This window comes from Anthonomus grandis, chromosome 1 (assembly GCF_022605725.1).
Source record: "Anthonomus grandis grandis chromosome 1, icAntGran1.3, whole genome shotgun sequence".
NCBI lineage: Eukaryota > Metazoa > Arthropoda > Insecta > Coleoptera > Curculionidae > Anthonomus > Anthonomus grandis.
In genome coordinates, this window is record NC_065546.1 from 29,626,438 (window position 1) to 29,698,526 (window position 72,089).

The 72,089-nt window shown below is 35.2% G+C and overlaps 1 protein-coding gene and 1 long non-coding RNA gene across 2 annotated transcripts in view; one reads left to right on the forward strand and one right to left on the reverse strand.

Moving 5' to 3' along the window:
* Positions 1-1,714, forward strand: part of LOC126738735 (uncharacterized) — a 1,759-nt gene extending 45 nt beyond the window's left edge. The window contains exons 1-4 of the long non-coding RNA XR_007661429.1: positions 1-329; positions 395-904; positions 957-1,188; positions 1,255-1,714. The exon at positions 1-329 is cut by the window's left edge and continues 45 nt beyond it. This is a non-coding gene — a long non-coding RNA (uncharacterized LOC126738735). The remainder of the gene's footprint in view (positions 330-394; positions 905-956; positions 1,189-1,254) is intronic.
* Positions 1,715-27,309: 25,595 nt separating this feature from the next.
* LOC126744689 (aminopeptidase N-like) lies at positions 27,310-52,614 on the reverse strand. The gene is made up of 11 exons (XM_050452205.1): positions 52,419-52,614; positions 52,177-52,360; positions 51,969-52,122; positions 44,755-44,851; positions 37,530-37,710; positions 37,291-37,480; positions 36,949-37,229; positions 36,710-36,894; positions 36,492-36,662; positions 36,217-36,442; positions 27,310-27,619 (listed from the first exon to the last, which is right to left on the reverse strand). The coding sequence occupies exons 2-11, from the start codon at positions 52,315-52,317 to the stop codon at positions 27,341-27,343; spliced, it is 1,905 nt and encodes a 634-aa protein (XP_050308162.1). The 5' UTR covers positions 52,318-52,360; positions 52,419-52,614; the 3' UTR covers positions 27,310-27,340.
* Between the last annotated feature and the right edge of the window lie 19,475 nt (positions 52,615-72,089).

The window sequence follows — 72,089 nt, forward strand, 5'->3', positions numbered from 1 at the left end:
CGTCTGTCTTTGCAAGAGTCGGTAAATGTTATCAAAATTTTTTATGAACGTTTTGAAAATGCTACTATAGCTGCAAGGCTGTATGCTCAAGGTTTTCCTCAAAACCGGCGTCTGAGTAGAGGCATATTTTTTCATTTGGCCCGTCGTTTTCGGACAACAGGTAGTGTAGTCCATCCAACCTACCGTAGACAAGGTCGCAGGAGAACGAAGGAAAACATAATAAATTGTTTGGCCTATGTAGAATTTGATCTGCACTTAAGCATCAGAACTATTTCAGGCGATTTAGGCATACCTCGTTCTGTAGTTCACAGAATTTTGCAGGAACACAGGTATAACACAATTTTTCAAAAATAAGTGCCTAGATACTTACTTAATTTAATTTTTTTGCATATAGATTTCATCCATTCCATATAGTACTCCACCAGGCATTAAATCTAGAAGACTATGACAGAAGACTAGATTATTGTCATTGGATGGAGAATATGTTGCTCGAAAATCCAAATTTTCTCAACGAAATTTTATGGACAGACGAAGCAACGTTCAATAGTGACGGAGGAGTTAACAGACATAATATGCACTATTGATCTGAAACTAACCCTCGTTGGATGCGCGAGATCCAGCATCAGGGAAGGTGGAGTGTTAATGTCTGATGTGGTGTAATAGGATCTCAGGTTATAGGTCCATTTTTATTTGATGAGAGCCTAACTGGAGAACGATATCTTCGATTTTTAAGAAATAAGCTCCCAGCATTATTAGAAGAGGTGCCTCTGGTTATAAGAGCCAAAATGTTTTTACAACATGACGGAAGCCCGGCTCATTTCGCGGTAAAAGTGCGAACGTTCCTTAATTAGCGGTACCTTGATCGTTGGATTGGCAGAGGTAGCTTTTTCCCTTGGCCGGCAAGGTAATTATATCGTTATAGAAACATTATTAGACTACATTGCATATACTTGCAGATCGCCAGATTTAACCTGCCTTGACTTTTATTTATGGGGTAGAATAAAAGCCATTGTATTTTCTTCGATTCCTACCAATAGAGAAAATATGAAACAGCGAATAGAGGGCGCTATTCGGAGTTTACCAGCCGCAGAAATAGAGGCAGCCGTGGAATCAACCCGACGAAGAGTTCAAAATTGTATAGAACAAGACGGACGACAATTCGAACACCTCGGCAGGCATTAGATTAGTGTAGGAATTAAAATAATATTATTTTTTATTCCATTTAAAATAAGCAAGATTATTATTTTTTTTCAGTTTAATCGGTACCAAGTGCCAAAACTATCAAAATATTTTTGTCGTGTTACAATGACGCGTCGACGTTGATAAATATTTAAAACGTTCCTATGCATAGTTTTCATAGTTTTCCCATAAACATTGATTTATTACCTGATTTATTACCAATGAAACATCCTGTATAAAGAAGTGTATAAATAAACGCCACCTTCCGGAATTTCTAAAAAGCTGGTATACCAAGATTGTTTCTCTACACAAAGATTCATTTAGACACCAGTTTTTTTAACTCGGCTGGTAAATAGAACTTAACGACCATATTTGATGTTTTCACTTTCTAATGAACACATTTTTTTTGTAACTTTAGTTAGAGACGTGATATCATAATGCGGTTTTTACTAAATTATTAAGCTTTGTTCTCCGCTCTTAATACCGTAAAAAAGCACAGATGGTTGCATTTGAGTTTCTTAAAATAATCAGTCGAATAGCGTAAGTTAGAAGTAGATGCCCCCTAGCGGGTTTTAGGAAAATGTTCTAATAATATCTTTTTGGTAGAAAAATAAAGCAATAAAAAAGCTTTTAAATAAAAGTTGTTTTAAAAAAATCGGTGCAGCCAAAGCCTACTTCTTACCATTTTTCTCATTTAAGATAGAATATCTCCCCACCACTTTATTTGACATTTGACAGAAATGGTTGTCAAAACATTTTTGTCAGGAATACTTTGTAAATTATTTCGATAATATTTTGGGATGCAAGTTATTAAAGGTTTTTTGGAAAAAATAGACTTTATGAAGTTTTTAAGTAGCTAGAACGCCCTCTAGCGGTTGACCAATGAACTTTAAAATAATTTCCAGCTATTTTTTTTGGGCCACTATTATACTAATTTTTTTTTCAACGCTCTACGATTATTGGGGCCTGAGATACAGCCGAGGAACATTCTTAATGGGACACCCTGTACAATAGTAGAAACATTGCCTTGATTTGTTTTAAAATCAATCTTCTTCAAAGAATCTGTAAATAAGAATGACAGTTGTATATGCAGTGTCATAATTTTTTAAGGAAAACTCTAACCTGTTGGTAATTTTAAAGATGGTATTGCAGTTTTTAAAAGGACATTATTAGTACCAAAATCTTTTGGTTGAAAATGTATACCACAGATTCTATTACTGAGGTAAATCTTTTCTGGCGTTTTTTTCCAAAAGGGCGTTATTACCGGATAGTTTTACCCATTCAATGAATCTTGGATAATCATTTACAGGGTTTAGAAACTTACGCTGGCTAATTTTAGCAGGACCACAGTCCTTCACTGAACAATACTGTCCAGGCATGGTAACTAAAAAGAAAAAAATGTATATAAAAAGTTGTAAATGATAAACATCTTCATAAATATAACAATTAAAACAACGACAACGTTTGAATTAGTAACAAAAACCTGATTCTTGCTGTAATTAGAAGTATTAGAACCCAGTTTTAGTTTTTAATTAGAGTTAGCAAAAACCCCTTTTTTTTTTTTAAAAGCCTGCGCCACTTAGTTATTTTAGGTTTTTCTGGGTTTTTTCAAATGCTTTTGTTAATTTGAGATATTGTTTCTGCTCACCATTATTTATTTAAAATTCAAACTTCAGGTACAGGTATTTTTGGTATTAAGTTACAGTAGTACCATCATATTATATTCTTGGGCGAAAATTACATGAATGAAGTACTAACAACAAAACAATTAAGGAAAAAACAGAAGTAAACATTAAATGGATTCTACCTCTGGTTCTTTACAAGCCGTCTGCCATTAGGAAAATAAGAGGACCATAGAGAAAATAAGACTTTTATTAATTTTCTCTGTGCCGTCTACGTATTAGAATTAAATATAAATTTCTTAACTTACCACTACTAGCACAATATCACTAAAATGAAGAACAAAAAAAGTCGATAATTACAAATAAAGCATCTCGAAAACCACAATAAAAACAATCACCAACCACCATCAAACACGCAAATCGCAAGAAAAATAAAAACTAAAATGGTTGACCTTTCTTTATAAATCATTAAATATCATTACCTGCATTATCGTGTTATGCAACCCACTCTGCATGTAATACCGTTGCTGCCATCTGTTGGCGAGGCGCGCAATTATTTTCGTGAAATTAGAGTTTATTAAGGAGTGCCCAGACCCTGGGAAAAACCCATCAAAGGCATCAAATAATAATAACCTCGCATGGCCCCCCTATCAACTATTAAAGGTGATAGACCCATTCAACAACTATTTTAAAGGCGATAGACCCATCCTTAAAGTTCTCTTTAAAAACACGTCGAAAGTAATACAAAAACAGCCCAAACATTTATTTGGGTACGGCCCCGTAATTCTCAATATCAGTGAGATAGAGAGAGATACACAATCACTTGCACAGCCTTAAGAATCGCCATAACGCAAGTGTTTTATCTTTGTTTAATAGACTGGCTAAAAGAGGTAACAAGTCTGTGAGTGCTGGAAGTGTTTAAAATATTTTGTAACATGCCTGGATCAACAAGGGGAACCACCTCCGACAACAGTTCGGAGGTTGATAGACCATCAAAGATTGGAAAACCTTATAATAGGCTGTGACGCCAATGCTCACCACACTATCTGGGGAAGCACTGGAACAAACAAACGAGGCGAATCATTCTTAAATTAGTGGGCTGCCTCCGGTCTAAATATACTTAATGTGGGGGAGGAACCGACCTTCGTCAACATACTCCGCAGAGAAGTAATTGATCTAACCATTGGCAAGGGACGCATCTGCGACCTCGTTAAAAAATGGCATGTATCTGACGAACCAAGTTTGTCCGATCACAGGTACATAAGATTCGATCTAGAATCTATGGATACAAATCCGGAGACCTACAGGAACGCCAGGAAAACGGACTGGGACCTCTTCAATGAGATACTAGGACGCGAACTGGAGAACTGTCCAACGGAGGCAAAAGACAATGTAGAGCTCGAAGTGCTGACAGAGTCAGTCACTGAGGCTACTAAAGTTGCTTTTGAAAATTCATGTCCACTTAGCAAACCGCGTCAAGCAGGGAACACCTCATGGTGGAACCAAGAATTGGGCGAGCTAAGGAAGACAGTAAGAAAGCTTTTTAACAGAGCCAAAAGAACTGGCGAGTGGAATTTATACAGACAACACTTAACCAGGTACAATGATGCTATAAAAAGAGCAAAGAAAGAAGGGTGGAGGAAGCTATGCCGGGACCTAACAGAGACACCAGCATATGCTAGACTAGACCACAAGGCAATATCCAAAGGGCCACGACAAACCCTAGGCTCTTGTCTAAAACCCGATGGAGAATATACGACAACCGAGAAAGAAACGCTTGGCTTAATGCTGAACACGCACTTTCCGGGATCGAAAATTCTCCACCAACCAGAACATTAAACCCAGGACCCAACTCCTATCATTCCGAACAGAGGCAAAAGGGAACACTGGGAACTAGCAAAAAAGGTAGTAACCTACCAGAAGGTTAAATGGGCGATAAATTCCTTCAAACCATTTAAATCTCCCGGAATGGATGGCATAATGCCAGTCATGTTACAGCGGGGGTAGCGAACTGCTGCTGCCTGCACTATGTAAAATAATGCGGGCAAGTCTAGCCACGGCGCATATACCAGAGAGTTGGAGGGAAGCAAAGGTAGTATTTCTACCAAAGACGGGACGCGACTCCTATGCGAAACCTAAATCCTTCCGACCAATCTGCCTTACATCATTCCTCCTAAAAACAGAGGAAAAGCTCATAGAAAGGCATATCAGGGACAATGTATTACAGGTCAACCCTCTACATCGACACCAGTATGCCTACCAAACAGGTAAATCTTGCGAATCAGCGATTCACCAGATAACCCAGAGGGTCGAACAATCTCTGAACAACAAAGAGATCGCCCTAGGAGCTTTCTTAGACATTGAGGGAGCATTCGACAATACATCATATGACTCAATCAACCGTGCGATAGCAGCACGAGGAATACATCCCATGATTGGCGGCTGGATAACCCAAATGCTAAATCATAGGAAAGTAGCAGCAAATCTCAACAGCACAACGGTTAAGGCCAAAGTGTGCAGGGGAACACCGCAAGGGGGCGTACTGTCACCGCTGCTGTGGAACCTTGTATCGGACAGCTTGCTGACACGACTGGAGAGGCAGCTTATCCTCGCTATAGGATATGCTGACGATATAGTCATCCTTACACGAGGGGGTAGTCAGGCTTATGTATTCGAAAAAATGCAAAGAGCCCTGACTACTGTCGAGCACTGGTGTGAGGAAGAATAACTAAGGGTAAATCCTACAAAAACTACTCTGGTTTCCTTTACCAAAAGAAGGAAACTAGAGCCCATTAGAAACATAAAATTTTATGGAGAAAATCTGCGACTTGAAGACGAGGTCAAATATCTAGGTATAAAAAAGTCATACCCTGGATAAAAAACTCAGCTTCAAGAAACATGTAATCCAGGCTACAAATAAAGCCACGAAAACTCTTATGTACTGTAAGAGAATGTTCGGTAGATCATGGGGACTGTCACCAAAAATGGTACACTGGATGTACACGACAATGGTTAGACCCATCATTACATACGCAGCACCTATATGGTGGCATGCGGCAGAAAAGAGGACTGTAATACAGATACTCAACAAAACACAACGACTAACATGTCTGGGCATAACAGGAGCGATGTCAACAACGCCGACTGCTGCCCTAGAGAACCTGATAGGACTAAGCCCGCTACACTTAGTGGTACGGGCTGAAGCTATAACGGGGGCGAAAAGACTGCTGTCAAATGGCGCAACAATCCTATCGAAAGATGGGCACAATGCCTTATTTGACAAGATACAGAACCTTCGGCGCCTGGCCCTAAGAACAGACAGAACCAAGGTCCCATACCTAGACAAACCTTTTGTCATCAAAGAGAAAAGGGGACCACTGGACGCAGAAGCGGACAGGCTCAGGCAAAGAGGTTACTCAGTATGGTACACGGCAACCAAACGATCCAAGATCGGGGTAGCTGTGGGCATGGTGGAGGACGAACAACAGGGCAGACAACTTATGCTAAACCTGGGCCTCGAAACAACAAATTTACAGGCAAGCATAATAGGAATACGAACCTGTGTCCAACTGATGAGAGAAGGGCTGCCAAGAGGCAAAACCTTCGCAATTTTCACAGGAGACCAGGCTGCAACACTTGCACTACAACAGTTTGAGACTAAGTCAAGGACGATGCAAAGCTGCTGGGAGGATCTCAGGAACCTCGCCGAAGCGCAAAATAGGACAGAGATAATCCTAGCAGAGAATATGGGCAACAATAAGGCTGCAAGAAGGGCTATCCAACTTGCAACCCAGGGAGCCAGCAACAGCCTGGTAGGCCCTGAACCAACATGTTGTGTCAGCGATAAGACCTGGAAGAGGGAAATCGGCAACTGGCTAACAAACCAGAACAAATTCTACTGGGAGCAGCTGCCAAAGATGGAACAATCCAAACAACTTATAGGCAGCACACCCTTCAAGAAGGGTGAGAACATTTACAGGCCATGCACCCAGCAGGAAACACCTGCATACGCTAGGGAAATCAGTTACCTCGCTATGTAGGGGATGCAATAAGGAGGACGAAACAACTCTTCACATACTGTGCTTCTGTGAAGCATTTAATCAAACCAGGGCAACATTCCTGGGGGAAGAGAAACCCTCACCAGAGGGTATAAGAAATCTACCACTGGGCACAATCCTGAAGAATTTCTCCACCGACCCCAAAAAAAAAAAAAAATAAAATAAAAAAACATGCCTGGATTTTAGTCCGCGGTCAATTTTTTGATATTATTTTCTTGTGATATTATTTTCTTTCTAAAAATTGACATTTTTGAAAGAAAAATAAAAAATAGTATAAAAGATGGAGTTTACGTATATTTAAAATGATTTCATAGATAAACAATATAAAATTTTGCAATTTAAACATGTATGTCATGCGACAACAAATACGACATAGGCGCATGGACTAGTTAGTCCGGCATCTGCGACACATCAAAGATTCTAATAGATCTCTGAACTGGACTTTAGGATAACAATGCCTCCTTATCGGACTGCTACGTTTCAGCGCTCATTTCCTTTTAATGCCATTAAGCTATAGAAAATTGCTTAATATACAACTCTTTGCCTGTAAATTTAATAAGATCTAATGAAAATCGTTTAAACGGACGTTTAAGCAGTATCTATTAACCTGTGATATGAAATCATCTGGAGTATGTACTTTTTTTGTAATCATCTGTCGTTCTTTTCTTTTTATTACTGTTTAGTTTGAGTCATCCGGAACGCTCTGTACAGAGCGTTTAACATTATACAGGTAAAATAGAGTGTAATCTAAATTTAATGAATATTGGTTTGTAATGATTTTGTTGATATTTTTCATTATGCTTTGTATCTTAATGTGGTATGTGCTAAATAAAGAAATAAATAAACCTCGCTTAGACCTTACTGTTTAATCAAAAAATGGTCAGACTTATGATTTATTAAAAAAAAGAGTTATTTTTAAATTTTTTTGATTTTTTAGCCAAATTTTCTTAACTTTTAATAAAGATTATTAGTACATGGTTGATGTTGAAATTTCTGAATAACCAACGTAGGAAATAGAATTAATAACATGGTGGAAATGTCATCTCCTATGTATCTTTTAATATATCCTATTCACGTTTTTTTCATCTTTTTATCAAAATGTAAGGGGCCTAAGATCTAAAACTCATGATTTCAAGTGCAATTTACTTTCCAACAACTTTAATTGTATCTTTCTAACAGAAACCTGGTTGAATACTGATGTTTTTTGATTCCGAACTATTCGATGGTTACCATATTTTTCGACGAGACCGAGAACAGACTGGGAGCGTGAAAAGTGATGGAGGTGGATGTTTAATTGCTGTGTCAGACAAGAATATACTCTTGTGAGACGTTCAGAGTGGGAAAGTGATGCAGAGGATGTCTGGGTTACGATTTACTTTAAGAATGGCGGTAAAGCCTTTTTGCCTTTCACCTGTGGATAAACTTAATTGCAAGAATAACAATAATGTCCATAATTATAAAAAAGGTGATTACGATGGTCTAAATTTGCATTTTGATAATTTTGATTGGGAATATATTTTTAAAGATCATAACATAAATTTATGTATAAGTAAATTCTATGAAATTGTAAACCATGCAATAAATAATTTTCCACTTTATTTTAGTAGAAAAACTATTGATAACATTTTGCAAAAGAATTGAGCTCATAAAAAATGGAAAAGATCAAATTCTGAAATTTATTATCGCGTATTTAGTGAGTTACGTCGACAAAGTAAAACAATGATACATTCGGATTATGTTAGTTATTTAAAATCTGTTGATAATGATATTTCAAAGAATAAAAAGAAATTCTGGCAGTTAATCTCGGTTAACAATAAAAGTAGTGGGATACCCAATTCTATAGACGAGGGCGGGTCAATGAGTCCGTGACTTTTTGAATTTCCTGCCCTTTAATGGAAATGGCAACTCTGTTCCTGTCAACAGAGAACTGTCAGTTGACGCCTGTCAAAATTTGAACAAGCTGCGTCATTTAGTTTGTGTTTGACAGCTGTTGATAGAAGACTACCACTCGTTTTGAGAAGAAAATGGAAAAAAGTGAATTTCGTGTGCTCATTAAGCATTATTTTTTACGGAAAAAACCATCACTCAAACCAAGGCTAAGCTTGATAAATATTATGGGGACTCTGCACCATCCATTTCCATGGTAAAGAAGTGGTTTACTGAATTTCGATGTGGCCGTACAAGCACGGAAGATGCCGAACGTTCTGCCCAGTCGAGGTCTCTACATCCAAAACAATCGAAAAAATTCACGATATGGTTTTAACCGATCGGAGATTAAAAGTGAGAGAGATTGTGGAAGCCATAGGCATCTCACATGGTTCAGTAGTTTCAATTTTAAATGATCATTTGGGTATGAGAAAGCTTTCCGCAAGATGGGTGCCGCGTTTGCTCACAATCGACCACAAACGCAACAGTGTGACAATTTCCCAGGAGTGTTTGGCGTTAATTAACCGCAATATGGACGAATTTTTGTTTCGTCACCGTGGATGAAACGTGACACCACAACACGCCGGAGACCAAACAGCAGTCAAAACAGTGGATTTCTCGGAGTGAATCGGCGCCCAAGAAGGCAAAGGTGGGTTTGTCAGCCAATAAAGTCATGGCGACCGTTTTTTGGGATGCACGCGGTATAATCCACATTTACTATCTTCAAAAGGGGAAAACAATCAATGGAGAATATTATACCAACTCATTGGATAGATTCAATGAGGAACTTAAAGAAAAAAGACCACATTTGGCAAAAAAAAAATTTCTTTTCCATCAGGACAATGCAAGGGTCCACACATGTGCAGTTTCCATGGCAAAAATCCATGAATTAGGTTACGAATTACTTCCTCATCCGCCCTATTCTCCAGATTTAGCCCCCAGTGACTATTTCCTATTCCCAAACTTAAAGAAATGGCTCGGCGGAAAGAGATTTGACTCCAACGGCGAAATCATCTCTCAAACAAATGCCTATTTTGATGACCACGACAAATCATATTTTTGCGAAAGGATAAAAAAATTGGAGAAACATTGGACTAAGTATATAGAACTCAAAGGAGACTATGTTGAAAAATAAAATAACTTTTTATATAAAAACCCGTCTTTTTCCAAAAAGTCACGGACTTATTGACCCGCTCTCGTACTTTGATCAGAAAGCTGCTCGGGGACCTCAGGTCAGCCAACTATTCTCAGATTTTTGTAGGGAAGCTTTTCAACCCTACGTACAGTCAGTAAATCATAATAATTCACCCATATTTGATGCAATTATTCCTAATGCATTCTTTTTAAATTCAGAGGAAGTATGGAGAGCTCTGTCCGACTTGGACGAGAGTAAGGGTGGCGGGCCTGATGGTATACCGTCTTTTTTTGTAAAAAAATGTGCACAGTCGCTATATAAACCATTGTCTATTATTTATAACTTATCTCTTAAGCAATGTGTGTTCCCTTGCAAGTGGAAGATGGCTAATGTGGTGCCAATTTATAAAAGTGGTGTCAAATCTAGTGTGAAAAATTATAGACCAATAAGTAAACTTGATATCTTCGGTAAAATTTTTGAATCATTAGTTCTTAATAAATTGATACATTTTCTAAAACCTTTAATTATCGATGAGCAGCACGGTTTTTTTTCCAAACGATCAATTGATTCCAACTTACTTGTTTACTCGGAATATATACTCTGTTCAATGGATTGTCAGACGCAGGTAGACTCTGTGTACACCGACTTCAGCAAAGCATTTGACAAAATTGATCATAACACTTTATTACAGAAACTTGCTGGAGTGGGAGTTCATGGAGAGCTCCTGCGGTGGTTGGCGTCGTACATTTTTAATCGATCCCAGTATCTCACTGTACATGGCCACCAGTCCTCCACGTATCCAGTTACCTCAGGCGTACCTCAAGCTTCCCACTTGGGGCCCTTCCTATTTATAATCTATTTAAATGATCTTATAAAATATTTTACCTTCTCCAAAATATTATTTTATGGAGACGATATTAAGATTTTTGCTTCCATTAATAATCTCGGTGATTGCTTTCTCTTACAAAATGATTTGGACAGATTTTATGAGTATTGTCAGAGAACTTTACCTTAATTATGATAAATGCGCATTTATTAGTTTTACACGTAATACTAACCTATTTCAAGTCGACTATAATTTTAATGGAATTCTACTTAAGAGGACTGATCAAGTGAGGGATCTGGGTGTCATATATGGGTGTCATATATGATATTGTCGCACCGGGGGTTGGCCCGGTCTAGGACCAGGCCGTGTGACGGTTACATACATTGTATGTAACTGGGACCTTAAGGTACGCTTTAGCATTGAAACAAAATATATAGTTTACTAAATACCTTGTATTAACAGCAAAATATAATTATAACGATTTAAGTGGAGTTACCCAAATAAAAGAGCTAATTTGACAAGAGATAAACTAAGATCGACATAACAGGATTAATAATTTAAGTACATGGGAATATGTAGCGAATTCTATAATTAAAGTGAAAGTAATGTTACGTAACTTAATAAAGTGACAATAATTGTGATCTTCTTCGATATGATAAAATGTTGTACTTACATTATTATTATTCTTGGAGCAAACATTTCACAAAGCTTTTCCGCACTGCTTTCGGTTACCTCTTCTTGCCCGAGACCCGGTCGTAACTCTGCCAAATTTCGTTCGTCGTACCCTGGTGTTAATTTTCTTTGTCAGCAGAATTTCCGGTTTTTTCCAAACCATCGTTCTGTCGACAAAGTACTTTTGCAATCTTTTTACGATGGAAATGACTTGGTTATTTCATCATGCAATCAGGAAATTGTTACTTACACAATTTGTGGGTAAATGACCTGGTATACCGAACGAATATTTTTAAGTGATTTTTATATTAATAAAATAAAATTTAAAATGTTTTTTAATGAATTATCTTCGTTTGACATATCCCCCGGGCATAGAAAAGCTGGCCTCCAGCTTTATTGTTAACAATCGAAATCATGATCGAAGAAGACCCAGAAGAAAAAAAAATTTACAATTAGTAAGATCAGAACAACGATGTACCTAAATAACGTATAATTAATTAGAGCTGAACCCTTATTATTCATTAAATTTTAACTACAATTAATGTAACTATCGCTTTTGATGTCCACATTTTTTAATACTACGTAGTCTCTGAACACAAAATGTCTTCAGCATCCGGGTCCGGTCGCCGGGTAAGGTGGCGACGTTCATAGCGTTGTCGCCTGCCCCTCGTCTGGGACGCCTACAGGTTTGACGCCTCCATGTGTCGTCCTAGGACACCTTCACCCATGTATGTCTGACTCCTCTTCTGGAACGCCTACGGGTTTGACGCCTCCATTCGTCCGTTGGCAACCCTTGCGACATCACATGACACCCCCTTGTATGCCTGACTTCTCCCTTGTTTTGTACCAGTCCTTCAACGCCGTCGGTTTCCTGGAACCTGTAGGCAGAGACTCCTTCATTGCAGCTGCTGTGGCGTGACAAAACTTGGTTTTTGTTTTGTTCCTTCTTGACCATTTCCAGTGAGCTATCCCATAAGCTTACTGTGTTTTACGGATGGCCCCTGCCGTATCTTCAGCTGAATCCATGATTCGTAATGTTGGCATCCCCTACTGGAGATCATAGGTTGAACACTTCAACCCGCTGCTGGTAGCGTCGTGAGTTCGGGCAACTTTGGACTTTGAACATTGGCGCAGTGGTAACTTAGCTTGTCCTGGGATGGCCATGGCTCTGGCATCACCCTGTCTGCGATTGGGATGGTCAGGACTGACAACAAGGCAGTGCGCGGATGTGAGGTGTTCCTGTTTGGCTCTGGTTCTGGTTCCAGCGGCTACTTTCTGTGGTTCTGGTAGGAGCGTACCCTTATTTTCTGTTCAGGTCGAATTTGTACGTGTGGCATCTCATGGTATGTTTACATGTAAGAAAGAACAAAGTGTAAGTATGTGCTATTATATGGTGCTTAATGGTTTTATATTTAATCATTTTGATATCATGTTAAATCTTTATATTATATCTTGAGAAATTGTTGACTTCCTCGCAATTTTTGTATTATATATTTTAGGATAATTTGACTCATAATCAAATTTTATTAATTTTCCTTTGTCTCAGATCTTTTGAAGTTTCTTGTATTTCGAGTTTAGATAACAAAGTGTTTTATTTATAGAAAACCCAAAAAAAATATATTTTTTATTCATTAATTGTTTATCCCCTCTCTTCTAAATAACTTTTATTTATGTATGTCTTTTTAACTTTTATAGATTATTAATTAGACCCTTTCTTTTACATTATTTTTAATAATATGTTTTCTTTTTAGCTTCTACTTAAATATTTATGTGCCTTAGGCTCGCTGTCCCTCGCCTACCGGCGATATATTTATAATATTTCCCCATTATCATCTCATTTTAATATATTATTATTTCAATAAATTTCATTTCGAATATGTATATACGCGCGTAAATCAAAATTATTTATACGTTTTCTGATGTGATTTGCAAATTACTATGATATTTATCCTTAAATTGTTTAGATTGTCATGACTACAATTAAGGCTTAAATAACATGGTGAAATGTATCATCTTCAGAGGGGCCCCAGTATATACTAACTATATGCAAGCTTGCGTAAAATAATAAGTAATTATTCTATTTCGATGCGTTCTATACTAGCATCTACTTTTTTACCAGGGGACAGTGATAAAAGGCTAGCACTATTTTTTATATCTAGCCGGAACCTTGACATGGCGTTTGGTTCGACGCTCGGTTCGGGGTCATTGCCTGGGTCGGGGATTGGGTATAATATTGTTTCGTCAAATGTTTTTGCATTTCTAATGGACATGGGATTTTGGGTTGTAGTTGAATTTTTTGGTTTGTTTTTGAAGTATCTGAGCGTTATATATAAAATATAAGTAAATAAGAATAGAAGGAAAAGTAAACATGAAGTGGAAATTATTATATAGAGAGCCTCGTGATTAACACTTGTTGAGGAGCTTTTTTCATGACAGTCTATTTCTCCACGTATTTGTGGAACTGCCGCTACTATTGCTATTCTATTTTGTTTAATTAGGATGTACGCTACCAAGATTGAAATGGTTATGTTCCAAATTAGAAAAAATGAGTCCCCGTGAAAGCTATGTGTATCACCATAAGTGATTACATTTGGATAGTTTTTCTCTACTGATTTTAGAATATTTTTTAAGGTGTTATCGCTGGATGTGAGGTTAAGATGGGGTATCTCTAGTGTCCAATTTGTATTTAGGCATTCGGAAATGTTTTTGTAGAGTGGTGGGGTACTAATAATGTTGGGATTGAGGATATAGGAATTTAGATTTGACCAGGTTGCAGGTATTATGTGGGTTACTATTGCATTGGTAGTGATGTTTTCTGGACAAGGGAAATTTTCAGGTATAATAACTGCATTGCCTACGCTGAGGTGGCATTTGCATGGGAGGAAAATTTTGATAGAGCCTTGGCGTGCTAATGTCGTGTCTAATTTCTGAGGCTTATTTTTATCACAAGAGATGGTCATGTCCTGTTTCGGGTGGGTAATGACATAAGTTTCGTCTTTAATTTCGGATATTGTCATCGATGTTGCTGAGTGGCAGTCCATTGGGCAGTATTGGCTTAGTTCTTTTACTGTTGCCCCTTGATATAGGATTTTCGCACATTCAGGCCCTTGTAGGATGTCTGCTGAGAATCTGGGTAAATAGCATAATTTATTTTGGTATGGCTTACATTCGTGTAGGCCTGTCCCCGATATTTGTCTTAAGTCGCCCTCGTTATTTCCGTTTTTGGACACTGCAATGTATAGCGGTTGGTGGCGTATAATACAGGTCTGGTTATACCAAGCAAAGGGTGTGGTTATTAACTCTAGTAGTTGCCAATTTCTGTTTTTCTTAATTATTGGAATTTTTATGTGAACATATATACTTGATTTTGTAAAGGAACAGTCACATATGGGCATTTCGAAGTATGCTGCTAGTTCAGATGTAGGGATGGCCAGTCCTTGTTCTGAATTTGCGATTTTTGACTCGAAATCCTCCAGATCCTTTTTTAGGACTTGCGGGTTGACAATTTCCGCCGGTATTTTATGGTGTCTACATGAATTTACGATAGCCTGTCTCCTGAGAGTCCTTACTAGTAATACCATCCTTTTTAGGTTTAGATATCCGTTATAGAGGTTTGTCATTATTAGTAATTCCTGTTCGTTTGTCATATTTGCCACCTTATTTTCCAGTTGTTTAGTGAACCTCTCTATGCTCTTTATCCTTAGCTCCGTGTCCGAGAACGTTGCTGCGACTAATTTCTCATAGTCTTGAAAGTGTTTGGAGTTTTCGCTCATTTGTTTTACGGTATCGGACAGTCCTTGTGACATTGTGTCTAGCCTTTTCCTGATCTCGTCATCTGAGTTTTCGACCATATTTAGTTTTTGCAATGTTGCCACTCCGCAACACCATGATAATCCTGAGCCTATAAAGTCTAGAGACCTCTTCTCTCTCTTAGATGGTTCGTTGTTTCTTAGTGGTGCTATGCCCCAGTGTTCGTTAAGTAAAGTTAATTCTTTGAAGAATGCTTTATTTAGTCCATTTATACTATTTATTACGAAGCATTCGTTCGTTTGCAATTGGCTGCATTTGAGATTTCCTACATCCATCGTGTGGTCATCGGTATCCTCGGTCCATTCCGTTTCATATGTCAATGGTACTGTAGCTTCATAGATTCTTGTCGCTGGGAGTGGTTTCCAATAAGCTCCCGCGCTTACCTCAACTCTGTAATCTTGTTCTTCCTTCATGTTCTGCGCCTGATTTAGCACCATAGTGATTAACCTAATAATAGCATTAAAATATATATATTTTTTTTTTTTTTTAAATAGTGTTCTTTATATATCCTACCATTCTAAGGGATTTATAAAGTAATTTATTATAGCCTATGTCGTCCGTATTATCTCAAATTAACTTGTAAGGTATTTTGCGTTACATTACATTTTGTACTCTATGTATATTTGTTTCTTTACGTATCTAAACTAATCAATATTTATCTACTTATTTAAAGTTAATTTAATATACCTATTGATTACTTTGAGTTTATTATACTTAGTATATATTTACGTTTATATATATACGTATTTAATTTCTTTATTTAATTTAAAATATGAATGTTATTCCCTTTGTCTATGAATTAACCTATATATTAGTTATATGTAATAAACTTAGGAGTGAGTCAATATGGACCAGGTGTCCCACTCACATCAAACCTAATCTAACCGTATGTACCAATACTATAATATTCATGCATATAATGAAATAATATTTCCCAAGCTATGAGCTTATCGTATTACATGAAAATGAACCTTTCATCTATTTATATCTATATATCCGTTATATATACCCCTTATACTTATTATAATAAACATCTAGCCTTTTTTGCTTTTTTAACTATATATTGCTACGAATTAAAAATAAGCTATGCCGTCAGGAATTTAAGTGTGTAGGGTTTCGCTTTGTACACCTTAAGTTACTAATTAACCGACTATAGTCTTAGGTTCTTTAATTTGTAGTGATATGTTATTTTTGATTATTTTGCATATTGTAATGCGGTCATGATATTTATGATTAGCATGATATTTATCTTAGATGCTAAAAATAATGTAATAAATAAGTTGAGTTGTATCTCCTGTTTACAGAATCCATTAAGAAAAGAAAAAAAAAATGTTCGTATATATTTTGTAATATAGAACATGTACCGTAAAAAAAAAGAATCTATAAGAGGTACTATATATATAAATTTATATATGTCATGTATTTACATTACAGAGTTTTTCGATTTTTTATGGCGATTATTGTACATTTGGGGTCGCGTCTGGGGTCCAGGGGTCGTTATAAGGGAGTATTCTACTGACATGAACTATATCTCTTTTCGCGTTTTTATTTGAACCTTTTTGAATTTCGTAATCTACGTCTGAAGTCTTCTTAGTTATATAGTATGGACCGAACCATTTTAAAAGTAGTTTTTCGCTTCTCCCCACTTTTCTTATAGGGGTGAATACTTTCACCTGGTCTCCTACGGCGTACTCTATATGTCTATGTTTGGTGTCGTAGCGTAGTTTATCGATACCCTGCCTCCTCTGGATATTCTGCACTGCCAAATTCCTTAATAGTAGTGCTTTATCTCTTATTTCACTACTGTCCTGGGGGTTGGGAGGCGGCATTAGGGTTGCTTCGATCGGTAGGATGGGTTCTCTGCCGTATACCAGCATAAAAGGCGAAAACCTTGTAGTGTTTTGTTTCGATGTATTGTAAGCAAATGTCACATGGGGTAAATACTGGTCCCAATTTGTTTGGTTGGTATTGGTATACATGGCAATCATATCCGCTAGAGTTTTATTGAGCCGTTCTGTTAGACCATTAGTCGAAGGGTGGTAAGCGGTCGTGAACTGACTAGCTGTGCCCATTCTTTTTAAAAGTTCTCGTACTATTTCTGACTGGAAAACTTTACCCCTGTCGCTTAATAAATGCTTTGGTGCACCGTGTCGTGTTATTATTTTTTCTAGTATAAATCTGGCTACGGGCCCTGCTTTTCCGCTAGGGAGGGCCTCGGTTTCTGCCCAGCGTGTAGCATAGTCTGTTGCTACTATGATCATTGTTTTTCCGTTGCTGCTTTTTCTAAAAGGTCCTAGTAGGTCTATACCCACTTTCTCAAAAGGTGTTCCTACGGGTATAGGATGCAACAGGCCAATTGGTTTTTTATTTTGTTGTCCTTTCCTTGCTTGACAGTCAGGACACCCCTTAATAAATTTTTCTACATCTTTCTGTAGTCCTTCCCAATAAAATCTTTGTTTAATTTTATGCAGTGTCTTGGCCGTACCTAGGTGTCCGCTTAAGGGCTCTGAGTGATTAGAGTACATTATTTCTCCAATTAGGGATTTTGGTACTACTAGGAGTTTTGTCCTGCCGTCTGAGCTTAAATTTACCTTATAAAGAACCTGCTCTTCTAACCTATAATTCTTGGCTCGTCTCCTTTCTCCAATTGACACGCTGTCTGGGTGTAATAATGCCTTTATTAGTGTATTAAGTTGCTTATCCTCTCTTTGTAGTTTGCCAATGTCGTCGGATTGTAATAAAAATGTGGGGGTCTCGTCTATGTCGCCTATTATATCGGTTGTTGGTTGTAGTACTGGGTATCTGCTTAAGCAATCAGCGTCCTTATGGAATACCCCGCTCTTGTGGATGATAGTATATTCGAATTCCGACAGTTTTATCGACCATCTCGCCAGCCTACCTGTTGGGTCCTTTAATGACTTCAACCAACAGAGTGCGTGATGATCGGTGATTATTTTAACGGGCTTTCCATATATTAAATGCCTCAAATATGTCAATGCCCATATAGCTGCTAGTCCTTCTAGTTCTGTGATGGTGTAATTCTTTTCAGCCTTTGAGAGACTTCTGCTGGCGTATGCTATGGGGTGTAATTTTTGTTCGTCGTCCTCTTGGAGTAAGATGGCTCCAATGCCATTTCCACAGGCGTCTACCCTGAGCTCGCTAGATTTTTCTGGATTGTAATGGGCTAAAACGGGTGTTGTTATAAGCTTTCCTTTTAGGGTTTCAAATGCTTCTTGTTGCTCTTCGTTCCAAATAAACCCAATGTCTTTTCGTGTCACTTTGTGTAGTGGGTGGGCTATACTTGAAAAATTATTAATAAATTTTCGGTAGTAGTTGCAGAGTCCCAAAAAGCTCTGTACATCTTTTACTGTCTTAGGGGTTTGGAACTTTTTTATTGTTACTACTTTATTTTCGTCTGGTTGAATGCCCTCGCTAGAAACTGTGTATCCTAGAATATTAATCTTTTCTTTTAGGTACTCACATTTGCTGGGTTTTAGCGTAAGTCCGGCCTGCCTAAGTCGCATAAATACTTTTCTTAGTTTTTTAAGGTGTTCTTCTAGGGTTTCAGAAAATATTATGATGTCATCTATATATACTAGTATTTCTTTCCATTTTAGGTCCTCGAATACTTTGTCTGCTAGTTTTTGGAACGTGGCCGGTGCGTTACATAATCCAAAACTCATGTAATTAAATTCCCAAAGACCGTGGCCTTGTGCCTGAAATGCTGTATATTGTTTTGCTTTTTCTGTGATTTTGACCTGCCAGAATCCTGAGAACATGTCAAGGGTAGTAAAATGTTTGGCTTTTCCTAAGTAAGTCATGATGTCGTCTATATTTGGTATTGGCCAATTAACTTTTTGTGTGCATTCATTTAATTTTCTGTAGTCTACACAAAATCTTGTTTCTCCGGATTTTTTCTTTACGAGAACTACAGGGCTTGACCATGCTGACTGACTAGGGCGAATCACGTTATGTTTTGCCATTTCTTTAATTTGTTGGTCTATAATCTCTCTCTCTTTTTGGGAGACCCTATATGCCTTTTGCTTTATCGGCTGTGAATCCCCTATGTCTATGTCGTGTTCTACCAAGTCCGTTTGTCCCATATACTTTGGAGATTTAGAAAATACGTCCTCAAATTCTTCGAGGAGTTCCTTAAGCTGTGCTTTTATATGGGTGTCTCGGATATGGCTGATTTTGTGGTCGGCCAATGTCACTTGCTCTTCTTCCCTTTCGTCTGTCTCTATGTAGAGCATTGAGGAGTCTACCAGGTTGTACATACAAGGTTTTTCTATATACCCCAGTGTCATACCTTTAAGTATTTTTATTGGGTGGGCTTGCCTTGTTACGACATTCATTACCAAGCTGTTTTCGACAAAATGCGGTGTTGAAATACAAATCATCCCTCTTGGGATTAAAAATGCGTCATTTTGTGTAAAATCCATACCCAATATTTCTTCCGGGGTGTTATAGTTTGTTGTTAGTTGTACTTGAGTCTCGATATTTGGTCTTAAGGTGTAGTCTTCTTTGGCGCTTATTTTATAGCTGGTTGTTGCTAATTTTTTCGTTAATGAACACAGTGGCAATTCGAGTTCTATCGTCGCTCCCGTTTCTGCCTGACACCTCGCATGTTGGAATTTAACTGTCGTCTCGATGTTTCCCTTTCTTAGGGTGACTGTTTCCCTACCGTAGTCTATGTTAGCTTGTGTTTTTGATAGGAAATCAGTGCCCAGTATTAAAGGCTTTGAGAGGTTGTCTACCACTAATGCCATTACGTGTCCAGCCAGCTCTCCTATCCTAATATCGACTCTTGAAGTACCTAGCGTACTGATTTTCTGTCCGCCTGCTGCAATTAAATTTTTTTCGAAATCTAAGGGCTCAATTTCCCTTGCTAAGGTACTGTTTACTACACATTGACTCGATCCTGTATCTAAAATTATATCTATTTTGTTTACCTTATTAATTAAACCCTTAACACTTAAAATTTGGTGCGCTTTGGCCCCTGAGTATAGGACGACTCCTTCGGCCCTTTCTAGTGGAGTCGTCCGGTTTCGTTTGGGGACGACTCCCTTGAAAATCTGACATTCCTGTTTTCGTTTTCGCATGAGTAGTGCCCAATGCGATTGCATGTAGTACAGCGTGGTCTGCCATCTCTGCTTCTTGTATTTGGGAGACCGTTGCCTTGTCTTGATCTATATGGTGACTTTGGCAGGCTGTTGTCTCTTTCCCTGTACCTTGTATTTCTTGCATTAAAATTTTGGTTATGATTCCCCCTATATTGTGTAGTGTTGCCTCTTGGCCCTCTTGACCCTCTATATGATGAAGCTTGGTTTCCTCTGTAATAGGGCCTATTCCCTACGTTTTGGTTTCCATTGTAATAAAACTTATTTCCTGTATTCTGGTTTCCATTATAATAAGGTCTAATTGCTATGTTTTGGTTTTCATTATACCGTGTGCTATTCCAATTATAGTGTTGGTTTGTATAGTAGTTTGGCCTTCCCCTTTGCCTAGAGCGCCCTTGATTTTTGTTTTCGTAGCTTGTTCCTTCTAGTGGTTTAGTATTGGTACTTCCTGACCTTTCTCCGCTTATGCTTAATAATGACGTTTGTGATGTCATTTGGTTAACCAAAGCTCTTTCTCTTATTTCACTTAGTTTTAGGACTAGTGTTTTAAGCTGTTGGTGGTCTAACTCGTTTGAACTCATTAGGTAGTACGTTTCATAGTACGATGGGTGCAGGCCTTTTTCAAAATGATCCCTGAAGGTTTCGAATGTCATTTTTGGATCAACTTCATGGCATAACGAAACTATATCATAATAATATTTTTTAATGTCTTCGTTGTCCGCTTGTTTTCTTGTATTTAGTCTGAACTTTATTTTTCTTAGTGGTTGGTCCCCACTGTACTCCCTTATAAAGTCCTCTTTAATTTCTTCCCAGGTTTTGGGTTTATTTCTTTCGTTACTTGAATAGTCCCTATACCAAAAATTTGCCGGTGATTCTAAGAAATTACCTAAATATGATATTTTATATGCGTCATTCCAACCATTATTTAAAGCGGTTTTTTCGTATTTTGATAAAAATATTATTGGCGAGTCTAAGCTTGGATCGAAAAAGGGTGGGGTTATGAATTTCGGAGCTGGATTTTTTGTCTCAGCTAGAGCGTTTTCGAGAGTTGTATTTGCCATTTTAGTGTTAGGGTGTTGCGGTGTATTTGTATGTGTTGTTACTTGAATTTGGTTATTTTCTACAGGAATTACAGTTGTGTTCGTGGATTGAACTTCTTCTGAAGTCGTGTTTAGTGTTGATGTGTCTTGGACCAGTGTATCTTCTTGTGAGTCAAAATCTGGGTTTGGCTCTTGAAAATGTGTTATTTTGTTTGATTGTTTTAAATTTAAAATATCGTTTGATTTTGTAGATGTAGGTCTGGGTGTCGAGGATCTCGGTGTTTGGTTTAGTGTAGAACTGCTTTTTGTGTTACCTGTTTTGTGTAATGGCAAATCAAATGTAAATTGGCTACCACAAACTTTCGCTGAATTTGGTGGTGTCCTTTTTAATGACACTGCCGAAGCAAATACATTAGCACTCGAGCTTTGGTGCTTGGGGTTAAATTCGGAAATATTTGAAAAATCTAAGGGACCTGGTTTTTCGACTTTATTCTTTGTTTTACTGCGGGTTACAATCCCGTCTTCGTTCATTAGCGTTAACAGTATAACGACATTTATTTGTATATATTTTTTTTTTTTTTTTTTTTTTTTTTTTTTTTTTTTTTTTTTTGGTTTTTTACTTGTGACACGACATCGATATATTAATAAAATAATATAAGTATATATATATAATTTATGAATATATTATTTTCCCAGAATTAAGAGTTTTATACATGACGTATTAGTGACTTTGTTGGTAACATAAAACTTCCTCTTAGTTGGTACATGTTTCTCCAATTACTGCTAGTTTTGCGAATTTATCGAAAAGCGCTTATTAACTTGTGTTTAATTTATGGTTTTATAAGTTAGTTAAATAGCTACGGATTATGGGAGAATATCGTTGTGTCTGGAGTTGCGAATCCTGCCATAGAACGGAGACGCATTATTCTTCTAATGTATATTTAATGAATGTTTATATGTCTCGACGTGTCAAGAAGAGTTGTTTAATGTGTGGTAGTGTGTTGACATTCCTTGTGGGAGAGATTTTATTTCGTGATAAGTGGAAGCCGTTCGGTTTAGCTCGAAGATTAAACTGATAATTGGTAAGCGCAAAATTTTGTTTGCCGACGTTGTTAAATTTATACACTTTAATTTATAAATAAATTATGAAATAAATAATAAATGGAATGATAAAATTCGCTGAATTAAAAAAACTTAAATTTAAAGTATTACCTATATTCATATATATTCGATATATCTACTGAAGTATGTCAAAAAAAAAAATAAAATAAAATAGACCTTAATGTCGAAGACCGCAATTATTGTATATTATTGTATTAAATTTAATATCTCTAAATTATTTTTTAAAATTATTAATTCTGTCATTTCCTTTTTATGTCGCAAATCAAAAATAAAAATAAAAGATCTTAATTAAATTTTTAATTCATACTGTATAGAAAAGAAAATAAACTGTGCCTCCACTTTATGTCTAAACTGTATAGTAAAAAAAAACTAACATGTCTCGCTAAAAAAAGGAAAAAGGGACGGCGCCTCCACCATATGTCACACCGGGGGTTGGCCCGATCTAGGACCAGGCCGTGTGACGGTTACATACATTGTATGTAACTGGGACCTTAAGGTACGCTTTAGCATTGAAACAAAATATATAGTTTACTAAATACCTTGTATTAACAGCAAAACAGTGGCGGCTCGTGGGTCAATCTTCAGGGGGGTCATTTTGGTTTGAAAACTTATAGTATACTCTAATAAAAAAAAACAAATAAAGCTATTAATTTTTTAAAGTATTTGAAAGATCTTTTAGCATTTATATTTTAGATAAAAAATACAGAATTGGATAAAACTCAATAATATTTACCGATATTTTTGGAATGCTTTTGACAAGCCTTTTCTCCATGCTCAACATAGACAAGGCACTAAGTCTAGATTGTCTTATCGTATTACGCAGGAATGTTTTTACTCTTTTTAAAGTAGAAAAACATCTCACTCACTTTCCACGGTTGTCATAGGGAGTGTGCACAAAATATTTAATAATTTCACTGCTTCAGAAAATGTTTCAGACAAATTCATGTTAATAAAAAGCTGAAGTATGGCTACTGCACCGGCACTATTGCGAAAATCCTCACGACAATATATGACTTCAAGTTCCGATTTTAGTTCGGAAATATTTACTGTGGGATAATGATCCTTCACTATATTTAAAATATTTTGCGGAAAGTTGGAAGTGTTTGCTTCAAATTTCTTTGTGTAGAATAACTGTAAAATCATGAGATGATCATTGAAATCAAACCTGTGATTTATTTCAGATATAATAATATCACAAATTTCCAGTGTAGTTCGTCGCTTTGGATCCTCTGTAGCTGTAGTACTTTTTCTTTTTTTTTTGCTGTTCATGTGTTTGGTTCTTCTGATTCCAATATAGTATTTCTAATTATTTGGATATTGTTGTTAAAAGACAGTATATAATTTTTAACAGATATGACATCAATATCTCGCATTTGTAATTGTTTAAACAATATATCAACATGGGGCATTATTTTATGGAAAAAATTCAACCAAAATAAAAAAAGCTCATCTTCCAAATGTCTTTTTAAACCAGTTGCTTGATTTATATTATTATTATATTACCATCTTGCTCATCAATAATTTCCTCTAAGCAAGATTTTAAATCATCTTTATAAGTGTATACAATTTCAACACATTTTGTATTGAAAGCCCATCGAGTGGGTGCAGCTTTAGGTAGCCTTACTTTAACCACTCTATCCAGAACCATCGTACGTTTTGGAGATCGGTCGAAAAAGGACGAAAATGCGTGTAAATTTGCAAAAAAATATTTTTATACGTTTATGTTGACTCGCCGCTTTTTGCAGGATAAGATTAAGTTGATGGGCATAGCAGTGAATAAGCGTGCATTTGGGTATATTTCTTTAATTTTTGTTTGTACTCCTCCCAGTTTACCGCTCATGACTGATGCACCATCGTAACTTTGGGCAATCAATTTTTCAGGTGCTTCATTAATCTTTAATAATTGAAGTTCTTCCAATATTACATTAGTTAAATGTTATGCTGTGGTACCTGGTGGGTTAACAAATTTCCAAAATCTTTCATGTACAATACCAGTTAATATATATCGTAATATGACAATCATCTGCGTTTTATTGGAGCTGTCTGTGGTCTCATCTACTTGAATTGCCACAAAATTTGTCTGGCCAATCTCCTTAATTATATGAGTACGTACAATGGCTAACATTGATTCTAAAATATCGTTCTGAATTGTTTTTGATGTTGCTTTAAATACTGTACTTTTTTCAATATATTCCTTAAACATTAAATCCATTTCAAAAACAAAATCGATAAGGCCCAGAAAAATTCCAGGATTGTTGGAGCTGTTACTTTCGTCATGACCGTGCAATGCAATTTCGAAAACTCCGCAAAATTTTACACAGACGATTACTTTGTTTAAAATACAGTACCTAACTAAAACATAACATTCATCCAGTCGGGCCGTCGACTACGTTAGCGATATAGGATTGAAAGGTGACTCTCACTCCCGCTCACGAAATGCGAATCTGTCCTCTCTGTTCTATTTTACATGCATTTCTCCATAAGCCATAAGAACTGTATAGGGACAATTTAAAATACGGCCCAGCCACGGGCTTGTGTGATGAGCGCGAGGCGCGACGTTAGTAATATATTTATTTGTTTTGCTATTATATTTGTTTTGCCAATGCAGACTGCTTAGAGAATTTTATAATTCACAGTGAAGTTTTAGATAAAAGATATTTTTAATAAAATTGGTATTTTTATGAGATTATTTTAGGGGGGTCATTGACCAATTGACCCTAAGAAGGAGCCGCCATTGCAGCAAAATATAATTATAACGATTTAAGTGGAGTTACCCAAATAAAAGAGCTAATTTGACAAGAGATAAACTAAGATCGACATAACAGGATTAATAATTTAAGTACATGGGAATATGTAGCGAATTCTATAATTAAAGTGAAAGTAATGTTACGTAACTTAATAAAGTGACAATAATTGTGATCTTCTTCGATATGATAAAATGTTGTACTTACATTATTATTATTCTTGGAGCAAACATTTCACAAAGCTTTTCCGCACTGCTTTCGGTTACCTCTTCTTGCCCGAGACCCGGTCGTAACTCTGCCAAATTTCGTTCGTCGTACCCTGGTGTTAATTTTCTTTGTCAGCAGAATTTCCGGTTTTTTCCAAACCATCGTTCTGTCGACAAAGTACTTTTGCAATCTTTTTACGATGGAAATGACTTGGTTATTTCATCATGCAATCAGGAAATTGTTACTTACACAATTTGTGGGTAAATGACCTGGTATACCGAACGAATATTTTTAAGTGATTTTTATATTAATAAAATAAAATTTAAAATGTTTTTTAATGAATTATCTTCGTTTGACAATATGACAAAAGCTAACTTTCGCAGAACATATTAATTACTTAAGCATCAAGTGTAATCGAATGCTGGGATTAATTGTAAGAAATAGTAGGCTATTAACCTCTAATAGCTCTCTAAAAGCATTATATTTTGCCTATATTTATAGTCGTTTGGGTTTTGCCTCCGTGGTCTGGGCTCCGCAATATGCGGTGCATGCTAACAGATTGGAAACAATTCAAAATAAATTTTTAAGATTTTTGGACTAAAAAAATACTGGCATATTTAACCTACGTGCTAATTTAATAGAACTTAGAGATAAATAGAACTAGAGTTAAATATCAATTATATTCACTTGAAATACGGCGCTCTCACACAGACATGTTCTTTCTCTATAAAATAATTAACTATCAGATTGACTCGAGTTATCTAATATCCCAAATACCTTTCCATATACCTCAGCGAAATTTTCGAAATTCTTATTTGTTTCCAGTCTGTTTGTATAGAACCAATGTAGCAAGGAATTCGCCGTTAAGTCGTATGCTTTCCTTATTTAATTCCAATTTTTTTTCTGTAGATTTATTTTGCCGATCTCTTTCTATGTTTAAAAAGAGAATCAGAGATCCTTGTTCTAATTAACAAAAACACAAAATTAGAAACTTAGCACTTTACTGTATTTCTGCTCTTGTATTATTTTTTAAATTTTGTATTAGTTAAGTATTAGTTAAGTATACCTGAAACACTTTGTAATTTGTGGATGTTTCTTTGGGTTTCGGCCTGTTAACATCCTATTTGTTTTTGATAAATAAATAAATAAATAAAAATTAAAAATTTATATAAATTAAATTAACTGTAACTCCATTATCCGTTAATTATTCGAAATCGACAACATTTTACTACAAGTTTGTACAAAAAGCCTCTTATTCAAATAGGTTATTAACATAATCTAAAAACATTTTAAAACATTGTCCCACCCCAATTTGGTTTACCAGCAATTAAAAACCATTTTAATAGACAATAAGCATATAATCCCGTATTTTCTGCCCCCCCCCATTGAAAAACTACGCCGCCTGGAAAATGAAACAATTCCAGATATAGAGGGCACCCATTGTTTTCCGGTAATATAGTTTGGATTTTAATCAAGCCATTTTCTATTGTTTCGTTTCCATCGCGTTTACGGACTGTTTATAATACAAATATGTCGCTTGCTAATTTATAATATCCACCGTTTTAGGTATTAAACGGTGAGGTTAATTGCGAAAATATCACAAGCCTATATAGGCTGGACATTTATTATTGAAATCCTTACCTGATTTTTATGATAGGAAATTCCCTTAGTCTGGCTTTCATAAATATATAGACAGAGGGAATCACGTACTTTTCACTATAGCTTTGATCAAAAATTGATAAAGCTGGTTTCGTGAAATATCAAGCAGAATTGCTTTTTAAACTTTTACATGGGTATAAAGGGATTTTGGAGAGTGAACTTGAGGGTCAGCAGCGTATTAGATTAAAATGATTTTTTAATTTGCTAATTTATTTTTCTTTTAAAAACTATGTAAAATTATATAGCTACTTAATAGCATTAAACCTAACTCCATAGGTCTTATGTTAATAGAGTAATTAGTATCATTGCCTTTGTCTTCATTATTACCATCATCCTTGTCTTTGTTATTATCATCGTCATCAATTGAATAATAAGTTTTTAAATCAGATACGTGATTTTCGAACCATTTGAGGTTAAAATTGGCAATTTCCAATGCTTTTTCTCCTACAGATTTCCAATCGTTTGAGAATTCAGAGGTCCCGGCAATAAAACTTTTAAACTAGAAAAAAATTATTTCTTAATCATGAAATTTAAAACAATGAATTAAAAAAGAAAAAGAAACAAGAAAAAAAGTACAAATTAAATGATTCAATAATTAAATTGAGCAATTGCAAGGTGACTTTTCCAGAAACTTGCCCACAAATTCAGTCAAAAAATAATTGAAAACCTTTATTTAATTTTTGGTTCTAGATAAAAGTTGCAGGTAGTTAAACTAGGTCAGAGTTCCCAAAGAGTTAACATCATTATGTTCCTACTGCCAGATTGTTCAATTTAAACAGAAAAGTTTTAAATGTCATATTTTCAGGCATTCTTTTTGGCACCAAACTTTTTCAAGAGACCAATCTGGCAATGGCAATCTGGTCTCTTCAAAAAGTTATCTTATATTTTTTCTGTAAAATGTACAGGAAAGCCAATAATTGACCTCCTTAAAATTTACATGGGATTTCCTATGTTCCGCTCGGCGACACACCACCCGGTATAGATATATAGTCTGTTACAACTGCTTAGAAGACAAACAAATTTTTCCAAGGATAAGAACATTAAAAAAAATAATATTCAGACAATTAAGGTTTAACTGCCTGGAAGATAAAGCAGATTTTAAAAGACAAGCCATAACATTGAAAAATCTGTTTTCAGCTAGTTGGAATTTTTTCTCATTACTTCAACTACCTAGAAGTTTAACTAACAAAATCATATGAATCTCCTGGAATGGGACCGTTAGTGATTAATCCAAAAATCGCAATTCCTGAAACAGAAACTATTACATATATATTAAATAGGGGAATGTAAGGCATAACGCACACACAGTAGGTAAATCGACATATCAGCTTGCTCTCGGTTAAATTCGTTGTCACTCGGGTTTAGCCAGCGGGAAATCATTCTTTGCGGTATGAATAGTATGCCAATGCTGTTGGAACTTTTAGTCAGAGATCTTGTTGAGAATCAACTTTTTGGTGACACATGTCGCAATTGGGGTCTGTTTGATTCCTTCATCTATCCATTTAATTGAGAAAATATGTAATTGCTTCTTAATTTTCTGTGTCATTTAGCTTTATCGTGATGCTTAAATTTTGCACTCAAAATAGTATTTTAATTTCAAAAATACGCTTCAAATTCGAACGAACTGGCAGGCAAAATAACACAGCAAGTATGTCATTGTGCCTGTAATGTATATTTTGTACTTATATATTACAAGATGTTTTTATTTTCAGATGGTGACCGACTATAAAATGATAAGTAGTCGCCAGTTGTGGGCAGCAGCTGACATGGAAAAGGCGATTGAGGCCATTAGGCTTTAAAAAATGCAACATTATGTAGCATTACGCAACATTACGTAGACGTGCCCAAAAGAAAAATATGAAATTCATTGTGTGAAAGTGTGGTGGAAAAATGCTTAGGGCTTTTTGGGGTAATTTCAAGAGAATTACGATTTCTGGCGTACAAACTTGCTGAGCGCAGTGGAAAATACCATCAGTTTAATAGAGAGAATAAAGGCTAGCAGAGAGTGGCTTCGTAGGTTTTTATCCGGGAATCAATCCATATCTTGTATATTTTTGTATTGTACGTTCCTCCTTCCATCGACTCCGTGCAATTAGAACTCCTCCTCGAAGCCTTTTCCATGGTTAATGTAACCTATTCTGAACATGTGATTATCCTGGGAGACTTTAATGTCCCCACTTATATTGAACACTCGGTATCTCCCAATAGTAAACGTCAACTTCTAAGTAATTTTTTTGATTTCCTGAACTATAAGCAATTCAATAACGTGGTAAATAATAATCTTCGCGGTTTGGATTTAATCTTTGCAAGATTTGATATCTTTGTACTTAACAGTACTTATCTCTTGTCCCGGAGGACACCTACCATCCTTCTCTGTCATTTGAATTCCATGCAGGCCTTACCTCTCTCAATAACCTACCCCTTAATAAAGCTGAAATAAAGGAATTTAATTTTAGAAAGGCTAACTTTCCGTTTTTGTATCAGCTGCTGCTAGATACTGATTGGTCGCCTGTCACGATGCAGCAGGACGTCAACTCTGCATGTGATGTTTTTTATGATATACTGAACAACACTTTCCCTATATAGAGCGGTACCCTTCAAGGTAAAAGGTAAACGACGTTTCCCTCCCTGGTTTTCGGGGGACATAATTCGTAATATATATAAAAAGGAAAGAGCATTTCGTGATTTTAAGATTTCTATGTCTAATCATCATCTAGAGATATTTAGATCTCTGCGCAAGACAATTAAAGCTTTAACTGCACAAGCCTACAAAACGTACATAGCATTGAGAACAAAATAACCTCCGATCCGAGTGAATTTTGGTCTTTTATTCGAAGCAAACATAATCAGTCTCAAATCCCCGGCTCAATGAAGCTTTCTAACCAATCATAAAATACGCCTCACAGCATTGTGTCCTCTTTTGGAGATTATTTCACGAGTGTATACACGAACTCACTTCCCAGCGATCATCCTGTCGTCTCTGAATCTCCCTTAACACGCATAGATGCCGTCGCGCTCGCGGCTACCGACATTATAACGGCGAGCAAGTGTCTCAAAAGCAAAATGACCTCTGGCCGAGATCTAGTTCCTAGTTTTTTAGCTAAGGACTGCTCTGTTGTACTTACAGACCCTCTGCTCCACATTTTTAATTTGATCCTTAACACTGATATTTTTTCCAATATCTGGAAGCAAGCCAAAGTTTGCCCTATCTTTAAAAAGGGCGATGCAGAGAATTACCGCCCTATATCCATTCTGTGCAATTTCTCAAATTATTAGTTATTCGAGTTGGCTCTTTATAAATTAATTTTTTCCAAAGTTAAGTTCATGCTGGCCAACGATCAACATGGCTTCGTTTCTGGTCGATCATGTACTACAAACCTAAAATTCTTCTCTCAGTTTGTGTGTGAAGCACTTAATGACAGAGGTCAAATCGATGTTATCTACGCAGACTTTCAAAAGGCTTTTGACCAGATTGACCACTTTATCGTATTAAATAAGCTTGAACGCCAGTTAGGATTCTGCGATCGCTTGATAAAGCTCCTTAACTCCTATTTAGTTGACCACTCTCAGTTTGTAGTGGTCGAAGGCTTTAGATCTGCTTGTTTTTCACCCACCTCTGGAGTTCCTCAGGGCTCTAACTTGGGCCCCCATCTCTTTAACGTTTTCGCTAATGACTTGATCTCCACCCTTAATTGCTCTCGGTTAGCATATGGTGATGACCTAAAGCTTTTCCATAGCAGATTGTGGCCAACTGCAAGAGAACATCAATACTGTACACTATTGGTGCACTTTGAACAGGCTTAACCTTAATGTTTCCAAGTGTAATGTGGCCAGCTACTTTCGAATCAAAAGTCCAGTTGTCTTTAATTACTCAGTTAATGTAGAGTCTCTGGCAAGGTCTACCTGTTTTAAGGATCTTGACCAAAAATTTTCTTTTATCCCTTACATCGAAGATACTGTTTCTAGAACTACTCGCATACTAGGCTTTATTATTAGAAATTGCAAACTTTTTTCGAACACTGCCACTGCCAAAACTCTCTACTATGCATTTGTCATATTCACTTATTAGAATCAGTCCAACGGCGATTTCTTAAATGTTTGGCATTTAAGGATGATGGAGTTTATCCTCCAAGGGGTTTTGACCATAACCTGCTGCTCTCTAGATATACTGAACGGTCACTTGCAAAGAGGAGAGAAATGCATTCGGTGAAATTCTTGTTTAACTTACTTAACCATAAAATTGACTGCCCATCCCTTTTGCAAAGGATTTGCTGTCATATACCATGCCTAGGATCTAGACAGTGTCCAGCTTTTAACTTGGACACAGCTAGGTCCAACATTCTGTACCAGAGTGCTATTCACTTTATGTGTCAAAACTTTAACACTGTTGCTGATTCTTGTGACATTCACCATAACAATCTGGCACTTATTTTGAGTCACGTACGCATGGTCGGTGGGAGAGGCTAGGTTCTTAGTTTTTAATTTGAATACATTTATTTACTCATTTTTTTCTGCTCTTTTGATTTAAATTAATTCTTGATTCTTATTCTAATTTAGTGTTAATTTTTTATTTTTATTTTCTCAAACTCACTACTTTTTTAGTTATATAGCAATTCTTTTATAGTTTAGTTGCATGGATCTATACATTTATATATTTAATTGATTTTCCTGTAACTGGGTATATATAACCTGTTGGAAATAAAGCTTATTATTATTATTATTATATCTGTATGAATCCCAGAAGATACTACCCAGAAGATACAAGTTGAAAAATATTTCAAGAAATTGCAAAAAATAATAGAAAAAGAGAACATTCAACCAACGATGATTTACAATATGGATAAAACTGGGCTTACTACGGTTCAAAAAACACAAAAACTTATTGCCAAAAATGGTAAAAAGCAAGTCGGTACTATAACTAGTGCAGGGGAGAGGAGGAGGAGAATCTGTACCACAGCAGTAGGATGCGTCAGTAGTGCAGGAAATGTTGTCCCACCTTAAATTTAATTTTTTTCCAAGAAGACTTTGTATGATGGCGCTCCTGCAACCACAAAGTTTTGCTCATACTTGATGGTCACGCAAGTCATAAACAGCTGAGTCCTTAGAAGTTGCGAAAGAAAGTCACGTCATATTATTTTTTCTGTCGTTCCATTCCACTCATCGACTTCAACTGCTTGATGTCGCATTTTTTGGTTCCCTGACAAAGTACTACGACCAAGAAGTAACAACATGGTTGAAGGCTTATCCAGAATGGACAGTTTCTATATATCAAATTGCTTCATTATTTGGACAGGCCTACAGCAAAGCTGCCACTGTTGAAATAGCTCTCAGCGGATTTAAGGCTACCGGTATTAATCCCTTGAATCCAAATATCTTTCCGAACGACCTATTTTTACCTAGCTCAGTTACTGACATCCTAAACTAAAACCAATATGAAAAAGTTTCAAGTAGTGAAGTGGTTACAAATTTAAATATGACTCAGTCGGAATCAGAAGTACCTTCTACAAGTTTTTCTCACCAATCTGTTTAGCAATCCAGCTTTCTACGACTTCTGATAACCAGCCTACAACGAGTTTTGCTATGCAGCATTCTTCGAGTTCAATTTACATCATTCCAGATGTTGAAAAAATGTTGACAGAATTATCGAGCCAGTAAAGCGTTTGTGCGCCGAAGGGCAAGAAATACTTATGAAAGCATTTTGACATCAAGCTCATTTGTCAATGAATTAAAAGAAAAAGAAACTGAAAAGAAGGAAAAAAAGACAAGAAAGAGTAATTGAGAGAGAGAGCTTGCAAAGATTAGGTAAAATTAATAAAAAAAAAGAAAAAAAAAAGACTTAAGAATTTTGCATTTTTTTCAATATATTATGTAAGAATATAATTTAATATTTATTTTATTCGTATACCTATTTTGTTATTGGTTTTCAGGTGTCTCTTTCATGTCTATGTCATCTTGCCTTTATGTGATAAAATCATATGTCATTTTCTTGACGCGCCAGGCAAAAAAACATTTTTAAGTTTTGGATTGAAATCAGTTTATGTTTAAAACCCATTAATAATATGGTAAAAATTATTTTATATGGATACTTCAAGAATCCGCATTTGGATTTAAAACAAGATAAATCCAAATCGTTTAACTTTTTCTTATAAGAAGGACTAAAAGATAAACAATTTTTCTAAAGACAAAACATACATATCATAGAATAAGTAATATCATAGTTTCTAAGCAATTAATGTTCAACTATCTGCAAAATAAAACCGATTTTTTAAGACAAAATATAACTTTTTTAAATAAGATTCTCAATTAATCAGAATATTTAATTTTCCCTTTTGGGATTTATACAGGGTTCTGCAACAGTGCGTCGGTCTTCCATAAAGCCTAAAAAAATAAAGTTAAAAATTTATAACCTCTTAAAAAAATGTTAGGACCTGATAGCGCATATCTGGAAAATATTTTGAAGTATACAGGGTGCTTCAAAAAAGTAGGGCAATATAAGCAGCATTTTTTTAAAATGGAATGCCATTCTTTTTATTTTATTTTTAAGACCGCCTTAGGCTACCTAGTATAAGCGCTAAATATGGCTGCTTTGTCATGCGCAGTTTGACTGCAATAAATTTTTTATAAAAAAAATCTAAAAATCATTACATCATTTAATTTCATCTTGATACTAGAATGTTAATTCAATGTCAATATTGGACTTAATTGGGATTTTAGAAGAATGGAGAATTACTTTGACTTAAATTTTTTCCTTCTGTCATATACAGGGTGTTCGTAGTTAGCAATCATATTTTACGAATTTCAAAGCTCCATTTTTCGCTTTTTTTAAATGGAACACCCTGTATATTTTTTTATCCATTTAATGAAGATTTAATACATGAACATTTTTTATTATGTAAACATATTAGCTATCTTTAGTCGTTTTTAAAATATTCACGATAATAATTAAACAAGCATATTAAAAATATTTATCATTTTAATATTATTACATTAAGTGTTCAATATGTCCTCCGTTTTGTTCAAAACATAAATTAATACGTTCCTGAAAACTTCTTTCTACTTCATGTAGCATTTGTGGAGTTACTTGAGCAAACGCATCCCGTATTCTCAGCTCCATATCTACTGCCGTTGTAGGTGGATTTCTACTATAAACAATTTCTCTTACAAAACCCCATAAAAAAAATCAAATTTTGTTAGGTCAGGTGATCTGGCTGGCCAATTAATAGGTTTATTCCTTTCAATCCATTTTTCTTCAAAGGTTACATTAAAATATTCAGTGACATTTCGAGAAAAATGTGGAGGAACTCCATCCTGTTAAAACCACATTCGGTTTCTAGTAATTAATGGAACATTTGCAAGTAATCTAGGCAGTTCATTTTGTAAAAATTGAAGGTACTTTTCTCCATTGAGATGACCATTAAAAAAATAGGGACCAATAATGGTGCTTCCAATAATTCCACCCCACACATTTAATGACCACCTATGCTGGTAGTCGATCTGCCGCATAAAATGGGGGTTTTCGGATGAATAATAATGAAAGTTATGTCTATTTACTAATCCGTTTTTATGAAATGTTGCCTCATCCGTAAATAGGACATTATTAAAAAACGTGGGTTCGTTTTGTAATTTATTTCTGCTCTAAGTACAAAATTCAAGTCAGTTTTGTAAATCCCTATCAAAAAGTGCTTGATGTTCATGGATGTGGTATGGATGAAAATGATTTCTATTTAAAATTCGTTGCACTGATCTTCCACTTATTCCAACTGCTGCTCTGATATTTGACTGACTTAGGTGGGGATCTTCGGTTACCGTTAATAACACATCTAACTCTTGCTCCTGATTAGTAACAGGCCTCATTCTATTTTGCTTGGGGTAACAAACACTTACTGTCTCCATAAATCTTGCTAGTAACCTTCTAAAAGATTTTTCTTCTGGACATCTTCTATCAGGATAGCGCGCCCTATATATTCGAGAGGCTAAGAGGCAATTCTTTTCAGATTCCCCCAACACAAATATCATGTCAACAAGTTTGTCTTTGCTAAAATGCATTTTATAAGTATGCAATTTTCGTTTAGATTAGATTTCTGAAACAAAACTCCAAATTTTTTTTACAAACAAAGTTACGATAATTCAAATAACTGAATACTTAAGCTGATAATACACATACAAAAATGATATTCTCACCAAAATATTAAACATTTATTTAGAGAAACAGGTAAAATATTTTGCTTGGCAACAAAAAAACACCTAAAATACCTATTTTGTTAAGAATGCAGATTTCCTGGTTCTTATTTAAACATTTTATTATCTACGGATAACTATCGTGAATATTTTAAAAACGACTAAAGCTAATATGTTTACATAATAAACAATGTTCATGTATTAAATCTTCATTAAATGGATGAAAAATATACAGGGTGTTCCATTTAAAAAAAGCGAGAAATGGAGCTTTGAAATTCGTAAAATATGATTGCTAACTACGAACACCCTGTATATGACAGAAGGAAACAATTTAAGTCAAAGTAATTCTCCATTCTTCTAAAATCCCAATTAAGTCCAATATTGACATTGAATTAACATTTCTAGTATCAATGAACTTAAATGATGTAATGATTTTTAGATTTTTTTTATAAAAAAAAATTATTGCAGTCAAACTGCGCATGACAAAGCAGCCATATTTAGCGCTTATATTAGGTAGCCTAAGGCGGTCTTAAAAATAAAATAAGAAGAATGACATTCTATTTAAAAGAACAGCTGCTTATATCGCCCTACTTTTTTGAAGTACTCTGTATACTTCAAAATATTTTCCAGATATGCGCTATCAGGTCCCAAACATTTTTTAAGAGTTTAAACTAATTTTTTTAGGCTTTATGGAAGACCGACGCACTGTTGCAGGACCCTGTATAGTGTTTCAACTACTTGAAATATAATCAAGAGTTTCCAATAATAGTTCTCAATAATAGTACCTAGATCCACCAAGCATAAATTAAAATATCTGGACCAATAAGGATTTAAGTGACTGCAAGATTTTTCGTCTTGAACTTCATAACTTGTTAAAATATACTAAAATTTTAACCTTCTAAAGCTCCTTAATCTTACCTTCTCAAATTGTCCAGTGGTAGTTAACACAACAGCAAAATTCTTAATCAGATTCTCCTGAATATTTATTGCGGGATATTTTTCCAGGATCTTCTGGAAATTCTCTGGCAGAAACTCTAAAGTTGCTTTAACCCCAGCCAGTGATGTCCTGTAGACGGCCGTATAAACAAAGACAAAATGCTTACTTCTTATTTTAGAATTGTCTTTAACGGTTTCCAGAAGTAATCTGAAATCAATTTAGTCATTTAAACATTTAAGCATAGCTACTCACTTACTCTTTAAGCTTTTCTTGGTTATTTGAACATGCTAATGCTTGAAGCACAATGAGCTGCTGACTATTATCTTCTGTCTCATTATACAGTATCCATAAATGGTCAAAATCACTTGTGTCATTACTATATCGTAAGGCGTTATAGTACACTATCGAACGAATGTTCTTATGTGGCCTAGAATAGTGGTTTTAGCGAGCAATATATAAAAGTTTATTATATACCTTTTATTGTTGGTTATAACAGTTTCACTGAAAACTTTTCTGACGTCATTTACGCAAGTTTTCTCTTCAAGTAAACAAGCCCAACTGCTACCCAGTAACTGACGTTGTGTGTAAAGTACTTCATCCTTTGTTTCACTGATTGAAGTCGTATTGTAAAAGGCTGCCATTAGGCGTGTTATATGATCCTAAAAGATTATTTTTTGAAATTTAAAGTTTTCAAAATTAGTTTTTTTAATTACCTTCAGTTTGGCTTGTAGCTCAGGATGGCCTTGGACTCTGAACCACAAGTATTGGAATCCCTTGAAAGCAGGTACCCACGTAAAATACCCAGTTTCATTTTTTAGGAATTCAATGATTTTAAATACTTCCGAATATTTCAGTTTATTGATTTTGACGAGGTTGAATAAGTCATCTACTATTTGAGCTCTATTTTCCTCAATTATATTGTCAAAGTTTTGTTTAAGCAGGGCTTGTGATAGACCAGACCATAAATTTGAGTCATAGTTCACTCTATAAAATCCTATAAAGGGTTGGTTTTTGAATTATTGAATTCTACTGATATATGTATCTACTAGTTATACCTGTTTGGTAAGTATTTAAAATCACCCATTTATTTTCATATTCCATCTCAAAAGTGATTTCTGGCTTCCCAGGAGTTAACCATTGAGCTGGGGCAGTAGATTGGAAATTTACTTCGCCATAAGATTCGGCGTATGTTATAGGGATATACCATTTGGATATAGTGTCTTCATCAGAAATGAGAAATCTTTGCTAAAATTTAAAAAATCATTAAAAAACACTTTAAGTTTGGAGATCTTACTTGAGAAATGGTTAAGTTTTTGCCACTTATACTAGCAGTCACCAAAGGATATCCAGGCTGTTCTATCCAGCTTAGCATTGCACTTTGTAGAGTAATTCCTTCAGGCAATCCTGAATAAATAGCGTCGACATGCGTCTGGAATATTTCGAGCATATCTGATGTGATGACGAGGGATGATGAGCTAAAAAATGCTTTTAACTGATAATTAAAGAAAATGTATGTAATTATGACTTACTTTGAAAAGACATAAGTTTGAATAGCTTATTTAAAGTTGGCTTCTCCCATGATGTGTGCCATCATTCTGATAATGCTGCCCCCTACAAGTAACTTGTCAATTAATTTGGTTATTACAATTTTATTTATAATGGACTAAATTTTTCTAGGCAGTCTTCAAATTATTATATAGGAATTTAAAAAGTCAAGTTTCTGGTCAGGGTTCATCATCTCTAGGGAGTTAAAATAGACTCGTTCAGGTAGATAAAGTATAATGAAATAGTTCAACTATTCCAAATAGATTAAAATTTTTCTAGTGCTCTTCCCTATTCATGATAAGACTTACTGGTAACTTAAGAAAAAGATATCAACAGAATTCAAGATAAAAACATTCTCCTAGGTAGTTGAAGATCTCTTATTTTCCAGGCAATTGAAGTCATAAAGAAATGTTTCAAATACCTGGAAAAGAAAATTGGCTTTGCAATGATTCTTTTCATTATTGAAAAACTTGAAAGATAAGAGAAAAACTATCAATATTCTCCCAGACAGTTGTTCAGGTAGTTGAAGATAATTGACAATTTTTTAGGCCGTTAAAGACATAAAGAAATTTCTTTAAATGCCTGGAAAAGAAAAAGGTTTTCGCAATTATTTTTTTATTCGCGCTTTTTGTCTTTTCTTATCGAAGACCTTTATTTTACAGATAGTTATAATCTACATATCTCTTAGGCAGTTGAAGTCATCAAGAAATGTTTTAAATATTTAGATGAAAATTTTCATTAATATTAATTCTCTCTATTCTTGATAATCCTTTAGAATAAAAAAAAAACTACCAACTTAATGAAAAATAAAAATACTTTCATAATCCTTTTGATCCTAAGAGAACCTAGTTTCTCACTTAAGCTGTTGAGTTGAATACCTCTTATATTCCAGGCAGTTAAAGTTATAAAGAAATGTTTCACCTGCCTGAAAAAGTAAAATGTTTTTCTTATTCTTGTAAACTTAAAAGTCATGAAGAAAACTATCAAGTCAGTGCCAAATTAAATAAATTCCTAATGGTCATTCAAATTCAAAAAAATGAAAAGTAGAAAAATAGAATGAAGTCAACTGAAGGCAAAAAAAAGATTCTTTCAAACAATTGAAGGTCTCTCATGTGCCAGTCAGTTGAAATCATAAAGAAATATTTCAATCGCCGTGGAAAAGAAAAACGGTTTCGTAATGATTTTTCTCATTCTTGAAAAATGTATCAACTGAATGTAATATAAAAATTAATTGTTGGATGGATCATTCTCCAGGTTCTAAAAAAATCTTCTTTTTTTCTCAGGCAGTTAAAGGGTATTTTTCTTCGAGATGGTACAAGTCATAAATAAACTGCGTAGACAGAAATTCCTTTTTTGAATGATTTTCCTTATTCTTGAAAAAAAGTTGAAAATAAGGCTATAACTAAGGCAAACTAAAGATTCTGTCATAATCATTCTGATTCTGATTATCATAATCATTCTGATTTAGATTCTCTCCTAGGCAGTTGAATGCTTCATATATTCTAAGCTGCTGTTGAAGTCATACAAAAGCGTTTTAACTGCCTGGAAGATAAAAGGCTATCAACTGGCTGAGAGAGAAATAGATTCCAAGAAGACCAGAAGGATCATGCAAAAGACTTTATGTTTGCATTTAGTTAATAGTTTTTATTGTATAAGTATAGTTTTTACAAAAATACGGATAATCATTCAAAAAAAAAGCTTTTTTAAATTAGTTGAAATATTTTTTCAAGAGCTCAACCTGGAAGAGAAGCCAGATGTTCTAACAACCCGAAGAATCAGGAAAATACTCACTGGAAAGTAAAGAAAGAAAATATTAATTGCATGCAAAATTAAAAAGAATTCTCCAAGGTAATTGAAGCTATTAAAAAATATTTCAATTGCCGAGAAAAAGGATATGATGTCGAAATTATTCTTTTCATTATTGAAAAACTTGAAAATCAGAAGAGAAACTATCAACTAACAGCTAAATAAAATAAATTCTTAATAACCCTTCTTGCCCTTTCTTCTCTAGGTTCTTTGTCACGCAAATATTTAAACTCTACATATCTTTCAGATAGTTGAAATCATAAACATAATGGTCTTTCAATGACTCGTGCGATAGTCGCGGCATTCCAGGGCAGCTGTCCCCTCAGACGGAGACCCGCTAATGCCAAGAATGCCTGGTGGAACAGTAACACGGAAAAGCACCGTGACACTACGCGTCGGCTCCTTCGCAGGGCTGAGCGTACTAAGCTTGCCACTGACTGGCATGCGTTCCACGCAACTCAAAGGCAATACAAAAAGACACTCAGGGACTCCAAAAGATAGTGCTGGAGGCGGTTCTGCGATGACGTTGAAAACACACCCTCCGCAGCAGGACTGTGCAAAGTACTGTGCAAGGAACCTGGAACTAAAGTTGGGTCACTGTCACTTCCAGATGGCTGCTATACTACTAATGAGCGGGAGTCACTGGAGGTCATGCTGCGCACTCACTTCCCAGACTCCAACTCATCTCACGATCCTCCTAGCTGTTCTCGGGCTCCGATTCGCTTAGAGTTCGAGACTGCAAGAAGAATAATTACCTACGAGAGGGTAAAATGGGCAATCAAGACATTACCCCCTTCAAATCTCCGGGCATGGATGGATTATATCCATGCCTTTTGCAAAACGGGTTAGAAGTACTAACCCCACACATCAGTCAGACTATTCAGGGCGTCCCTTGGTCAGGGCTACGTCCCAAAGTATGGCGTCAAGTGAAAGTCGTCTTCATTCCGACACCCGGAAAAAGCGATTTTACAGATCCTAAATCGTACCGACCTATCAGCCTTACCAGCTTTATGATGAAGGCGATGGAGAGGCTGATTGATCGATACCTTAAGGAAAGCATCCTGGTCAAAAAACCACTGCATGTGCACCAATACGCCTATCAGGCGGGCAAATCCACGGACCTGGCCCTACACCACCTTGTGAGGAACGTATAGGGTGCTCTGGCTAGAGGCAATGAGAACTGCGTACAGGCTATACGTCCTCGGCGAACTACCTGCTGGCGAAACCGGTCACGCAAAAATTTGGTCACGTGCCATACAGGAATATCCTCTCCTTCTGATGGGCAGTGACTGCATGGCTCCAGTGACTGTGGACTGCGAGGGATTCGCGACGCACATTGCAGATTGAGAGGAGTGGCAGCATTCCAACAGACCTGCATTGCTAAATAGGAAGACCATCTGGTACACAGATGGCTCCAGAATGAATAACAGAGCTGGATCAGGGCTTTGTGGTGGGATCCCACATACCAGTAGGGCATACTTGCTGGGGGAGCACGCCACTATCTTCCAGGCCGAAGTATACGGTGTTTTAAAATGCGGACAGAAAATACCAAGCTGCGGATACCGCAATACAGTCATATCAATATGATCGGACAGCAGAGCTGCCATTAAGGCTATCACGGCCGCAAAGGTAAGCTCCAAGCTTGTACTAGAGTGCATAAAAGTTCTGAAAAAACTGGTGCAGGTTGGCTGCCGGGTCCGGCTCGTCTGGATACCTGGCCACGCAGGCCATGCAGGTTATGAGGAAGCGGACTCTCTTGCCAAACTGGAATCCGCGAATGTGCCGATGGGGCCGAAACCCATAGTTGGTATCGCCAAATGCGTTGCGGTCGCGTCAATGAAGGGTCTGCTGGACAAGTGGACCCACCGACTGAGTCCCCTGGTATGAGACAGGCCAACGCGCACATAGGTGGACCCTCTGCCTATCTCACCAAAAATCTACTACGCCTAAAAAGACGCGAAATTCGGCTAGTAACAGGTCATTTAACCGGTCACTGGCACTTAAGAAGCCATCTCCATACTATCGGTATTGCGGACAACCCGGAATGCCGATGGTGCTGTGAGGAGGATGAAACCGTTGACGATGTAGTCGGGGAGTGCCCAGCACTCACGCGCGCCAGTTTCAAATACTTGGGTAACACTTTCAGTGTACCGAGTGACTTTAAGTCCTTCAGACCAGAGAGCATGACGGGTCCATTAGGAGACCTATATGCGTAACTGCCTTGGCAGCCCACTGTTTCGGCAATTCAATGGTCTTTCAAATTAAAAAAAAATGGATAGAAGAAAAATAGAGTACAGTTAACTGAATGCAAAATAAACAAAGATTGATAATTTTTCTCATTATTGAAACACTTTAAAGTCAAGAGGAAAACTATCAACTGAATGCCAAATAAAATTAATCCGTAATGATTTTTTAAGTCCTAAGAAAATCCTTCTCCTTTCTCAGGCAGTTGAAGGCTACTAATCTTCTAAATAGTAAAAGTCATAAACAAACTGCTTGCACAGAAAAGTCTTTTTAAAATAATTTTCCCTATTTTTGGAAAAAAGTTAAAAAAAAGAGAATAACTATTAACTATATGCAAACTAGAGATTCTTTCATGATCATTCTGATCATCAAAGATTTTGGGTTTTTTCCCAGGTAGTTGAATACCTCTTATATTCTAAGCTGTTGAATAAAGAAACGTTTCAACTGCCTGAGAGAGAAACCAGATTTTCCAAATACCAGAAGGATCATGAAAAATACTTTATATTTGCATTTAGTTGATTATTTTATTATTTCAAGTTTTTACAAAAGTATGAATAATCATTCAAAAAAAAAAGCTTTTTTAAAGGTAGTTAAAACATTTCTTTAAGACCTGAACCTGGAAGAGAAGCCAGATTTTCTAACGACCAGAAGAATCAGGAAAAGACTCACTGGAAAGTAGAGAAACAAGATATTAATTGCATGCAAAATAAAAAGAATTCTTCTAGGCAGTTGAAGCTATTAAGAAATACTTCAATTACCTGGAAAAGGAAAATGATATCGAAATTATTCTTTTCGTTATTGAAAAACTTGAAAATCAGGGTAGAAACTAATCTATATATACATATACAGTGCTTTCATTTCAAAACGATACACCCTTAACACATCTACTGTCGTGCTGTTATTAGAATAATTCTTCTTGAGGCCAAGCTCATTTTCACTTCTATACTTCTATATTTTTGGTTTAAATATTATTTGAGTATGTTATTATGGACAAATAACAAGTTTTTTTTATCAATTTATGGTTTTTAATGTGTCATTCATATATGAATGACGCGGCCTGTGGAAAAAGTTAAACTCTTTCTTGACGGATAGGCTACGTCATTCATATATGAATGACAGCTTTTTCATTTGTTACAGGTCATTTTGAAGAGAAATAGAAGCTTACCAGATCTCGAGACAACGTTGAATCATGGATTTCTCCACCTTGAACAGCTCTGGCTTTCATGAGTGAGGAATCCATAATTCAATGTCATGATTTGCAGATACCCCAGTGAAAGTGTAAAATAAAAGTAAAATGAGTAAGAGGAAGAGACCAGAAGACCACCAAGAAAACAAGAGACCACTGACAGAACAAGAACTTCTCCGTAAAATAGACTGTATAAGTGATAGTGAAGGTAGTGACTTTAGCTCCAATGATTCCATTGATGACCCTGTTTGGTATCCTGGTATGTCAAAAAATAAAACGTTGCTTGAACATCATATCGAAGAATATTCAGACTCATCTGAAGACGGAGATCCAGAAGATCTAGATGATATACTTGAAACTCTGGAAGTCCAAGAATTAGAAGATGATCTTGCCAGTGAAGTGGATGAACCCTATCAAGATGACTAAAATGATAATCATGGTTTGACCAAATACTGTGGAAGACACAAACAATTCGTGTTTAGTGGACCCCAGGGCTTAAAAATAGATCTTGATGAAAACTCTACGCCACTAGACATTTTTTCATTGATTGTCGATGACAAAATTAATCATATTGTCACGGAAACCAATAAATATGCACAACAAAAAATAAGATCAAGCCAAAAAACCAAAAGATCAAGGATAAATCAATGGACAGCGACAAATAACGACGAAATTAAAAAGTTCTTGGGGCTAACCATGTGGATGGGCTTAGTAAGACTGAGTACCCTTTCAGATTATTGGTCCACTCGTAGTACATCTATAACCTTGCAGTTCCGCGAGCAGTGATGTCAAGGAACAGGTATCAGTTACTGTTGTCAATGGTTCATTTTAATGACAATGAAACAATTGTTCCGGGAGAGCGTTTAGGAAAAATCAAGCCGCTTGTCGATATCCTGAAGAGAAAGTTTCAAAATCTATTTTGGCCAGGTGAATTTATTGTTATTGACGAGACATTAGTACCTTAGAGGGGACGACTAATTTTTCGCCAATATATACCAAATAAGGCGCATCGATATGGTATTAAACTTTTTAAATTATGCTCAGTAGATGGTTATACCCTTAAAAATCTACAGTGGAAAGTCTTCAAGCGGGAAGAGAGAAACCGGACTAGCGAAAAACGTCTGCATGGAACTCTTACATGATCTTCTGAACCAGGGAAGAACGCTTTATGTCGACAATTTTTATACAAGCTATGAACTAGTAAAAGCCCTGTTATCCAGACAGACACATGTTGTAGGTACAGTAAGATCATCTAAAAAGGATCTTTCGAAAGAGGTTCTTCAGAAGAATTTGAAAAGAGGAGAAAGCATAGCCCGAGAAGATAATAATGGTATAGTTATCTTGAAATGGAAGGATACCAGAGATGTGAGAATGCTTTCTTGCTCCAGTAAAAACAAAAACGTCCCTAAAAAAGCAAAAATCATCTTCACAAGAACGAAGCTCGATCACTGCCTCTAATACTGCTCCATTACAAGTTCTGCCTTCCACGAGCTCTAATATTGATGCTTTTTCATCACAAGAAGAAGACGAGACTCCTCCAAACCCCACTGAAGAAATAGAATCTGAGCTACAGGATGAGCCCTCTGAAGAAAACGTGTTAGCGATACCTTTGAGTGTTCCCACCGCAGCTTCCGTCCCAAGACAGAAAAAAAAACGTGCCACTGAAAAGCCATTAGCTGTACTTGATTATAACCAGGGTAAAGCTGGAATAGATCTCTCCGACCAGATGGGGTCCTACGTTTCCACTTTAAGAAAGGGTATCAAATGGTACCGGAAATTGGGAATGGAACTGTTACTGGGCATGGCAGTAGTGAATTCGTGGGTGGTGTACAAGGCTGTAACGAAAAAAAAGATCACCATACCCATTTTCCGAGAATCGTTAGTAGCCGAACTTTTACAACTTGAAGAGGTAAAACCGATGGAAAGACCAAGATCATCAAAGGGCTCATACCATCAGCTCTTACAGAGATTAGATTCAAATGGGAAAAAAATCAGAAGAAAGTGCGCTGAATGTTATGCCAAAATCCAAAAGGAATCCGGCAGAGAAATGGCACAAAAAAAAGCCAAAATGGTATTTACATTTTGCAACTCATGCCCGTCACAGCCTCAGATTTGCCAGCCTTGTTTTAATTCTAAACATTCTTAAGTTTCCCTATTCTGGACTTTCGATGGTTGCATAATTTTTGCCAATTAGCTAAGCTTTTGTGTTACCCTAGGTACTATTGTTTACTTTTATACATTAGAATGTAACAATCTATTCGTTTTGTTTTCATTTTTCTTATGCTTGTGTTCATAGAGGTTTAGAAGTTTTTTTTAGTTGAAAAACACTTGATTAAGTACTATAATATTATAGTAATCATGTGTATAATCAATCAGTTATAATATTAAGAAATATACTATTTTTCACGAAATTTTGTGTTTTTTTAAAATACGGTAATAACCTTTAGCAATAATAATATGCCGCGGCCAACTATCTAGAAAGTTGTGCGGGGCCAACCGTGTAAGCCACCCATTTAAATAGCATTAGATGTCATACACTATGGAACGACACGGCCTGTTGTAGTTAAATCGATGTCATTCACATATGATTGACACGGCAGTAGATGTGTTAATAACTTTCTTAAAAAAAAAAAAAAAAAAAAAAGAAAAAACACGTCAAATTAGATATACAGAGGGACGTTTAATTACGCATTACTGAAGTTCTGTCAATCACCTCCTCACCTCCAGCTAACCTAACTTAAATATGTCAAATGGGAACCCCCATCGTGTAATACATCATAGTAAGCAGCGTAAAATTTTCTATTCAACGGTACCAAAAAAAAATGAAATCGCTAAATGTGTAAGCAAATAGTTAGCGAAAATGTCTAGATATAATGAATATTTTATTTACGCCAAACTTTGGTATTTGAAATGAATACTTTTAGTGTGGTACCTACATCATTTTAAAATTCTTACATTTTCTATAATAGATCATCAAAAAAAAAAAAAACAATTTAGAAGTTAAAATGTGTGGTAACAAACAGTACATTTAGTTCAAGCATATTATTTATTTTTTTAAGTAAAGAATGTGTACCGTTATTTGCGAGAAAAAAGAGTGTCTTCAAATTTTTTGCAAAAATCTTTGCAGTCTTATAACTTTGTATGTGTATTTATTTCACTTATATTTTTTGCGAAACCTACCTAATAGGTACAAAAAAACACTGCAATACCTTACATTTTTAAGGCGTTTAAAAAGCAGGCGATTTATTATTGTTAAAACTGTCAGTTTGACGCGTGCAATTTTTCAATTTTAGTTAAAACAGTGAGTTAATAAAATGGTGTATACGCTAGCCGAAAGAATAGAAGTAATTTTCCTTTATGGAGCTCAAGATCGGTGTGCTCGCAGAACCGCGAGAGCATTTAATGAAAGGTATCAAGATAAAAACGTGAGCCATAAATACGTAGTAGAATTGATACGAAAATTTGAAGAGACGGGATCGACTTGCAATAAGAAAAAATATAAAAATAGAGTTGTCGATGAAGCATGCCAAGTTGAAGTACTAGGACAATTTGCTATGGATCCAACTTTGTCTATACCAAAGGCCGCAAAACTAACAAATATTTCCAGTGGTTCCGTACATAAAGTTTAAAAAAAAAAGTTATTTCCTTATAAAATTCATATTCGTCATGAACTCGGAGAAGATGATTTTGATAGGAGAATTCAATTTTGTGAAGTAATGTGCCAGCGAATTGACGACGATGCCCATTTATTGAAGAACATTTGCTTCAGTGACGAATCGACCTTTTTTTAAATGGCCTGGTGAACAGACATAACTGTAGATACTGGGATAATGAAAATCCGCATGTTTTTCGGGAAGGCCATCTTTTTTTTTTTTTTTTTTTTATGGTAAACACAAGCACACGAGGAAAGTCCTATGTCACTCTTGGAGTGGTGCTTGCGTGTAGATATTTATGGGCATTTATCTTGAATCGCTGTGGGTTGTATGCGTCGGTAAATATGTGAGGTGGAAGCCCGTTCCACAAAGAAGATGTTCTCCAGATGAATGAGTCCCGATACAGCGACGTCCTTGGGGTAGGCAGGTGGACTCGATGTTGATGAGCCGCAACTGCTAGACGCGTCCTTCTTGCCGGAACAGCCTTGGGTGGAATCAGGCCTGCCAGCTCAGAGGAGCACTTACCGTGATAATAACGGTAGAATAAACAGAGATCAGCCACCTTTCTCCTGTGCTCCAGACTATCCACACTCTTTGTCTGTTCTGGTTTGTCGATAAGACGAATAGCTCTCTTCTGTATAGAATCCAGAATGTTTAAACTATGCTTAGGTGCAGAGCTCCAGACATGCGAGCAATACTCGAGGGAGGGGCGTATTTGAGCCTTATAAAGAGTCAGCAGCTGTTCTGGTGTATACAGTTTTTTCGTTTTGAAAAGCCCTCCGAGTTTTTTGGAAGCCGCCCTGGCGACCTCGGCAACGTGGTCATGCCAGGACACACTGTTGGTGACCTCGGCTCCTAGAAGATGTAAAGATGATTTCATTGGCAATGTTTTCCCTGCCATAACCAGCTCCGGGCCACCAAGGTTAGTCTTCATCGTAAATACTGCAGCCTGCGTTTTATTAGCGTTAAAATTGACCAAATTGTTATCGCCCCACTCCAAGATTGCTCTAATATCGTTGTTGGTTGAAGCTACTTGTTGCTGCCTAAGATTCTGAGAACTTGCGGTTGTCGTTGGTTTGGCGGACTTAAATGTGGAAATAAGTGTGCTATCATCCGCAAAGCTGTAGATTGGATTGACAGTGGTTCCTAGCAAATCGTTGATATATACCAAGAAAAGGATGGGGGATAGAATGCATCCTTGAGGGACTCCAGCGTTAATGTTAAATTTGTCGGAGAGGTATCCATCGACGGCTACTTGGATTGTTCGTTGTTCAAGAAAACTTTTGATCCAATTCAATAATGAGTTTTGTATGCCGATTGAGGAGAGCTTGGTTAGTAGTCCCTCATGCCACACTCTGTCAAATGCCTTGGAAATGTCAAGAGCGACTGAGCGGGACTCGCCGTGCTTCTCCATGGCCTCCGTCCACAAGTGTGTGACGTAGGCCAGAAGATCGCCGGTGGATCTAAGCTTTCGGAAGCCGTATTGATGATCGCTGATTTGTCCAGATGATTCCAGATATCTTAACGATTGTTGGTTGACTGCTTTCTCCATAATCTTCGATATTACTGGAACTAGTGCAATCGGGCGGTAATTGGAGAGCATCGTCTTCTTACCCTTTTTGGGTACAGCTTGCACTCGAGCAGTTTTCGAGCTTGTTGGAAATTGGCCCTGTTTATACGATGCCGTGAACAGTCTGCATAAGGGAGGAGTCAATTCGTCTGCACAACGTTTTAGTATTAGGGCTGGAATTCCATCGGGTCCAGTAGCTTTGTTGGTGTCTACGCTTTTAAGAATTTTATTTATAATTCGTTAAGGAAACGAAATTTCTCCCATCAATGAATTCACCCTTGGCAAATATGGTGGTGTTTTGCCTTGCGAGTGCAGAGTAGAATTGGACGCGAAAAGTTTACCCAGTAAGTTGGCTTTTTCCCTTGCTGTTACCGCGATAGAACCATCATCTGCTATTAGGGGTGGCAAGGCCGACTTAGCAAATCCTTGACTAACGGCTTTCGATACCGACCAGAAAGATCTTGTTCCATTTGGTCAGTTTAGCAGTTTGTTTTTGATCCTGTTGTTGTGACTCTCTTTGCATTCATCAATAATTTGCCTGCAGCTATTTCTGGAGGCTAAAAAGTTCCTCCGATTTTCGATGGAAGGATGTTGACGCCATTTGCGATATGCTGCGTTTTTAGTGTTTAATGCCTTTTTCAATTCAGGTTAAACCATTGCTTGTTGTTTGATCCACATTTAGTAAAAAAAGGGATATAAGCTTCCATTCCTGCCAAGATCGTCTCTGTAATTTGGTTTGCACATTCTGAGATGTTATTGGTTCTAAAACAGACTTCTTTCCAAGGGAATGAGCGATAAAATTCCCGAAGATGGTTCCACTCTGCTGATTTATAGTGCCATACCTTCCGCGGCATCGGAGGATCCTGCGTTTTAACCTCCAACTGGCAAGAGATTGTTATCAATTTGTGGTCCGATGTTCCTAGGGGGGCATGTACTGATAATGTGTACGAGTCAGGGTCTGAAGCCAAGACCAGATCTAGGAGACTCGCGAATTCGCCGTCTCGTTCGGGGATTCTGGCAGGTTCCTCCACAAGCTGCGTAAGCCCGCATATGGTGGCAAATAGCTCAGCTTCTCGTCCTTCATCGTCGTTCTTATTGCAGAAGCGCAGCCAGTTGAAATTGTGAACGTTAAAATCACCCACGACGATGATTTCTGTGCTTGGGTAGTCAATTTACAGATGGTTAATGCAATCAACCAGGTATAAAAAGAGCCGTCTTTATTGGGTGTCGCTTGGTGGTCTGTAGATACAGCAGATAAATTTCGTGGCACCACTGGCTATTATTTTGAACGACATGACGTCGAAGTCCGCAGGTTTAAGCGTTTCCTCCCGCTGGCAACTCAAATCGTTCTTTACAAATACTGCCAATCCAAAGTTTAGTCGAAATCGGGTGTGTAGGTCGTATCCAGGATAAATGAGGTGAACATTTGTTGTTGAAGGTTTCACCTTTGTTTCTGCCAATGCCAGAATGTGAGGCTTATTTGATTGCAGGTGCTGGTGTACTGCATTGATATTGGTGTTTAGGCCTCTGATGTTGCAGAAATTGATTTTTAGGCTTTTTGATCAGCCTGATGGACCCCCCCGACCAGCCTCCGCCCGGAGATCCGAATGGGAGGCGAGTTTACCTCCGGAAAGTTTTGGTCGTGAGGGCGCCATCATGCATTTACTTTTCTTCTCCATATCCCCAAAAAATTAATGTTTGGGCTGGAATTTATGGGAATGAAATAATCGGGCCATTTTTTTTGGAAAAAAATTTGACTGGCGAAATTTATTTAAACCTTTTAGAAAATGCAATATACCCTTCAATCATCCAGTCTATGGAAAATCAAGTAGATCAACATGGTGCTATATTATTGAATGAAAATAATATACATTTTCAGCAGGATGGAGCTCCCGCGCACTAAACTTTGGTAGTTTGAGAGTGGCTTGATAAAAATTTTCGAGAAAAGTGGATCGGCAGACATCGAATGGCCTGCGCGGTCTCCGGACCTAACCCCACTAGACTTTTTTCTTTGGGGCTACTTAAAAAGCAAAGTTTATAAAACCCCACCTGAGAGTATTGAGAATTTAAAAAATAGAATATTTCATGAATGCAGAGAAATTAGCGGGCAGACCCTTGCCAATGTTCGTAAGGAGTTTGAAAATAGACTTTTTTATTGTCTTGCTAATAACGGGGCGCATTTTGAACATTTAATAAAATAAATTTGTTAAACTAATTAAATTTGTTTTTCTACCCTACCGATTTACACTTTAATTGCTTCTTGGTCAATCAATTTTATTTTTTTTACAACCATTGATAGCATAATGAATGCCCTTTAAAATAATGTATCACACCATGGGGTAGCCATTTGACATACCAAAGTTTGGTGTAAATAAAATATTCATTATTTCTAGACATTTTTGCTAACTATTTGCTTACACATTTACCGATTTCATTTTTTTTGATACCGTTGAATAGAGAATTTTACGCTCCTTACTATGATGTATCACACGATGGGGGTTCCCATTTGACATATTAAACTGAGGTTAGCTGGAGGTGAGGAGGTGATTGACAGAACTTCAGTAAATGCATAATTAAACGTCCCCCTGTATATTTTTCTTTTTTTTTTTTTATTTTAAGAAAGTTATTAAGGGTGGATCGTTTTGAAATGAAAGCACTGTATATCAACTAACAGCTGAATAAAATAAATTCTTAGTAACCCTTCTTGTCCTTTCTTCTCGAGGTTCTTTCTCTCGCAGATAGTTAAACTGTACTTATCTTCGAGGCAATTGAATCTATAAAGAAACTTTTCAAATATCTAGAAGAAAAAAATAATTTTCCAGTAATTCGCCCTTTTCTTAAGTATTCTTCTAAATCAAGTTGAATACGTCTAATATTCTAAACTGTTGAAGTCATAGAGTAACGTTTCAACTGCCTGGAACGTAAAAAACATGCCTGAGAGAGACCAGCATCTCTATGGAACAGAGGGATCCTTAAAGAAACTTTATGTTTCATGCATTTCGTTAATAGTTTTTCTTTTTCAAGTATTTACAAGAGTAGAAGTAGTCATTAAAATTTTTTTCAAGGCAGTTAAAATATTTCTTTAAGACCTCTGCGAAGTCAGATGAGAAATATTATGAAAAGATTTACTGGAAAAACAAGATATTATCTGCATGCGAAATAAAAAAAAATCTCCTAGACTGTTAAATCTATTAAGAAATATTTCAACTAACTGAAAAAGAAAAATTATGTCGAAATGGTTTTTCTCATTATTAGAAAACTTTAAAATCAAGAAAGAGATTCATCAGCTAAAGGCCAAATAAAATAAATTCTTAATGACCCTTCTTTTTTTTTCTTATCGAAGATCTTCTTCTAACAGTTAAAGTTATAAAGGAATATTTCATCTGCTTGGACGAAAACTCTTTTTTTAAAGGATTCTCCCTATTCTTAAAATAACTTGAAAACCAAGAAAACAGCTATCAACTAAATGCAAACTAAAGCTTCTTTCATCATCCTTCTGGTCTTTAAAGCATCTGGTTTCTCTCCCAGACAGTTTAATTACCATTTTTATTTCAGAAAGTTAAAATCATAAAGGAACGTTTTAACTGTCTGGAAGAGAAAAATAGTTCTTCCATGATTCTTCTTTTTCTTAAAAAAAAAACTTAAAAACCAAGAGCGATAACCTCCTTCTAGTTCTCAGATTTCAAAGAACAATCTCAAAAAACCACATTAAAATTTCCCCTGATTAACCTTTTTGATAGCTGTTATCTCCAAAATGGCTCAAAATCTCTTCTGGAGTGGAAACTTCAGTAGTCAAAGCTGGAGCTTCCAACGAGTCCACATCCAACGCGCTCTGCAGGACGTTTACTAAAAAATATTTTTCTATCTCCCACGTTGGTTCGATCTAAAATTTTTCATAGTTAATAACCTAATCTGATCCAGTAAAGTCCAAACTAACATCTTTCATAATCATATATTGAAAATAGGTGGCAAATCCTTCATTTAAATAAGTTTCAGACCACCATTTGCAAGTGATAAGGTTACCAAACCATTGATGGGCCAGCTCGTGAGCTACGGTGGTGGCAATTGTTTGTTTCATGCTATCAACTGTATTATTTTCGTCAAAAAGTAATAGGGCTTCTCTAGAGTTTAAATTGATTTTCAATTAGTCGGGTTAAGATATATTATTTTTGTGATTACCTATAAGTGATCAATCCCCAATTTTACATAGCCGAGGAAAATTCCGGAACAGCTACATGATCAATTTTGGACAAAAGCAGGCTATAATTTAACCCTATATAGTCGCCTAAAGCTTTAAGTATCTTCGGTCCCGTTTCAGCCGCATATTTTCTTGAGGCTATTGAAGAAACTTCGTCTCTAGACCATACTTTAAATACAGCTTCTATGGAATTAATTGAAAATTATTTATTGTGTATTGGGTGAATGTTTCTTGCTTACTATCAACGGATTCTCCTTGGGTACTACTAAAGTCAGAAACGACTAAGGCAAAAGTGTATGTAGACATGTTTGGAGTTGTATAAAACGATTGATAAACCCTTAAATGATTATTGTTATGGGATATTTTGAGCCTAATTAGTAAATTTTACTTACATTCCACCATAGGATCTAGGTTGTTCTGGTATATCGTTGTTAAAGAGGATTTTATAGCCCTCAGGAAATAACACGGAAACGTCAAAAAGAGCTTTAAATGAAGGTCATCGAAGCATGGAAATGCTCTTCTTGCATAAGTGGGTTGAAATTGAGTGGCTAGTAAATATTTGCTTTGATTATTTCCGGGTTTTTGATAAGAGACCCTGTAAATCCCTAAAAACCGTTGTCATAGTTAACACCAAGAAAACTTTCATTAAAATTAATTACTCTTACCGAAAGTATCATTAGTACTTATTTTTCCATCATAATTAATATTTATATCAAAGTAAGAATCCTTAGGAAAAGTTTTGCTTAAAACAACTGTCGCTATGTCAGTAACAGGATTAATTACTACACTGGATTCAGTACCATTCGCAATTACTGAATTGATCATAATAAAATCATGCGATGCATGCAATTTTATTTCTTTAGTATCTTCAAGGGCTCTGACTAATATTATGACTTCGCCACTAAAGATGGCGCCACTTTCGCCTTCTTGAAAAGCCGATTCTGAAATTAAAAATATAATTTAAATGATCGTATAAGTAAGATCGTATTTTAAAATCTTAATAATGGTTACGAAATTTACCTGGAAATGTTAGATTTATAATGTAATGAATTGGTGAAACTGCTGTAAAAAGCCTATAATCGTCTGCAAAAGTATTGGTAACTGAGAGGCACAATAGTGCCAAAAGATTGAGAAATATCATTATTAGAGTTAAACTGTTTCTAAAAGCTTTTGGGGAGTATTAAATTAATTTGTAAAAGCGTGAACTTATAATAAAGTTTTTATCTTATCTGATACGGTGGCCTCTAGCTCAGAGGACGGACTTTTTTTTACATGTGCGATTGATTGATAATATGTTAGTCATCAGCGCAAATGACGTATGAAAAGCAATATTTATCTTATTTGTCCGAAAATCTGATAAATCATTAAAATTATATCAAATGCCTGGAATCATATGAAAAATTATTTAGAATTCCTAGAAAACGTAAATATTGGTTTTAAAACCCTAACATAAAAAAAAAAAATTATTTCAAAAAGCGGGAAAAAGTTAAAAAAAGTCACAACAAAATCCTAGAATAAATTTCTTTTAAATACCTGGAATATATAAATAACTTAAAAGCCTAAAATGAAATTATATCAAATGCCCGAAATAAGATATAAAATGATTTAATTACCTAAAAAGAAAAAAAAAATATTTCAAAATTACTGGATTATATTAAAAATGACGTCAAATTATTCCTACAATGAAATAAAGAATTGTTACGAATGACCGAAATAAAATGTAAAATTATTTCAATTACCTAGAACTTAAAAATATTTTAAATTACTGGATAACATAAAAAACTACCTTGAATCCTTGGAATATAATTAAATCAATAAACCTATAAAAATTATGCCAAATGCGTGAAGTAACATTAAAAATTTTGTAATATGCTTGGAAATCAAAAGCTTAAAACAAAATGAAAAATTATTTAAAATGCTTGTGACATACTAATAATAACGTCAAAAGCCTATAATGAAAAAATAAAGAATTATTACAAAAATGGAGAAGTGACCTCAAATACCTTAAATAGAATTAAAAAATATTTATTATGACTGGATAATATTAAAAAAATAATGCTAAGTGCCTAAAATACTATTAAAAATTATCTAAAATACCTGGAATTTAAAGATTTCAGAGTAAAAAAATACTAGAAATAAACTGAAAAATAACATAAAAGGCCTGAAATATATTAAAAATGCTGTCAGATGCCTAAAATTAAATAAAAAAAAATCCAAATATCTAGAAAATTGAAGAAGTGATGAATGCTTGGAAAAATACAAAAAATCCTTTAAAATAACTAGACAATATACAGGGTCCTGTAACAGTTTTTGACAGAAAAAAAAGTCACGTTGTCGTCAACTACTAACTAACGCCGTCAAATAAGCCCTCCACTTTCTTTGCATATTAAGTGCATTTTTTAAATAAAGAAGTGGTTCACGATGAAATTGTTTATTTAATTCAACTATAAAAAAATACAGTCCACAATTAACCCTTGCTGTTCTCAGCAGCAGAGACACTACACAATTTGGTGATCCAGCAGCGGAGCAGCAACATAAAAACATTTTTGAAAAAACATTTATATGGTGCTGCTCCGCTGCTGGATCACCAAATTGTGTAGTGTCTCTGCTGCTGGGAACAGCAAGGGTTAATTGTGGATTGTATTTTTTTATAGTTGAATTAACCCATTAACGCCTGGTTAATTTTTTTTTGGCAGAGAAATATCAAATGATTATTTTTTAGGTTTTTAGGATACAATACAAGGATTGACAGCAATTTTTTAGTTTTATTGGTAATACCGTAGCCGAAATTAAATCTGACCATATGGTAACACTAGGCGTTTTAACTACCTAGTTATTACAATTTGTGAAAAAATACAAAGAATTGTTCAGTGTCATTTATTTTAAACTAAAAAACAAAAATTGTTATTTTAGACTAAAATCAACTTTCATTGAAAAGCTACTTTGTATGAAATAAAGAAAAACAGTCAATACAAACACCCACGTCGCATTTTTTGCACATTGTTCTTCCCACTGCGGAACAGCCCTCTCCAGCACAACGTCGCCGTTTGTTTTGGGGAACTCGAATAACCAAATGATCCCTTTTATCATACCGAATATCATCCGATACCCTGTTCAAGGAAACTGAGCTTGAAGATGTGGAAACTTTACCAGGACCTTTTGGTGGAACTACAAAAGAGTTCAAATAAAATTTCGCTATTTCCCTTCTAAACTCTAATTGCGGAAGAGTTCCTCCAGATTTCTTGTGGAGTTGCCAAGCATTCTGCACACACGCATCCATTAGTCATGTAAATATACTCCACCACCACTTTTTACCCCTTATACCAATGCGGTATCTCGATATATTCTCGTCCATAAGGTCAACGCCACCCATATAAGAATTGTAAGTTCCAATCATAAACGGCCGAGGCACTTGAACTACTTTTTTTTCGGCACTTGAATATCGGCGCACAGATACAATTGGTTGTACTCCAAAACATGTTGACGCCAGAGTGACAACTCCATTATCAGCCCAGCGAACATATGAAATCCCATTTCCCTTATCAAGGATAGATTCGGTAGTACCTCTCGGTTTTTTTTCAAAGGTCTTTTTTTCTGTAAGAGAGCATCCCTTAGGTAATCTATTTTCACGCACAGTTCCAGTACCTTGATACCCTTTATCTCGTAAATATTTAAGGAGCTTTACGCCTGTAAATAAATTATCAAAATAGAGTTTATATGGTTTGAAACTTTTTACTCTTTCTACTTCTTTTAGCATTTGCACCATGGGCGCTGATGCTTTACCGAATAATAATTCATACTCAGGGGAGCGGCGGGGGTTATTTCCCTGATATATTTCAAAGTTGATAATTAAAACTTTATAAGGTTATTAAAAATTAATAAGGTAACCGGAAGCCGTATTCATACATCACATTTTATAGCCGAAACGAACTGGCTTACCTCGAATAAACTGCTTGCAGCTGTGTTTTCCGAAGTATCGAATCATAGATTCATCGTAACATAGACGCTCTTCAGGCTCAAAATAAGCTAAAAAGTGTTCGTTGATCTTGTCCATTAGTGGACGCATTTTCCACACTTTATCAGACAGCTCTGGTTTACAATTATCAGCGAAGTGAATAAAACGCGAAATTTGCAAAAACCGGTCCCTGCGCATAGCCATGTAAACCAGTTCATTTCTCATGTCATTATTTGAGTCCCAGTAAAACCTTTTTCCTGGTAAATCAATATACCCACTAATAATAAGAATGCCAATGTAGCATTTGACTTCTCCTACAGATACTTTAGGGTCCGGACAGTTTTTGAATAAGGCACACCTGGACGTTTCCTCGATCATCATATGTATGATGTCATCATGGATAAACAATTCTAATAATTCCACGGCACTTAAATGTTGATATGGCTTGAAGTTACATGTTGGAAAAATTTGGTGATTTGGTTGCAAATCTCCTTGGACCCAGTCAAAGTCCTCTACATCAACAGCAATTTGTGTTATCGAAGGTGCTTTGTTTTGTGATGGCGAAGGAGACCTATGTTTTGGTGAAGCACGCAGTGATCCAAGACTTCGCGACAAATCATCAGAATTGCACCCACCAACTCTGGTATTGTCCAGGAGTTTTACTTCGGCTTGACCTCTTAAGTTGTCTGCCAGATAAATTGTCAATAAATCCACTACCATCTTCATCCCCGGAGTCTACGTCGGTCAGAACGTCCGCACCGGGTGGTTCAATAAATATTTTGTCTATATTATCACTATAGGCAATCTCTAGGGCATCTTGAAGTGAGAAACCCCTCCTATAACAAAAAAAAAACAATTTACAAAAAATTCGGTAGTGTATCCGCCTAGCGTTACCATACGGTAACAGGCTGTAGGCTTAGCTACAGGCTTAGCTACATCTGTAGCTAATATGGCATAACTCAGATTTCGACAAAAAAATAACTAGTACAATATTTGCTATATCTTCTCACTGGCTAACAAAGTTAGAAACGGTTTCATAAAAAAACTCGAACAATATACTTACACAAAGTTTGGCTCCATAGCACTTTTACGCAATAGCAAAAACACCTAAATAAATTACACGCACAAGTATCTGGTACGAACGTCGTCTAGACCTGTTATGAACTAATCAACAAGAGGTTTGTTCTCACTGCAAATTTCTTACAAGTTTGAAACTGTTTCCAAACCATTCTTGATGCGCATGCGTAAAATATTACAACTTCTGATCGATTTGAAACCGTCTGTGCGAACAGCAAATACGGGTTGAGTGGAGAAGAAAAATAACCTCACTTTTTTATGCCAGTGGGAAATGGGAAAATAAATAAAACATAAACAAAACAAAATTTACACTACAACCTTAAAATAGCTGTATATTATTAATAGAGTTTAAGTTGTGTGATTATTTGCTACTTCAAGGCTTACTCTAAAATGGTCGAGAAATTCTATTCTATTAAATTGGAACACAGTTTTATCAAAATAGTTTTGATTTTTGGGCCTTATCCTCTTATCTTCTTTAAAAGTTTGTGTCGGAATCAACAAAATTCTGATAGGATTCTTCCGACGATTCAGAATCATTTCCTTAAAGTGTATTATTAGACTAATCCAACAACTTAAAATATAATTTTTCAAAACGAATATCAGGGACTATACAAAACGTCAAAATACAAACAACAATTTAGAAGGTTATGTTCATATTCCGAAGATCGGCGTTGATTGGCTACACGAATTCTCTGACACTTTGCTTGAAATAAATCCGAAAACAAGTCTGACTATCAGATGACAATCAGAAATTTGTGTAAGAACATCAAACTTTTGATTTGAAACCGATCAGAAGTTTCTGTGCGAACGCATTTTACTGTATTGCGCATGATTCTTTGTCGAAAACTTGTTTCTTACTGCTGTGAGAACAAACCTAAGTTGAACTATTTTTAAGAGACTGACAGCGCCATCTCTCCAACCGGCCTAAAAATAGAGCCGCAGCATCCTTTACAGAAAGCGTAAATAATTGTGACCATACGGTAACGCTAGGCGTTAATGGGTTAAACAAACAAGTCCATCGTAAACCACTTCTTTATTTAAAAAATGCACTTAATATACAAAGAAAGTGGAGGGCTTATTTGACGGCGTTAGTTAGTAGTTGACAACAATGTGACTTTTTTTGGTCTTCCATAAAGCCTAAAAAAAAGGTTAAAATTTTCTAACCTCTTAAAAAATTTATGGGACCTGATAGCGCATATCTGGTAAATATTTTGAAGTATACAGGGTGCTTCAAAAAAGTAGGGCGATGTAAGCAGCATTTTTTTTTAAATGTAATGCCATTCTTTTTATTTTATTTTTAAGACCGCCTTAGGCTACCTAGTATACGCGCTAAATATGGCTGCTTTGTCATGCGCAGTTTGACTGCAATAATTTTTTTTTATTAAAAAAATCTAAAAATCATTACATCATTTAATTTCATCTTGATACTAGAAATGTTAATTCAATGTCAATATTGGAATTAATTGAGATTCTAGAAGAATGGAGAATTACTTTGATATGAATTGTTTTCTTCTGTCATATACAGGGTGTTCGTAATTAGCAATCATATTTTACGAATTTCAAAGCTCCATTTCTCGCTTTTTTTAAATGGAACACCCTGTATATTTTCTTTCCATTTAATGAAGATTTAATACATGAACATTTTTTATTATGTAAACATATTAGCTATCTTTAGTCGTTTTTAAAATATTTACAATAATTATCCGTAGATAATAAAATGTTTAAATAAGAACCAGGAAATCTGCATTCTTAACAAAATAGGTATTTTAATACCTTTTTTGTTGCCAAGCAAAATATTTCACCTGTTTCTCTAAATAAATTTTTGACATTTTGGTGAGAATATCATTTTTGTATGTGTATTATCAGCTTAATTAAGTATTCAGTTATTTGAATTATCGTAACTTTGTTTGTAAAAGAAATTTGGAGTTTTGTTTCAGAAATCTAATCTGAACGAAAATTGCATACTTATAAAATGCATTTTAGCAAAGACGAACTTGGTGACATGATATTTGTGTTGGGGGAATCTGAAAAGAATTGCCTCTTAGCTCCCTTGCCCTCTTGTTCTCGAATGTATGGGGCGCGCTATCCTGATAGAAGATGTGGTAATTCTGCAGTTTAGCGGCTTTTGTTAAAACTAACGAAAAATGGTCTGGTTTTTTGCAAAATGGGTGGATTTGGATATATATTTTTCACTAAGAGTGGCGGAAAGCCAAATTTTATCACGAAGAGGGTGTTATCGCGCACTAAATCACTCACTATGGACATTAGAATAACCATTCGAATTGTTTTGAAAATTTATTTGAATTCGATTAGTTTTGACAACAAATAGGTTACAACTAAGGTGAGGTTAGGTGTGGTGTTGCCAGTTCTGTCGTCTACTGCGTTTTGTCACTCTGCAGCTTCAGCCTTGTCCCCAGTGTGGCTGACTCATGAGTGCCTTCTCTAAAGTGGCGAATTTACTCTATATTTTTTAGTCATGTGAAATGTAAGATATTATGCGTAAAATAAATTCATAAAAACTGTTTTTACCTTTTCTTGGTGGGTTGTCGACTCTGGTAGTGTGTGCAGTGTTTTGGTTTGTTCCGTTTCTCTATCACCGCGAGGGGAACATAAGGCGCTGCGCACAGACCATAGATATATCCAACCCAACCCAAACCAAACCAACCCAGCCCAACCCAACCAAACCCAACCCAACCCAACCCAACCCAACCCAACCCAACCCAACCCAACCCAACCCAACCCAACCCAACCCAAACCAAACCAACCTCACAACGGGGAGCTTACGCTCCCCGTTGGGAGGTTCATTAACACCCAAGAGTTCATCAACACCGTAAGCTCCCTGTTGGATGGAATGCTGGATAGACCGAACGTTGGATGGATGCTCCATAGATATGGAGCAGAGAATACGGGATGCGTTTGCTCAAGTAACACCACAAATGCAACATGAAGTAGAAAGAAGTTTTCAGGAACGTATTAATTTATGTTTTGAACAAAACGGAGGACATATTGAACACTTAATGTAATAATAATAAAATGATAAATATTTTTAATATGCTTGTTTAATTATTATCGTGAATATTTTAAAAACGACTAAAGATAGCTAATATGTTAAAAAATGTTCATGTATTAAATCTTCATTAAATGGATACAAAATATACAGGGTGTTTTATTTAAAAAAAGCGAGAAATGGAGCTTTGAAATTCGTAAAATATGATTGCTAACTAAGAACACCCTGTATATGATAGAAGAAAACAATTTAAGTCAAAGTAATTCTCCATTCTTCTAGAATCCCAATTAAGTCCAATATTGACATTGAATTAACATTTCTAGTATCAAGATGAAATTAAATGATGTAATGATTTTTAGATTTTTTTTATAAAAAAAATTATTGCAGTCAAACTGCGCATGATAAAGCAGCCATACTTAGCGCATATACTAGAAAGCCTAAGGCGGTCTTAAAAATAAAATAAAAACATTGGCAATCTATTTTAAAAAAATGGTACTTATATCACCCTACTTTTTTGAAGCACCCTGTATACTTCAAAATATTTTCCAGATATGCGCTATCAGGTCCCAACATTTTTTTAAGAGGTTAGAAATTTTTAAACTTATTTTTTTAGGCTTTATGGAAGACCGACGCACTGTTGCAGTATAACGTGATTTTAACTGGCTAGAATAAAAATTATTAAAATGCCTGAAATATTTAAAAAAAAATTATTTCAATTTCCTGAAAATAGGAAAATATGTTCAGTCTATAGAAGTTTTCGACATAATCCTTTTAACACTGCTATCCTTACATTTGATATACACATTTCCTTACCATACCCATGCTTTTTCAATACCTGTTTTGCCTGATTATACAGTGCGAGCCACAATTTAGTTAGGCCCTCAATAATATGGATACCTGTGTTTCTTAACAGTCTACGGTTATTTATAACAGCCACGTGTACCTCGTTAGATGTAAACAGAACCAGTACTGCTGCTGGTTTATTGTTAGATACTTTATTGGATACTCGCTGGCTTTTTTCTATGTAGTTATTGTTTATGTTTACCTTTAGTTTGGTTTGTGCTAAGGTGCCATCTTAGGGTATTCCAAAAGTAAATTCTTTTATTTGTACTACGGATTGTTTGTTCTTGATGATCCAGCATGCCTCGGAGCTCATAATTTCAAAGTCATTTTTCGACGTAGTGACCAGAATTGACCTCCACGCTCTTGCTATTTAAAGCTTTTAGACTTCTAACTGTAGAGTTACCTAAAGTCAGAGGTTTATGCCAATAAGCCTGCAACCATCGAAGCATTGACAGCCCATAATAAAGGCTGTATCAAAATCAATAAATACCACCACATGCATAAAATACCGGTATTAAAAATTTCGTCAAAAGGAAACGCCGTAACGGCCATTTACAAGATATTTTGTTTCATGCATAATTTCCAAATGTACATTTTCTAAATCAATAAATATTTTAATACTTTACTACAGAAAACCATGTTTTATTAAAAACTAAAATCTTGCGCTGTTATTAAAATATCTGTTAGCATTACCGAAATTTATCTTCAACCATTCAATAATTTTTGAATACACATTGTGACACACACTTAATATTTTTATTAAGATTGACACAATTTTATTTATTTTTTAGTTTTACGTACTCGATAACTTATTACTTTAGTATTATAGAGAGTTTGTTTTAAATGTTTTAATAAAAAAAATTTTCATTTTCCTTTATCCCTTGCCTCTAGGAAATGCTTTCTTAATATTCTTAAATTTTATTAATATTTTTTATAGGTATTTGGTTTCCGTGAAAATTAGAAATGGGTTTAATAAAAGTCATTGCAATTAATTAGTTACACTAAAGTAATATAATTATTTTATTGTATTTAAATAAAAATCCTTAATGGCCAAATGATGATATAATAATTGTTCAATGTTTCGTTTGCAAAATTATCTTTTTGAATATTATCATATTTTTATATACATGGCGTCCCGGTTCATGTGGGAAATCTCTCGGATTCAGGTAGAACATCGAAAAATAATACCGAACGTTTCTATAAAAAAAATTCCTATAGGCCTTCTTTACGAAGATACAGCCTCCTAAAGGACGCTGCTGGAAATTGGTTTTTCATAAATTACTTTTAAACTACCCGGTAGAATTTAATAAAAATTTTAGGTGATGAACACTATTAGGGACCTCTTAAAATGACATCCTTAAAATACATTTACCTTGTTTACTTTACCAGGTGCGGACTAGGTTGTACACTTTAATGCGTATCTTTTTAACACCCTGTATGTTAAAGTCTAAAAAAAATAAATTTGGATACCTTGAACCCTAGGCTAAAAAAAGGTACTCTTGTTCATTATCGATAAAATGAACCGTTTTGGAGAAAAAAAAATAAACGACCAATGTTTTTTTTTATTTTTTTTAAATGAGATAAGTACGCTAGTTATTTAGAGAACAGAAATATTTCGATGTAAGTCATTTAATTTAAAACAATACATGTTCCTAAAAATACAGTGGTGTCCTAAAAAATACTTTTACGAAATCATTTAAAAAAAAACCTATGATGAGTGTATGTTTTTAAATTAGAAAAAACAACTTACAAAAAATGCCAAAAACCAAATATCTAAACAAAAGTTAAATTCTTAAATACGAGCAATAAACAATTAATTATTAAAAACTTCATAAGTAGGTTCGACGTGGGCTCCGTGAACTCTAACATATTCGCGGGCACGACGAATCGAGGACTGCTGCACTCGCCACAATAACCCAAGATTGTTTTTTATATTATCACAATGAAATGTAATTCTTTGGAGCAGTTCTTCCCGAGTATCGACTGGGGTGGAATACACCAAGGTTTTGAGGTGACCCCATAGATAAAAATGTAATGGCGTTAGATCGGGAGACCGAAGAGGCCAAGCAACAGGTCCTCCTCTACCTATCCAACGGTTTTCAAAAGTATTATTTAAGTGGTGTCTTACAGCAAGGCTAAAATGGGGTGGGGCTCCATCATGCATAAAATACATATCTCGGCGGGTTGCAAGGGGCAAATCTTCTGATAAATCTGGAAGATTGTTCTGGAGGAACTCCAAATAAAGTTCTCCGTTTAAACGTGGTGGCAGATCAAATGGCCCAATCAAAAAATTGCCAATAAATCCTGCCCAGATATTTATTGATTGGAATTGATGTTGATGATGAGAAATAATAGTATCACGGGGATTTTCATCAGCCCATACATGCGAGCTATGTAAGTTTTCAATTCCATTTTTGGTAAGCCTGCTTCATCCGTAAAAAGAATCGTGCTGATAAAGTTAGGGTTATTTCGCTGCTGATCTAACAGCCAGTTTGCGAACAGTATTCTAGGAGCAAAATCTCTGGGCAGCACTTTTTGTAAGTGATATGGGTACAACCGTTGTTCTTGAAGTACCATATGTACAATTGTTTTGGATCGACGAATGAAGCTGAGCGGCTAATTTTTGAGTACTGGTTGTAGGAGTGTCAGCTACAGCGTCTAAAATATTTTGTTCCAATTGCACTGTACGTGCTGTTCTCCTCCGACCACCATTATTCTTTTTTGTTCAAAATTTCCTAAAATTGCACTAAGGAAATTTAATAGTATTACCTCATTAAGTGGAAAACAGAAACCTACCAGTTTCCCTTAGACGTTGATCAACACGTTGAAATATTTTCTGATCCGGAATAATGCGATTGGGAAATAAAAACATATATCACCGATAAGAAAACTTTTTACTTATATTTTCATGATGATTCCATGTACATCGAATTTAATGATGTTTATATGCACCACTTCCATCAATCTGGACCAAAACTATTTAAATGTACAAAACTAATAAACTCTATAAAAGAACCTGATGAGCGAATCCTTATTATGAAATACCAGCATGAAGGTAAATGTAATCACCGCAGAATAGCCGAGACTTTAGAAAAAATTAAAAGGAATTATTATTGGCCATCCATGAAATCCGACACAACAAAGTATATAAATGATTGTAGCATATGTCAAACATCTAAATATTCCCGTAAACCACCGTATGTTCCTCTTGTATTAACAGAAACTACTGGAAAACCATTCCAGCTGCTTTATATAGATATTCAAAACTAGGTCAAGCCATTCCTATTCAAGGCAAAATTTCAGTCGAAATATGTTCAGCTCTCATCCATTATTTTTCATTTTATGGTCTTCCTGAGAGAATAATTATGGACAAGGGTCCTGAATTTAAAAATACCACCGTTCAAGAAGTCTTAAAGACTCATAAAATAAACATACATTTCACAACACCTTTTCACCATGAATCGAACTCACCAATCCTCTCAAGACTCCACTCTACACTTATCGAACACCTTCGAATTTTAGGAGACCGTTTTAAGGACGAAGACGTAAAAACCTTAATGAAATATGCCATAATAGCATACAATTGTTCAATTCATTCCTCGACGCAGTTTACACCCTTCAAGCTAACATTTGGTCACACAAACACAAGAGACCCGTGTGAACTTATAAATACCGGCTATTATACCGATTATGCCTTTAATCATAAAGAAAAGACAAAACACCTTTATGATGAAATAAAAGAAAAATTAGAATCCCAAAAACAAAAAATTATCGAAAGAAACAAATTGTATATAAAAATAACGCCAACAGCAATAAAAAAACTAAACGATTCTTAGGTCCTTTTGAACCAATTGAACTACTCGAAAATAATTAAGTTAAAATAAAAAACAAAAAGAACAATAAAGAAGAGGTAGTCCATATAAAAGAATTAAAAACCCCTGTTGTTGCAGGTCCCTCAACATCAAACATGCAAGACCTGGCGTAACATTTCATGACGTATCCAAGAACCCCGGACTTTTACCAATGAAATTAGGAAACTCGCAAAACATAATTGATTACCGGACTTTCATTCAAATTTACGACATCAACCCTATTATCAGTCAATACCTCATAATGCAAAAAACTATATACGACCTAGGAAAAAACATAGAAAACTGTTCTTTATACAAAAAAAATATTTTAATTCATACAATTTAGCTTCAACCCTAAAAGAAGAAATAAAAAATCAAATACTTTAAATAAATCCATTCATTCATCTTAAAACTCGCGAAAAAAGAGGCCTTATAAATGGATTAGGCAGTATTGTCAAAAGTATAACCGGCAATTTAGATAATGAGGATGCTCAGCGCTATGATTTAGCAATAACTTCAATTATGCAAAACGAAAATAGTATAAAACTTTTAATGCAAGAACAAATTACCATAAAAGATAATTCTAATAAACTTTTTCAAAAACTCTCAAAAAATTTAAATTCCAATCAAAATATTTTGAAATCACAAATAAAAGAAATTCAAAGAGAGGTTCAAAGATTTAACAAAATCAGTTTTGAAGATAAGCATTTCTTTTGTACTGTATTTTCTACTGTATCACCTTTATCTTCTGCCTACTCCTTCAAAACTTTCCACGATGTAATATTTCCGCAAACCAAATACCTAATACTTAATGAGCTGAAGTATGCAAAATCCAACCAACCAGCAACAGATGCTAAAATTCAGAGAATCAATATCCCAATGTCAGCAGACGAAAATCCAAATTACCACCAACAAAGCAGAAAAACTGGAAGAAGGAAAATGGATGCTCATCGTACCTCTACCTCTTGCAGCTATCCAGACTTGTGGTTCCAATAAAGACAATATCCCATTAAATGGCACCTACATCGTAGAACTGGATTCTACTTGTGAACTTCGTATCGGAAACATTGTCATCAAAAATTACAAGAATCCAGAAACCCATTACAAAAACATAAAACTACCTCAAATCAACCTATCACCACCTAGCAATGAAGCTACACCAATTCTCTTCAATAATTTGGAATTAAGCTCACTGGACCTAAATGAAGCCAAACATCTTCATAAATCCATCGAGATTCAGCATCAAAGACTTGACCGGGCCCTGAACCAACCTGTATACTACCACAGAACCAGCATTTATACTGTATTACTTTATATTCTGCTAGTAGCAATAATTAGCTACTTTATGGTGCAGAAATTCCTGATGCCAAAAATATCTGAGAAGCCTACATCCAGACGAATCTATGACGAAATCCTGCTCAGAAATCGTCATATAACCACCTCACCACTCCTGTACCATCCGTAAGCTAGTTTCTTAGGAGGGAGGAGTTATGGAACATATAACCCCTTACTATAGTATATTTTATTCCTTAGTTTATGGAATATGATCTTTTGCATTGTTATCATTTTTACTTTAGCTAAGAAGTAATTTGTATCGTTTTAATTAGATAGATTTAAGCATTGGTAGAGATAAGACACAACGCTGTAACGTTCTTAAAATATATTTTTTTTAAAAAGCCTTTTCGTCTTTCAAATTTATAACTCGCTTAAAGTTTTTTGTTAGGAATTTATCGTATCCGTGACCCTCGATAACAATTTATCTATAAAATCGTCATCACTAAGGAGATTTTTAATTGCTTCTTTAATGGTAGTTTTTAGATCACTGGTAACTTTTGGGCCCATGATATTTTTTGCAGCACCTCAGGGATTAAATATGAACTGATATGTGAAAAATTGCCGTTTAAATATCTAGTTTTCACTACTTTAAAACGTTAATTTTACGGAGCGTAGATATAGTCGCCGCGCGCCATGTTCTCGTTCCTCCTTGATCAAAGAATAATTCCTTTAACTTCAACCAATTCTGATGCGAAGTATTCTCCTCTAATAGATGTTTGTATTTGAAGAAAATCGATTGATTAAACTATCATAACATCTCAAAACAGACGCAAAATTACCTAAAAGGGCTCATTTTTTTTTATTCTTATGTGTTAACCATTAAAATAATACTATATAATTTAGACAATAATAATTGTTTCGTTCCCCAGCCATTTCGCTTTATGGCCACGTAACATTAAAATGATTTTAGGGGCAGCTGTCGAATTTTCAGCAGTTTCAAAACGCATTAAGTGCGGAATTAACAGTATACTCTGGCCAGAACGTATACTATATTCTATTGTTTTATGTTAAAACTATATTTAATTGCTTTTAAGTTTTACTGGGGTAAAAGTATAATTTAATATAGTTGAAATGGCTTTTATGTATTTAATTTTATTAATAAGTTTGTACTTTACGCATCTTTTATTTAATTGGATTTTTTTTGATAACGTAATAAAACGAATTACTAAAACGAAACGCCGTCCCTGACTTTTGCAACTTAAGCAGGGTCAATAAGAATCGGCAGTACTGTTCTCCAGCCAAAATCGAAATATGAATATTTATATTACTCTGGCAGTGTTATGCTATTTAAGATATTTTGAAGGTTTGGGTCTGAAAGATGATAAAAAAAGAAAAATAAGTGAGTCTATCGGTTCGTTTGGAAGAAGATAGTTTTTAGTCACCTTTTGTACATTGAATTGAATAAATCATTTACTTGAACGGAATATTGATTTATCTTGAATAAATATATTTTACGGGTTGTAACTGTGCAGCGGCCGGATAATACACGCTCTATCCGAAAAGACTATTGTTTTCAGATTACGAGCGACTTCGGTACAGTAAACACGTAAAATGTTGTGCTCCGTAAAACACTAAAATTTTAGTGGTCAAACTAAACTTAAGTATTTTTGATTAGTGTTACTGGATATTGAATGAAGTGTTTTAAGAGAAGTGACGGATTAGTTGTTCATTGAAGGCATACCGTAGCTAAAAACATAAAAAGCTTCATAATAAACAATAATTTATCTGGTGTTGCTGGACTAAGTCACTGAATTCCGCAGGAAAAAAAACTGCGATTCTAACGTGGCCAGATACATACGTTGTCGAGGCTGTGCAGGAAACAGAATTGTACTATGATTTGTACAATTAGCGAATTTGGTTATTTGAGATATTACAAATAGCAGTAAGATGGAGTGCACTGTTTGCCTGGAGGTGGGCGGAAGAAGGAACCCCCTTTTTTTCATGTGATATATGCAAGAAAAAATACTGTAAACAATGCAGTCATCTATCACAGGCTGAAACTTCGATTCTAGAATTAAAAGAACATCGAATATTGAGATTTTATTGTGAAAAATGTCTACAATTCGAGACGCACACTCTACTTCAAAACTCAATAGAAGACAAAATAAAAATTATTGAATCCAAAGATGAAATAATAACGTTACTTAAACAAGAACTAACGGAGTCCGAATCATCACGTATACCAATAACAACATCATCATATAGTCAAATAGCACAAACTGAAATAAAAAAATCACCAAAAATAAACATAAATCTTCCCGGAATCATTATTAAACCAAAGCAAAAACAAACTGCCGAAAAAACTGAAAAGGATATAAAGGAAGCTATAGTTCCAAAAGATCTTCGAATTGCCGTAAAAAATACTAAAAAAATAAAAGATAGTAGTATTCTTATTCAATGCTGCAATAAGGAACATGTTGACATTCTAAAAAAAGAAGCAGAATCCAAATTAAAGAACTATGAAGTACAAGTAACAAAATTAAGGCTACCGAGGTTCAAAATAATAGGATGTACCACCAATCTTAGCGAAAAGGAGATAGAGAACTCTATAAGAAAGCAAAACAATTTTATCACCGAGCAAAATAAACTTAAAATAACATATAATAAAAAAGCTAGAAATGACAAAGGTAAATCCATAGTTTTTGGTGAATGTGACCCCATTTTATTTAGTAAACTGATATATGAAAAGAAAATTTTCTTTGGTTGGCAAAGGTATCCAGTATACGAGGATTTGAGTATACAGCGATGTTTTAAGTGTCAACAATTTTACCACAAAATTGAAAATTGTCCTAATGAAGCTGTATGTGAATTTTGCTCCAACAAACATGATGTATCTGAATGTCCGAAATTACAAAAAAAATGCGTCAACTGCATTTCAGCAAACATGAAATACAAAAGTAATTACAACACAGTTCATGAAGCAAACAACCCAGAATGTCCATCTTATCAGTACCAGTTGAATCTTCTGCGAACGAAAATAGATTATCATGGGTAATCTTAATGGTATGTGAACAACCTGAAATAGTACTATTACAAAACCTAGAAGTTCTGGATAATGTATTGCATCAGGAGACTGTCGACAGTGAATCAATTACAAGTAAAATTAATCTCAATAATATTTTTTTTAATATTTTACATTTTAATATTAGATCTATACATAAGAATTTTAATGAACTAGTAGCATACTTGCAAGCTTATGAGTTAAATTTTAGCGATATAATTGTTTTGGGAGAATCTTTCGAAAGTTATGACAATCAATATAATATTGACGGCTATAAGATGTTTTATAATGGAGCAAAATATAATAGAAATGATGGTGTTGTCATTTTTGTAAAATCCGATATAACTTTTGATATTAATCACGTTTTACTTAAAAATTCAAATGTTACACTGAGTCAGATCAATCTAAAAAAAGATGCCACTACTATCAGCGTGATTTGCACTTACAGAACCCCTAATACAGATAAACGCCTTTTTTTGAATGACCTTGGAATTTATTTACAAGAATGTAAAAAAAGTGAATTTAATATTTTTTTGGGTGATATTAACATAAATATTTTAAACAAGGATGATGACTGCGTAAACTCATATCTTTCCCTTTTAAATCACTTCGGCTTTTTATCATGTGTAAACTCTCCGACAAGAATTACCCCAGAAACAAGTACATGTCTTGATCACATTTTCTTTAACAAAAAAAATAATAATACGATGCAGGTCAACTCATATTTACTACATGCTGATGTGACAGATCACTATCCCGTTATGTTAAACATATCTAAAAAAAATTTTAATTGCAATAAAAATAAACATATAATTAAAAAAATAAATAGACTAAATGAACAAATTTTCTATAATCTTTTACAAGAAGAAAGCTGGAACACTGTCCTATCTGAAACGGATTCAGCCAGAGCAACAGATAGTTTTTATAAAATTTTAGTAACCTATCGCGACCAGGCCAGTTACACAAAGACGATTCACATAAAAGAATATGAAAAACGTAAACCTTGGATAACCAATGGTATAATAACCAGTATAAAGAAAAGAGACAAAATGAAAAAACTACTTTTGCAAACTTTTAATGAAAATGACAATCTGATTTACAAAAATTATAGAAATAACCTAAATAAACTAATAAATAAAACTAAACACACATATTATAAAACGGAAATTGAAAATGCTGGCAGTAATCTTAAAAGAGTTTACAAATTAATAACAGAAGCGACTAATGGTCAGTCAAAAATTAAAAAAAACATACTTCCCATTGTAAATAATAAAACTAACATCCCCTTTACGAATATCAAGAGTTTGGCCGATTATTGTAACAATTACTTTACTAACATTGGACTGGAAATGTATAACAAAATTAAAACTAGCCAGAATGAAATAGATGTAAATACAGCCTTGTTGAATTCATTTTATTTAAGTCCAGTTGATAATAATGATATAATTAAACAGATTAACAATCTTAAGAACAATAGCTCTCCAGGGATAGATAACTTTACCTCTTCTTTAATAAAAAAGACACATTTATTTTTAGTTCGCCCCCTCGCCCATATTATTAATTTAATATTCACTACGGGAAAAGTCCCTGAACAATTTAAAATATCAATTGTGTCACCTATTTTTAAATCCGGAGAAAAAAGTAATATAAATAATTATCGACCAATCAGTGTAATAAATAATTTTGCTAAAGTTTTTGAGAAGTGCCTGAAAGATAGGTTAATGACATTTTTGCAAAGTAAAAACTTAATATCGAAACGACAATACGGTTTTTTTAGTGGGTCAAGTACAACAGGTGCCCTATATCAACTTACTAAACAAATAACAGATAAACTGGAAAAGAACAAGAAATGTATTACAGTATTCCTGGATTTGGCAAAGGCCTTTGATACTGTGCCCTATGATCTTCTCTTGGATGTTTTATCTTCAAATGGAGTTAGGGGCCCAGTATTGGAGGTTTTTCAAAGTTATTTAACTGGAAGGCAGCAATATTTAAAAATTGAGGATACATTAAGTGAACCATTAGAAATAAAAATAGGAATACCTCAGGGAACCGTGTTAGGACCTTTACTGTTCATTACATATATTAACTCACTAACAGAATTAAAAATTAAAGATGGTGCTGTTATATCATACGCAGATGATACGGCAATAATTTTCTCTGGAACAACATGGAAAAATGTGAAAGACAGTGCAATAATCGGAATACGTAAGATAAAAAACTGGCTAGACACTTTTAAATTATCACTTAACATATCAAAAACTCACTATATTGCATTTTCATTAACTGAAGCAAACCGCCCATCATTTAATTCTCTTGATATAGAAAACAATACACAACAGGATAATATTATTAAAGAAGTTTACTTCACTAAATATTTGGGTGTTACTATTGATAAGCATCTAAAATGGAATCACCACATTTTAAATCTAACCAAAAATATTCGAAAACTCTTACACAAATTTTACATTCTAAAACAAATCTTAAGCCGGAAATTGTTGGTTGCAGTTTATAGGGCATTGGTTGAGTCATTGATTAGATACGGTATTGTTGCATGGGGTGGACTGTACCAAACTTCTTTGA

Bases quoted from the DNA above. Each gene is read 5' to 3' on its own strand.
- LOC126744689 (XM_050452205.1), bottom strand. From the start codon at position 52,317: ATGAAACAAACAATTGCCACCACCGTAGCTCACGAGCTGGCCCATCAA. The intron at 37,481-37,529 runs GTAAGATCTCCA...TTTAAATTTTAG, and splicing joins AAAACTTAACCATTTCTCAA to CAAAGATTTCTCATTTCTGA. The intron at 37,230-37,290 runs GTATAACTAGTA...AACCCTTTATAG, and splicing joins TTTAAATACTTACCAAACAG to GATTTTATAGAGTGAACTAT.